The sequence below is a fragment of the Hibiscus syriacus genome, unplaced genomic scaffold, assembly GCF_006381635.1.
Source record: "Hibiscus syriacus cultivar Baekdansim isolate YM2019G1 unplaced genomic scaffold, ASM638163v2 tig00003721_pilon, whole genome shotgun sequence".
NCBI classification, from domain to species: Eukaryota; Viridiplantae; Streptophyta; class Magnoliopsida; order Malvales; family Malvaceae; genus Hibiscus; species Hibiscus syriacus.
In genome coordinates this window covers 1,960,767-2,032,855 of record NW_024061981.1, presented here as the reverse complement: position 1 = coordinate 2,032,855, position 72,089 = coordinate 1,960,767, and the positions used below count along the sequence as shown (strand labels likewise).

Genomic DNA, 72,089 nt, shown 5'->3' with positions numbered 1-72,089 from the left:
GGGAAACTATTATCAATAAACCTTTTGTAAACCAATAATAATACCTAGTAAGACCCAAAAAAACTATGTACTTCAGTAATATTCTTTGGTGGTTTCCACTCTAACACTACCATAATCTTCTTAGGATCAACCTAGATGCCATCAGCTTCCACGACATGCCCTAAAAATAAGACCTCATATAACCAAAATTCATACTTCCCAAACTTGGTGAACAAACGATGATCTCAAAGGGTCTGCATAACTATTTGGACGTGTCAATCATGCTCTTCCTATAATCACGAAAATACCATCTATAAAGACTACCACGAACTACTCCATGTACGAGTGAAAGATTCTATTCATTAGATCCATGAATGTTGTTGGGACATTGGTGAGTCCAAACGATATTACAAGGAACTCATAGTAACCATACCATTTTATAAACGTCATCTTTGCTATATTTGCATCCTTGACCTTTAGTTGGAAGTACCCCAATCTCAAATCTATATTAGAGAACACGCATGCTCCTTTAAGTTGGCCGAAGATATCATCGATCCTTGGAAGGGATAACAATTATTGATGGTTAGTTTGTTGAGTTACCAGTAGTCGATGCACAACCTCATCAATCCTTTATTCTTTTTTCACAAAGAGAATCAACACTACCCATAAAGAAATACTTGGTCGGATGAACCCCTTCTCTACCAATTCTTGAATTTAAGTCTTTAACTCCTTCAGTTCTGTCGATGCCATACAGTAAGGAGAAATAGACACAGGGGTGGATACTGACATTACCTTGATATAAAACTCTAGCTCTTGTTCAGGGGAAACCCTGGCATCTCATCCAGAAATACGTTTGCAAAGTATTAAATAGTTCGGATATCTTTGAGTCCTATAACTACCATATAGGTGTTCATTATGTGAGCCAAGAAAGGTTCACAACCTTGATCTATCATCATTTGTACCTTGATGGTCGATATGATCCTTGTACACTCTGGCTTCTTATTAACCATCACTTCCTTGGTTCTATCACTCTACCTAAGTTTGAGTTGTCTAACCTTGCAGTATGCTTTTAAAACCAACCCATGCTCAAGATCATGTCTAACTCTCTGAAGGGTAGCTTCATTAGATCGGCTGGAAATATCTCACCTTGAATCTCAACAAGACATCTATGGTGAACATTATCCACTAGGATGTCTAATCCTAATGGGCTAGATAATGAGACTTCTATCTCAAGATCCTCTGTTGGGATATTCCTCTCTTGTACTATGTCATAAAAAATATAGGAGTGTGTGGACTATGGGTTTACTAAAATGATAACTAGAATAGAAAATAATATAAATGTACTTTAGAACACATCAACCACATCACATTTCTCTTGAGCCATGATTGCATACTAGCATGAGGCCAATCTAGTCTCGGCATCGAATATTGATCAGGATGTACCACTATTAAACTGTCCGGACATAGTACTCCCTCCTCTCGGGGGTTATCTATCCCTCTGAACCGATTGAGCTAACCTCTAGGTTTATGTTGGCGTCACACTCTATGACTTAGGGAAATCACTGATGAAGTGGTCCAAAGAACCACAATAGAAGTATCCCTAGGATCCTCACTAGTAAACCCTAAAATGCCTCATACCACATATTAAACAATCAAGATGAGAAAGTACTATCGATGAACCACCGGTGTTCACCATAGAAACTGATACCAAAGGCCTCCTATGCTCAAATCAACCTCCTCAACTTGAAACTACTAGGATGACCTGAATGAGCCGTCTAAGATCCTTAGGAGTCCTTTCCCCTCTTGGTCAAAAGTTGGAAAGGTTTAAGAACCCAGTTTCTTTTATGATCTATCCAGAAGAGGTGTCAGAGTCTCTAGCTCTCATAACCAAAACCCTCTTTATCGCCTTCTTTTGGTGAACCAACTCAGTAAAATAACCTTAGTGGTTCGACGACTAGATGGGTGAGGATGTCTAAATAGAGGCCCTCTCTGAACATCCTTCAGCAGTGATACTCTAACGCCACTAACTCTGGTATATATCAACTCAGGTGGAGGAACTCTCTCTCATACTCAAACACAGATCGGTCTCTTTGAGTCCGGTGCAAGCTACAACCAAAGCAAAAAAAATCCAGGCAACTTTATTATTTCATGTTATGTAGGAGACAACTATGTTGGGAAGGCATTTTGTGATCGTAGCTCGAGTGTGAAATTCATTCCCAAGTAAATATTTTTAAAGCTTGGTTTGGGAAATGCAAGACCCATCTCCATTATTTTTGCAACTTGCTGACCATTCTCATATTCTTCCTGAAAGGAGAGTCGAAGATTTCATTGTGCGGGTGGACAAATTTGTGTTCCCAGTGGACTTTATACTTGATTGCGAGGTTGATACTAATGCACCCATAATTTTAGGGAGGCTTTCCTAGCAACTGGTCGCATTCTTATTGATTGTGAAAAGGTGAACTCACCATAAGAGTAACTGACCAATGTGTGACTATTAATGTCTTTCGTACTCTTAAATTTGTTAATGACTTTGAAGAATGCCAGAGCATTTTTTAAGTGGATTCATTGATAGAAGGGGAAGCTTATCAAATTTTCCATAAGAATTTTATACAACTGGCAGATTATGAGGGGCTCATTGAAGAACAAAGCATCGGGGAGCCCGAGGAATTTCCATTGGAGGTAGAACAGTCTAGCTTACTCACAACTAGACCAGGTACGTACTTTGAACCTCTTAATTTTGATGAATTTGTTCCTCCTAAGCCCTTATTCTAATATGCATCTATCCTAGATCTAAAGACTTTTCCAAAGCAACTTAAGTATACATACTTAGGTGGTGATGACACATTACCTTTGATTATCTCCTCTAACCTTACTCATGACCAAGAATTTAGTTTGCTAAGTGTTTTGTCATAGGATAAAAAAATGTTAGGTTGGACTATGGCTAACTTGAAGGGGATAAGTCCCACCATCTGCATACACAAGATTCTGCTGGAACAATGCCATGGCTAGTCCATTGAGCCACAAAGAAGTCTCAACCATGTTACGAAGACAATGGTGATGAAAAAGATCAATAAGTGGCTTGATGTTGGGGTGATCTACCCTATATCCAATAGTTCATGGGTGAGCCCGATGTAGTGCGTCCCCATGAAATGAGGCACAACTGTGGTGTGCAATGAGGACAATGAGCTCCTACCCACTCGCACCATCACAATATGGAGGATATGCATGGACTATCACAAACAAAACAAAGCTACAAAGAATGACCATTTTCCTCTACCTTTCATCGATCAAATGCTGGATCGATTGGCAGGTAAATCATACTATTGCTTCTTAGATGGATATTATAGGTATAACCAAATTGCCATAGCACCAGAAGACCAAGAGAAGACAACCTTCATATGCCCCTATGGTACTTATGCCTTTAGAAGGATGTCTTTTGGACTCTGCAATGCCCCAACAATTTTTCAATGTCGCATGCAAGCTATCTTCTCTGACATGGTTGAGGATTTTCTAGAAAGTTTTATGGATGACTTCTCTATTTCTGGAGATACCTTGGAAATCTGGCACGAGTTCTCAAGAGATGTGAAGAGGCTAACATTGTTCTTAATTAGGAGAAATGTCACTTCATGGTGATTGAAGGCTTTGTGTTGGGCCACAAGATCTCGCGCAAGGTAATTGAGGTGGATAAAGCCAAAATAGATGTGATTGAGAAATTTCCTCCACCGACCTCAGTCAAGGGTATGAGGAGTTTTATTGGACATGCTGGTTTTTATAGGAGATTCATCAAGGACTTCTCCAATATCTCCAAGCCCTTGTGCACCTTGTTTCAACAAAACCAACCCCTTGTGTTTGATAAATTTTTCCATGGCCCATTCACAAAGCTGAAACAAAGACTTATCTCAGCACCCATTGTTGTTCCCTCGATTGAACTTCACCATTCGAGTTGATGTGTGATGCGAGTGATTATGTCATGAGAGTTGTGCTTGCACAACGTTGAGGTAAAATTTTCCATGTTATTTATTATACTAGCGTACCTTAAATGAAGTACAATTGAATTACACAATCGTTGAGAAAGAAATCCTTACCATGGTATTTTCATTTAAAATGTTTAGGTCATACTTAATAGGCACCAAAGTAATTGTTCACACTGATCACTTAATGATAAAATATTTAGTGAACAATAAGGATGCCAAGCCTAGACTCATAAGGTGGATACTACTACTGCAAGAATTTGAATTGGAGGTTGTAGGTAGGAAATATACCGAGAATCAAGTTGCGGATCACCTTTCTAGGCTAGAAAACAATTCAGAATGCCCTGACATTTTAGACATCCTAGAGGAATTCCCTGATGAGAAAATCTTATATGCCGCAACATTTATGTGGTACGCTAACATCGTTAATTTTCTTTTTAGTATAATTTTGCCTTATGATTTGAACAACCATGGCAGAAGGAAGTTCAAGCTTTATGCAAAGTTTTATTTATGGGATGAGCCATATTTATTCAAGTAATGTGCATACCAGATGATCTATAGATGTGTCCCCGAGGAGGAACAAAAAAAGACATCCTACACCATTCCCCTGCGGACCTATGTAGAGGCCACTTTAGAGGTGCAAAGACCGCTGCAAAATTCCTTCAATCGAGCTTTTATTGCCCTACACTCTCTAAAGATTCTCATGCATTTTTCAAGGCCTATGATCGATGCCAACGTACTGGGAACATTACCAGAAGACACAAAATGTCGTTTCAAAATATTTTAGAGATCAAGCTTTTTGGCGTGTGGGGAATTTGCTTTATGGGACCCTTATCATCATCCTTTGGAGATCTATACATATTGTTAGCAGTGAATTATGTGTCTAAGTGGGTTGAGACAATTGCAACACTGAAGAATGACTCTAATATCGTGCTCAAGTTTCTATACAAAAATATCTTCACCAGATTTGGAGCACCAAGTTCCATCATCAGTGACGAAGGCACCCATTTTGACAACAAACTAATTGGCAAGTCACTGTATAGGTTTGGAGTGTGACATAAACTTTCCACGACATATCACCCCTAGACAAATGACCAAGTTGAAGTGTTCAACTGTGAGATCAAGTAGATTCTCGAGAATGTGGTGAACCCCAGAAGAAATGACTGGTCCTCGAAGCTCGATGAAGCACTTTGGGCTTACCATACGACATTTATAACTAAATTAAGCATATGAAAATAGTCCCCATTAAAAAGCTCCATTTTGATGCACAATTAGCTCTAAAGCAAAGATAATCGGCGCTAAATGAAATGGAAGAGTTTAGGACACAAGCATATGAAAATGCCAAGCTTTATAAGGAGAAGATAAAAAATGGCATGATCAAATAATTTTGCCATGACATTTTTATTTTGGTCAGCAGGTGCTCCTCTACAACTCGAGACTAAGGCTCTTTCCTGGTAAACTAAAGTTAAGATGGTTCGGACCCTTTGAAGTGCGCCAAGTCTACCCTCATGAAGTTGTCAACATAAAAAATATGGATGATGGGACTATTTTCAAAGTTAATGGCCATCAATTAAATACCTACAATGAAGGTCCACCCTTGCGTGATAAGTCGACGCTTTACCTTCTAAGCTTTTTAAAAATGCCAAGGCATTTTGGATTTACTACTGTGCATAAATAACACATGTATTTTTTATTTTCATTATTCTTTCAGTTATTTTAATTATTTGTCATGTTTTTAGGGCACATGAAATTTGCATGCTTGTATAGTGGTTGTTAAAGGATAAAAAGAGGGATAATCCCTAATCTTGGAGAAATGGGTGGAAAAAAGACAAAAAAGGGGAAAAAGTCAACTTTTCAAATTTCAATTTTTCAAATTTTTTATTTTATTTTCTCTTTGCATATTTTCACCCCATAATTACTTTCATCTCTTTATCCTCTATCAAACCCCCACTCCATGTTTCCCTTATTTAATATTTCTATTTTTCTTTTATTTTTACACACTCTCTCTTTCTTTTGTCTTTAACGTTTTTTTTCTTTTCTTCTCTCCCCTTCATGCTGAAACTCTATAGCCATTAAAGCTTCAAACTTTCCATTTTTTTCTTCTTCATCACCTCTAGCAGTCATGTGTGTTCTCGCCCCGCAAACACCACTATTTCGTTCCCCCAGCAATTTTAAGGTGATGTAGCAAAGGAACGATTCCAAAGCATAAAGAACCGAAGAGTTTTCTTTGAATAAGGATTTTTCTTCACCAACAACGACAATGGTGACCTTGGACCTGACGTGATGGACGTTTTAAAGATGCATAAATGGGATAAGTTTGCAAGGCACTCAAAAAATGTCAATGTTTCCCTTGTTAAAAAATTTCACACTAATATCTCTGACCCCAACCAACACTTCAATTTTTGTGAAAGGTACATCTATTCTCTTTTACAACTTCTGCAATTAATCGATACTTTAAATTGCATGATGTTTTTGATAATCATACTGATTTTGAGAAGGAGGCGGATAATGAGACCTATCATGGTGTTAAGGAAGACTTATGCCTTGTGAACTCGGAATAGAATGAATAACAAGCAAGTAGACGGTCAATGGATCGAGAGAAGCTTCAACCAAGAGCCAAACAATTGAACCAATTCATTAAGCACAAGTTCATGCCAACCACACACAACACTACCATTTCACTACCTCAAATGATGCTTTTATACTTGCTAATGGTCAGGCGTTTGATAAACATGGGCAAGATTATAGTTGAGAAAGTACATGCATGCTTGAAACGGCGGGCTAATGCCTTAGTCTTTCCCAACCTCATCAAGGCACTGTACTGCAAGAAAAAAGTTTGTGAGGATAAATTTGATAAAATCCTACTCGGGTTGAAAGGTAACACTAAATAGAGGATCCCTATACTGTTAGGATTCAGTGAGGACAAGGACAAGTATGAGGAAGTTTTCGAGACTGGTGCAAACCAAGATATCACGGTAAAATTGAATGCTCTCGAGAAATCAACAAGGCACTCAAGGGATCAATTAGAGGCCCTGATCGGTGACCTCAAGACCTTATTTGCTTATGCCATGCAAAGGGATACGGTCGTGGCATCCATTTATAAAGACATGCTCCCACACTTGACTCATAACCTTCTAACCTTTCTGGACATGATCTTGCCAACGTGTGATGATGCCATGGTAATTCCAACTACCACCCTATAAGATACTTCTCCAGAGCCACAAGAAGATGATCTGATTAATACGATGCCCGATGCAAGGGAAAGAGTACATGAACCTCAGCCCCAAGTCTAGATCGAGCATGGACAACCCCTAGAGGCTTCTGCTACTGATATAGAGCCATCGAGTGAGCCGTCCAGCCAAACTGATATACCATGGAAACCTTCACCACACACAACTAGAAGATGCCTAAAGAAGTCAACTGGATGCGCGAATATCACTGAGGGCCCAAGTACCCCACCTGTCGTATCTGAGTCTGACCCTGAATCAAGCCCCATCCCACTAAGAAAACGCACCAGGCATAACACATCCAAAATGGCATCCCCACCACCATAGGAAATTAAGGTACCTCACATCACATTGTATTGCATAACATGTAGTTTAGTTTTAATTTAATTTTTATTCAAGCATTGAAGAAAATGCTTCCCTCAAGTTTGGGGGAGGTAGGTTCTTAGTAGGACATCTGCATTGTAGGTTAGCAGAGTTATTATGCCATATCATCAGTAAGAGTTGGGACAGTTTTATGGAATACGTTAATGATGCCCGATGACGATGAATTCTTTATGGTTAAAAATTGAATGTACATGACTATTTAGATTGAGAGAATCAACTATAATTCTTGATGCTCTGTGACTTTTGATACACGATTGTATGTTCTCTATGCTTAAGGAACTTAGAAAATTTTTATGAAAGAACTTTTTCATATGTTGTAGCATAAAACTTTGATGATGAGCTTAAATGATAAATGGTTGCTTAAAGGGTAAATTAAACTCCTTTATATGTTGAGTTAATTTGTGTTTAGTTGCGAATAAATGCTTCGGCATAACTGTAGAGGGACACTCCTCTTTGTCATGATGTTGCCTTAATACTCTCTTTAATAAATGGTAGCCATGGTCATACGAGTGAATAAAAGTAGTCACGGGATGAATCTGCTCAATAGGCTAGGGAATGGGGTGTTTGCTTCACTTCAATCTTAAGTCTAGGAAACTAGGTGTGATAGGCTGACTCCCCTTCTAGCAGTAAAAAAAATAATTTTAAGTGTTGAAGAAATGGGAGTGAATATTGTGCTTAATGGAAGAATAAATGCTATGGAAAAACAATAGAGCTTGATATGAAACTTTCTAGCTTCGTTAAGCATAGATAAGATACAATCACAAACACATATGCAAATGATCTTGCCCTAGGGAATAGTACTTAAATTCTCAATATGTCTAGCATGTTGAGGCCAACTTTTCTGAGAGCTAAAATTATATCTCATATGATTATCTTGATTCTGAAGTTTTCCATGACATTTTTTTCTTTTGATGACTGCTATCCATTGCTTGAGGACAAGCAATAGTTAAGTTTGGGGGTGATAACTCCGTAAAAATGCTATATTTGAGGCCTTTTTACTTAAGTTGTTGATTGTCTTAAGGCTCATATAGGTTCATTTAGATGCATTTCAGAGCATGTAGTTGCATTTGGTGGATTTATCTTGCCTTGGCATTTTATTTTGTGAATCGTGGTATTTCACATGGAAGGTTTTGTTTGGGTGTTGATGTGCATGTTCTAGGAGTAAGGGTGTGTGAGAAAAAATGTTGTGGAAAACTGGGATGCTGAAGTAGAATGAAATTGTCAAGGTATTTCTGGGTGTAGAAGAAGACAAATGAGTTAAAGATATTTTCACACAAAGATAGCTGCCAATTCAACATTGTTCTTTGCCGCCAACCACCTAGGAGGGGATTACTACCACCTATTGTACATGTAAGGAATGTACCTTAGGGTACCATTGTAATTTTGGTACAAAATCCTAGGTGTATTCCCTTAGTATATATAGATTATGACACCAATAAATGTTATCATCTCTTTTTGGGAGAAAAGTGAGCTGAACAAGAGAAGAAAAGGCGACATCAAGCTTTCAACTTTCTTTCTTTATTTTTCTCATCTCTTTCGTGGTGTTCCTCCATTTTCAAGCTTGAGGGTGTGACGAGCTAAGCATCTGAGAGAAGCTAGCATTGCTAAGATGGTTTGTGGTGGTCGAAGGAGCTTTTGTAGTATGCGTTGGGAGTATTGCCTCCACCCTTATGCTTTCTTCTTATTCATGTTTTATGGATTGTAAGGAATGAATGATTTTCATGGATTATTTGAACCCCACCATGAACTAAACTTTATTTGGTGGGGGTTCATTATGGATGATAAGTGTTTTTATTTAATGGATGGTTAATACTTTCATGTTTATCACTTGTTTTGCTTATTGTTTTTAATTGCTTAAGATTGTAGGAGCTATGAGAGTAGCCTTTTCTTAAGTATACTACTTAGTTTTCAAAAGAAACTAAGTTATTGATCTTTAGTGTTCGAGAGAAACTAAGTTATTGATCTTTAGTATTCGAGAAAAACTAAAGGAAGATCGACGTAAGCAATGAGTTTTAACTGATAACTAGAGCCTAATCCACCACCAGAAATAAGTTTAGGATTTCAACAACTGAAGGGAGTAATGCTAAATTGATAGGTTAGATGTTGTTGCTCATGCCGAGAGGAATTTTTGTGGCATTCTTATCTATCAGATCCCATGAATAGAGATAGCGTAGGGACACTCGTAGTAAACTCTATCAAGCAAGTAAGACAAAGAAGTTTATAGCATCTTAAAAGATAAGGCTTAAGATTCCTAAGTGACCCCATCATTCATTCCTATAATAGTTTGTTGTGTTAGGATTATAAAGTCATCTTACTTTATTCCCAAGTTATCAAATTGTTTTTCCCTAGCATTTTCATTTGATTGCACTTCAAAAAATTATTTTTTCCATGACATTCTCATTTGCCACCCACTCACACTACTATTTTAGATCCATCTACATACATTTCATTTTGCCTCAGTATAATCATTTATGCATACCATTAGCTATACTCAGATAAATTAGTTTGTTGCTTTGACTTAACTCGTAATTTCCTCTAATCCCTGTGGAAACGATACTCACTCATCACTGTATTACTTGCTCTATTGCGTATACTTGCACATAATACCCTTCATCATTTCATAGACAAAAGTCTTTTCAAAAAGGTATTCCTAGGGGGAAAATATTCAAAGTTAATCCCTTATTCACTAAAAAAACAAGTCAATAATGCTTGATGATTTTTTTTTATTTTTTATTTTTTATTTCTTTTCTCGTATTACTCATGCTCATCCTCATAAGGTTAATATGGGATGCCCTGTATTGTCTTCTTGTAAGATAATATCCTCTGTTTGATTTCTTTGGATTCTATCATGCATTAGAAGGTTGTTTTGTATCTAAAAAGAGGTTTACATGACTTTGAAGTTGTCTCTTTGAAGAGGGTTATATAATGTGAAGGATGATTGTGTATTAAAAGGCAAGGGTAAGATTTTGATGTTTCATGAAATGGTACTATCAAGGCTGCGTGTTTTGACGTTGGCCACAAATGATTTCAAGTGAAAATCAAGAGATTATGTTTTTTGGTTGGGATGAGATAAGAAAGTTTTAATCTTATCATTTGTCAAATCTCTATAACCTCGATCTTTAAACAAGCATTCAATTATCTAACTTTCAAAGATACTTCAAGTTTTAAAACTTGTTTCATTATTCATAGTCTAAGAAGGCAACGTTTATTCATTGATTGTAAACATCAAAGCATTTAAGGAAATGTGAAAGAATAAAAAACATGTTCAACAAGATGAAATATTTTTATGCAAGTGTAAATAACTCAGGGATATGTCATTTGAGGACCATTTTTTCGATCCGTCCCATCATTTATTAAGTGCTCAAACACATGACCATTGTAAGTGCAATTAACATCGTTATTTCCAAAATAAGGATCATATGATCTTGTGTGATTAGGATCATTTTCATGAATCTTTCCATGAATCATTCGATAACTTTCATTCGATTAAATAAAAATATTTCAGAGATAAGCCTTGACTAGGTTCTCTGAACTCTTTACCACCTTCAACAGGTTGACAATTCTCTTTGCTACTTGGGACACTGGTTGAATACCCTGACGCAAGGCTCCGACTTCTCTAGCTAGACCATATAAGTGATAGGCCATCTTACAAATGTGATAGACCATATACGTTTTGTAATATAATTATCAAAATAGTAATAATTATATTACATATTATTAAAATAAAAATACAAATGTGTATCTTTAATTACATTGAAAAATATTATATTTGGCATCAATATTTTTAAATATTTTTAAAAGATCAAATTAAAAATTAGGTAGACTACACAAATAACCACTAATGTTTGAGTAAATTTACGTTTTCTCCATTAAAGTTTCAAAAATTACAAAATGATTACTAGAGTTATCGTTTTCTAACAAAACGATCACTCGACCGTTAACATCCGTTAACTGTGTAATGAAAGTCAGATGTGGTAGTTAAGGAGATGATTTAAAACCTTTGACTGACCCCTTTGACCCTTTTAAGTTCAACAAAACCAGATGCAGAAAATAAAAATGTTCTTTTCCACCGGAGTTTACTCAACCCATTTCTTAATATCAGGTATTACTCAAGCAGTGGCGGATCTAGAAATTAAAAAATGGTGGTCCAAAATTTTAATACCCTATTCTAAAACAATTTGGGTATGCAAATTTTCTTATTTGTTTCTATTCCTATAAACAAAATAAATTAAATTTAACGCTTTTCTCATAAGTGTGCAATTACTCCCCTAAAGAGCTATGTACATCCGTCCGTGTGCTCAAGTAAGCGTGTAACTCTGTCTGTAAAGACCTTCTTCCCTTCTGCCAACTTCTCATTCACACGGTTCTAGAAACGGATAAGGAAGCTTTTATTTTCACTACTATTTAAACCCCCAAAAGCAACCAATTAGTAGATCTAGACTTTTAGTACATAATACATACAAAAGCAATGTTTTGGTTTCTTTTTCAAGCTTCAACCACCCAACATTTGGATATTGTTGAAAAAAGAGTAAATTTCATAGATGAATTTAATATTTAAATTAAATTCATATTCCTTTTGAATATTACAAATTAAAAAAATTATCTCTTTAATATTCAAATTATCTCTTTAATGTGAATATTAGTAAGATAATTTTTTTAAATATCTCAAATTAAAAAGAATTTTTTATCTATTTAACTTTGAATATTAAAAAATAATTATATCTTTTTAAATATATCAAATTAAAATAATATCAATTTAAGTTTGAATAATAAAATGTATCTATATCTTCTAAATATTTTTAAATTAAAAGATATTATTATATGTTTAAATTTGAATATTAAAAGATATCTATTTTGAGTAAATCTATCTTGAAAATCTATCTTGAAAATCCACTATAAATACCGAACTAAAATGCTAAGTTAAACACATCTAAGAATTCAAGAACTTCTAAAATCTTGAAAAATATTTTCTCTTCTTTAGTTTTTCGACGATAGGTAAAGGCAAGAAATAGTTCGTGACGTCAATAGTTTGTGTTATTGTTTGTTGATCATCTAATTGTTGTATCTTGGGATAAAGACGACCAAAAGATCCTCAGCGTCAAGGAGTGGTAGAAAATATGTCTTAAGGAAAATGTGTAGCAACATGCCTCAACTTATTTTCCAATCGATAGATCAACAAAATCGTATTAATTCTTCCTATATATGTTATTTAATTTTTATGAATATTAATTTAATTTAATTTAATTTATTTTCTTAGGTTCAATTTCATCTCTGATTGTTATTTTGTATAAAAATATTAAGACATGTTAAATTCTATCTTATACATTTCTTTAATCTGAGATGATTCAAAAAATCATGGTAAAATTAAAATAGTGAATAAATTTGTTTCGAGATTTATCCTGTCGTTTTAACGGGTTTAGTGGATAGATTTGTTTAACAGAAATTCTCGTGAAAGTAACATTAGTTACTAATTTTGTTTCAGAATTTTGATTTTGTCCGGTAAAAAAATCAAAATAAACAAGAATTAATTTTATATTTATTAGAATTTATGGTTATGTGTTTAAAATCAATTGGGGTTATAAGTGACATTATTCGATTATTATTTATAATAGAAATTGTTTGAAAGTAACAATTTATTACTGATTTGTTTAAAATTTTAGTTTCTAACTAAATTTTGATGATATAATAAACCATAATTAATTTTTGGTTTATTGTTGAAATTATTATTAATTCTAATTTCGTGTGTTAAACGAAATCATGATTTGTAGAACTACATTTCGATATAACAAATTTAAGGCAAAATGTTTTTGAACTTGAATTGAATTTATTCACAGATTTCAAAAATAATTCAAAGTTCATTAAATTCGGATTTGAGCAAAAATGCTAATGGGTACCGATACCCCTTGAAGGGGTATACATACCTTGGGTACCGATACCCCCTGCCTGGGTATCAATACCCCTATGACTGCTCAAATATCGAATGCAAAAAGGGTATCGATACCCCTATGGGTACCCATACCCCGGGTACCGATACCCCTGCCTGGGTATCAATACCCCCTAGCTACAACGGCTAGTAACAACTATTTTAATTTGAATTTAATGAAGGTGTATCGATACCCTTTGAAGGGGTATCGATACCCCCTGTTCTAGGTAGTCTTGTTTTGCAAAAAATAATCTCCAAACGGCTCTAAAACATCCCTTACGGCTATATACAACTTCAAACTCATTTCAAGCTATAAATACAAGCTAAGGACACTTGAAAAAGCAAGAGAACAACTATCCCACCATTCAAACACAAGAGAAGAAGTTTTTCACACTCTCTTGTAAATATTGTTCTAGTGAGCTTAATTCTTGTAAACACCTACCTTAGAGATGTTTATTTTTTTACTTCTTTTATCCTTTTGTAAAGGGGAAAGGTTCTAGCTAAGCCCGTGTAAAAGCTAGGGAAAGGTTATAGTTTATCCCGTGAAAAACTAGGGAGTTGTAAACGTTATCTCTTTGTCCTTGAAAAAGAAAGAACAAATTAGTGAATTTGTTGGAAAATCCTTAGTGATGATCTAAAGAAGTGGATGTAGACTTAGTTGAGAAGTCGAACCACTATAAATCACTGTGCAATTCTCTATCTTTCAATCTCCTTACTTCCTAAACCCAAAAATCGTTCTGACTCCTCTTTGCAAACCATTTTAGTTATCGATTCGAGCGTCCGAAAATCCCAACAATTGGTATCAGAGCATAACTCGTTAGAAGGTTTAACCACCTTGAGAAGATCCTAGAAGAATCTCTACTGATTCCCTACGCACCCTTCAAAGAAATGGCTTCAACCTCCGGTGCTTACTACATTGAAGATTCTCCTATTATGGATTCACAACCGATCAACAAGCCACTCTTCTTCAATGGAGCAAATTATGCACATTGGAAGAATAAGATGATGTACTTTATTTGAGCCTACGATCTAGGAGCTTGGAACTCAATCATGAACGGTTACTCCTCTCCACTCGGCAAGTACGACGATTGGAGTAAAGAAGAGCTGAAAAAGTTACAGCTTAATTATAAGGCTATACATATTCTCTTGTGTGCTTTATGCCCAAATGAATATGGAAGAATCTAATCTTGTTCCAGTGCCAAAGAGATTTGGGATAAGCTCCAAGTCACTCATGAAGGAACCGAAGAAGTGAAGGAATCAAAGAAAAGTCTTCTCAACCATAGCTGCGAGAACTTCAAGATGAAACCCGATGAAGACATCAAAGCTATTACAGATATATTTTCCATGATTGTCAACGGTCTCAGGGGATATGGAGAAATAATCCCTATTAAGAATCTTGTAAGGAAGATGATCTACTCTCTTCCAAGTTTGTGGCAATCGAAGAAGAATGTCATCATCGAAGCTAGAGACCTAAAGTCTCTCACTCTTGACGAGCTAATTGGTTCCCTTCTCACTTATGAGATGATGTTGAAGGAAAAGGAAAAATATGAAGAGAAGAAAAACAAGAAGAAGAATGATGTAGGCATTGCCTTCAAATCCACCAATGAAAACTATCAAGATTCAAGTGATGAGGTGCATGAAGATGATGATGAACAAGAAGAAGAGATGGTCAAGCTCTTGAAGGAACTCAATAGATTCATGATTTCCAAGGAAGTGAAACATGAATCAACTAACAAGAAGAGTCCCCCGGTGTGCTTCAATCGTCAAATAAAGGGACATGTCAAGTATGGATGTCCTCTTCTAAAGAAAAAGGGGAAGAAGGCATTTGTTGCATCTTGGAGCGATGAAGATGATTCCAATGATGATGATGAAGTAGTCAACATATTCCTCATGGCCACTCAAGAAGAATTCGAGGCATCTTCTAACTCAAATGAATTTAATTCATTTACTTTTGATGAGTTAGAAGATGCTTATAATAGGTTGTATTTGGGATTTGAGACCATGAATTCCAACTATACGAAATTAATTTTAAAACTCAAAATTGAAAATAAATCGATTTTGAAAGCTAGTGTTGATTTTGAAAGCTAGTGTTGATTTTGAAAATCAAAATGAAATTTTGAAAAATGATTTAGAGCTTTCAAAAATCAAAATAAATGATTTAGAAAAGAAAAATTTTGAGTTAGGAGTTAAGCTTGAAAGGTTAACAAAAGAAAAAGAATTAATTTCTAAAAACAATCTATTATGTTTAAAAATGGCAAAATGCTCACATTGTCATTATCATGGTCATTTGGAACATACTTGTCCTTTGAAGAAAAGAAAATGTTTTAAAATTAGGCAAGTATGGGTTCCGAAAGGAACAAGAGGCGTTGAAACTAACATTCAAGGATCCAAAGCAATTCGGATACAAAAATCCACTTAAATGCCTCTTGTAGGTGTGTGAGAGCAATGGTGATGAAATTGATGATATTCAAGATGCTCTAGCCACACATGAAAAAGGAATGGGTAACCTCTAAGCTTAATATTTTAATTTTGGTTATTTGGTTGCTCATTTGATTTTAAGCATGCATGAGTTTTGATTTTAAATAATTATGTTTTGTTTTAATCTCATGTATGTTGAAAACAATTGGTATGATGAACAATTTTAAAGTTTTAATGATTTTTCATAGTTTTTAGTTCATCATAATGAATTTTGGTCAAACTTGATTTTAAAAGCAAATGATATCTCTCTAACAATTGATATCAACTTTTCAAATACTTTGATTTTATAAATTTTAAATGTTTGACCTAAATTTGAATGTTTATGCATGTACCTAAAATTGTATAAGATATCTCTCTAACAATTGATATCAATTTTTTTAAAAATGCATAACATTTTTGAAAAGCTTTATGCATATGCACTTAATTTTAACAATCGTATCAAATTTCAACAATTGGTATTGCATAAAGTATTTTAGTCTTGGATATATTGAATTTCATGTGCTACTAACATGTTTGTTATTCTTTGTTGAAATTCAATTTTAAGTGTCAAGATGTTAAAAGCTTAATCTGTTTTGGAATACATTTATTGAGGGGAGTTTTGATTTTTCAAATGATTTTTTAAATGTCAAATTTACCACTTACTCTCCAATTTTATTTTGAACTTCAAAGATTGAATTATTTTTTATATAACAAAAAAGGGGAGAAGTTATGGTTTGAAAAATTCAATTTCTTAATGAAAAAGGGGGAGCTTAACATTTTCATATATTTTCCAATAATTGGTAATAACTGGTATGTTTTTAACAATTGATATTCTTTTGTAAACAATTGGTATCTTTTTCATTAAACATTTTATTAAGGGGGAGTTTTGCCAAAAACAATATTTCAAATGTTTTGTTATATCAAAAAGGGGGAGATTATAGAACTATATTTCGATATAATAAATTTAAGGCAAAATGTTTTTGGACTTGAATTGAATTTATTCAAAGTTTTCAAAAGATTTCAAAAATAATTCAAAGTCTATTAAATTCAGATTTGAGCAAAAATGCTAATGGGTACCGATACACCTTGAAGGGGTATCCATACCCTGGGTACCGATACCCCCTGCCTAGGTATCAATACCCCTATGACTGCTCAAATATCGAATGAAAAAAGGGTATCGATACCCCTATGGGTACCCACACCCCAAGTACCGATACCCCTACCTAGGTATCAGTACCCCCTAGCTGCAACGGCTAGTAATGGTTATTTTAATTTGAATTTAATAAAGGTGTAGCGATACCCTTTGAAGGGGTACCGATACCCTTGTTCTAGATAGCCTTGTTTTGTAGAAAAATAATCCCCAAACAGCTCCAAAACATCCCCAACGGCTATACACGACTTCAAACTCATTTCAAGCTATAAATACAAGCTGATGAAACTTGAAGAAGTAAAAGAACAACTATCCAAGCTTTCAAACACAAAAGAAGAAGTTTTTCATTCTTATTTCATTCTCTCTTGTAAATATTGTTCTAGTGAGCTTAATTCTTGTAAACACCTACCTTAGAGAGGTTTATTTGTTTACTTCTTTTATCCTTTTGTAAAGGGGAAAGGTTCTAGCTAAGCCCGTGTAAAAGCTAGGGAAAGGTTCTAGTTTATTCTGTGAAAAACTAGTAAAGGTTATCTCTTTGTCCTTGAAAAAGAAAGAACAGATTAGTGAATTTGTTAGAAAATCCTTGGTGAGGAGCTAAGGTAGTGGATGTAGACTTGGTTGAGAAATCAAACCACTATAAATCGCTGTGCAATTCTCTATCTTTCAATCTCCTTACTCCCTAAACCCAAAAATCATTCCAACCCCTCTTTACAAACCGTTTTGGTTGTCGATTCGAGCGTCTGAAAATCCCAACATGATTGTCAGTGGCCATGAGCCACAATGAGAAGCTTGAGAAATTCTATGAATAGAATTTCAAGATGTGTCAACATAAGGTGTTGTTCCATTTGAATGATAATCCCATTATTAAAGATGATGAGGTAGACGTTATAACAACATTTACAATTGTTAAAGCTCCAGAGCATTCTGACTTCATATGTTGGAACTACGTCCTGAATGGATTGTCAAATACATAATATAAAATGTATATCATTCATAAAATGAATACAAGAATTTTGGATGACATTGGACCATAAATACAAAATAAAAGATGATATGTGTAATAATGGTAAGTTCTTAAAAATATGTAATAATGGTACATACGAGGCAGAATAATTATTTTATTATCTTCATTGATGATAGAAAAAGTATTGTTATGTGTAAGAGAAAAAATGAAGTTATAGAGAAATTTATTGTCTTTAAACATGGAGTTGAAAATCAACTTAATAAATAAATTAAGATTGCAAGAAGTGATAGTGATGATGAATATGTTAAACTATTGTGAAAACATGATATTATTCATGAAGTGACATCACTATACTATCTTAAAATAGATGTAGTAACAAAGCAAAAGAACTGAACCTTAAAAGAAATAATGAACGCAATGCTCGGAAGTTTTAAGTTCTCACAGAACATGTGAGGGAGAGAAGTTGTTCTGTCAACTAATTACCTTTGAAAAAAGGTTTTCCGAAATGAATAAAAAGATAATACACCACATGAATTATGGAAAGGTCAGAAACTTTCCTACAAATATTTAAAAATGTGGGAGTTGTCTTGCCAATGTGTCCCATTACCAAAGCAAATTAAAACATATCCTAAAATAATGGATTGCATTATTATAGGCTATGCAGAACATAGCAACGCTTATCGATTTCTTGTGTATGAATAAAAAAATCATGAGATTCACAAGAATAAAATAATGAAATCAAAGAATGCATCATTTTTAAAACATATTTTCCCTTATAAATCTAGAGAGGTTAATCAAAGTTCAACAAAATGAACTTTAGAGACTAACAATAAAGATATTTTGGATAATCAACAAGAGGCTAAAACTGAAATAGAGCCTAGAAGGAGCAAACAAGCAAGGGTTGAAAGGTCCTTTTGATCAAACTTCTTAACATTTAAGTTGAAGCCTAAACCTCAAACGTACAGTGATGTTATACAATCCTCTAAATGTACCTTATAGAAAAGAATACCAAGAAAGAAATGCCTTGATTATTTCAATACATGCTTTCTTGTATCAAGAGTAACATCCATAAGAATGATACTCACAACTACCGCTTTGCGAAATTTAGAAGCGTAACACCCCAAATACTGGTCTAGTAGTTTTGTGATAACCCAATAATTTATTTAATAGATTTATTATAACATTAGGGTCGATTGGTTTGAATTAGAGTTTCATCATATAAGAAATTAGCCTTGTATAGGATTAAAAATGGGATTTTTAAGCTTAGAGAGAATATAGGATGACCTAGAGTGTAATTTTACCATTGAAGAAAATCATGACTGATTTTAGGGGATTTCTAGTTGATTTTCATGAGGTTGGGGGAGCTTGGACATACCACTTTTCTCTTTCTCCTCCCCCAAAACTTTTCACTCTTCCTTTCATCTTTTCTCTTCATTATTTCTTATTCCAAGCTAGAGAAATATAAAAGCTTGCATCTTTCTTCATCTTCTTCTTTGATCAAAAAAATTAAAGATAAGATCCGTAATCTAGAGTTGTTGAGCTTCATGAAAAGCTCACAATCTCCATTAATGGTGTTTTTGAGCTTTCTTGAAGTTTTGGTAGAGTTGACCTCCAAAGGCTTCCTACCTTGATTTCCATTCATTTTTCTCATGGTTTAGTTGTTGTTTAACAACTAGTGTTCTTCCTTTTCATGTTGGAATCGTGGTTTTACATTTTGGTGGTGAAAAAATGGTCCAAGAACCCCCCAAAGAGCTAGGCCAAGGAAATATTGATTATTGGGTAAGCTAGAGAGGTTTTTGTATAGCTAGGAGCTAATGTAACACACTATAACTCTTCCTTACTACTTGTAGTGCATATCATTTAGCATAGCTTGATTGAATGATGATGGTGAAGCATATGGGGGTTGGGTGCTTGATTTGATGTTATAAACATTTTTTTATGATAGATGGGTGTAAAAATGATGTATAATGACCTCTAATAACCGTCATAAGCTTTAATAGCCAACGTAGACCTTAAGAAAAGTGTTTGGGATGAGTTTAGGGGTGTTTCCTGAGCAAAACAATATGCTTCTAGGTAATAGTATCAATACTAGATATATTGGTACCAATATTGTTGATTTCCTAAGTCAAAAATGAGATTTTTAGATCTTGGTATTGATATTGGATGAACTGGTATCGACACCAGTCCCTTTGTATCGATAATGAGGGTTGTAGTATTGATACTAATAGTTCAATATAAATATCTTTTCTATTCATACCGAATACACTGGTATCTATATCGGAGGACTGATATTCATACTGGATAAGTTGGTATCCATACCGGATGAACTAATATCCATGCTAAAGGCTTGGTATCAATACCAAAAGTGATTTAGTAACTTCAAGAAGTCAAATAGACTTAAGAGTGAGGATTTTAATATCTTTTAAGATAGATAATCTAGCTCGAGTGTGGGAGATTACTAAAATACCCTTATGGGCTAAAATTACTAAATTACCCTTGTGGGTCTTAGTGAAGAAAATATCATATACGAGTAATAGTTTGGGTTGTATATTGATTAAAATAATAATATGAGAAATTTAGATCTATAATGAGATGATGGTTATAAAGACTCAGTAAGAACATTATACATTAATAATATTAAAGTTTTTGGATAGGTAGTATCGATACTCTATCATAGAGTATCGATATTAATCGTCGAGTATCAGTACCAAAGGGTGAGGTATCAATATCATTATTAAGTCACAAATTTCAGTAACCATATTTAGTATCGATATCCAAGATGGTATCGATACCCTAATAGAGAAGTATCGATACTCCAAGTAGGGGTATTGTAACATCCCAACCCGTAGTTGACCCGGATACGAGTCTGAGATGTCACATTGACATTTCAAAACCTTTACTTTTACAAAATAACAGAACATTTGGACTTATATTAAGAAAATATTATAATATACTGTTGAATTAAGTTTCATTATAATAATTTTAAGGAAAGAAACGTTTTTATGAATAGTACTATAAGGTATGAACAGTATTGTGAACAGTAATGAACAGTACCGAATGCTAAAATTTTCCAGAATGCTACAGGGGTATCGATACCCCTGTCGATACCCTGCTACAGTGTACCGATACCCTGCTACAGTAATTTCTGAAAAATATTTATAAAACTCATAAAATTTAAAACTTTCATCACTATAAATTATCATTTACATATATACGTTTAAAACATTACAAAACTCGATCAGAGCATATCATATTCAAACATTTTATATTGCATGCCAACTAAATTCTATATCACAAAATACATATAATTCAACAACATTTCTGATCTGATCTTCGGTAAGGAGAACTGGCCTGTCTTGTTCCTCTTTACTTCTCTTTTTCGCTTTCCAAACCTACGTGTGAAACAATCACACGCTAAGTCGATGCCTTAGTGAGGCATGAAAACATGTAATAAAACCATATAACATTTCATATAAAAAATTCATACATGCGTATATATATACCATCATTATCATGATTTCTACCATTACCATTAACCCATTTATCATATGATCTTGTAGTTATCACTTGAGTATATCATGTAACACGTATATCATTTCAAAAAGAAACACACATAACATCATATAAAAATAATGCAAACACTTTTGATATCTTTTATAGGCCCATATACATTACTGAGAACTTAAGGTATTCAAGTACATTGAGGTTGTGCACTTATGATCTCACCACAACTCGTATAAGTCCCACTAAGTGGCATATGAAATTTGTCCCGAAGGACCTATGTATATCCCAAAGGATCATTGCATTTGTCCCAAAGGACCACGTAGACCCTCGACTCTTGGCATGCCAACTATACCTATAACTCTCGTATCATATACCATGGGCATTATTCTTATATTTCATATATTCATGTACTCATGTCATTTCTCTTGTGATCACATATATCTTTTCTTCTATCACATACCACATGTATGTGTAAACATATGTGTCATTTCATATAACATGTATCACATATGCATGTAATCACATAAATCGTATCATATAACTTATATCATTTCTCATGGGTTCATGTAAACATGTATATCATATCTTATTCATATATGTTCATATATACATCACATATCACATAGAATAACATATAAACTTGTACATGTATTCATGTATATACTTTCATCTAATTCGTATATCAAAGCCCTATAACTTATCTCACAGTTTTACATAGCTTGTCACATAGGAATGTCTTTTCATATATTAGATTCACATATCTTATATTACATGTTCCTATAGTCACTTATACATGTATTCTTATAATTTCTTATCATATCATATGGTTTATATCTTCATAACACAGCATGTATTCACATCAATTATATAAATATATATACTCACATAACTTGTGTCATTTCTTATGAAATCACTTATAACATATAACATATATATAGTTCATATCATTTCTCATATTTTCACATATGTCCATGTCATTTAACCTGTCATTTAACCTATCATTTATATCTATACCACCTATTTTATATCACTTTCTCTTGTTATCACATAAGTCTTTGCTATTTTACATACTTTGTGATCCTATAATCACTTATGTCAATACCACATATAATAACACATGACACATATATCTATTTTCATGTATTCATGCACACATAATAATTTCATCAATAACAAATCAAATAATATTTTAGGAGTCACTTCTTACCATAGTAACTCTGTCACTGGCTCATCGCAAGCCAGTGTTTGTTCGATAGCATAAGTACAATGAAATTGCACTCACCTTAGCCTTGCTTTGATTCGATCCTAATTCTTTGATTGTTCCGGAACTTGTTTAGGCTCAATATCTACATAAACATAATTTCCGAGACGACTATCAGAAGCCTAAACCTTATAACTTGATGTTAATAACTTAAGCTAGTTTAATGAACCAAAATTTCATTTTTCCTTTAGGGGGTATCAATACCCTCCCTAGGGTATCGTTACCCTTATTACATTCTGGAATTTTTCGTTCAAGAGGGTATCGGTACCTATTGAATGGGTACCGATACTCTTTGCCCAAAAATCACATTTTAAGCACGAAATTCACTCTTTTCAGCTTCAACACTTCATGTTTCATCCCTTTTCATGTTCTTAACTTACATATACTTGCTTAAGCTCATTTATATCCATTTATCTCATCTTAAACCTCAAAATCCTCTCCTCTTTATGAACTTCAAGAATCATACCCAATTTTTAACATGTTTTAAATCAAATTCTAACCTTTCATATCTCTTAATTAGACTGATGACAAGTCAAATTTAACTTATCAACTCTTTTCCAGAAATTCATTTAGAAACTCCTTCACTTTAATCTCTCATAACTTCTTCATCTTTTGATTTTAAGATAACTTAAGCTTTCCTTAAGTTTAGTTATTATCTAATAATCAAAACCCAACTTAAATTTTAGCTAATAATCAACAACAAAGAAATATTATCTTTGTCTTGCTTCTACGGCGAGGAGGAAGAAGAAGGCAGAAGAGTTTTCCAGAATGACCATTTTTCACTTTAATTCCTTTAATAATTACTAACAACTTTCAGGAAATATTTTCAAATAAATCATTGAACTATTCAACTATTATACTTTTATACCCAAATTCTGAAATTTTACAATTTGGTCACTAACCCGGTATTGAGGATGTTACAGGTATCGATACTACAAGGCCTCATCAAATCTCATAACACAAATTTAATATTGGTACCTAGGGTGGGTATCGATACTAAAGTGTTGGTATCGATACTAAAGGGTTGGTATCGATACTAAAGGGCTTAGTATCGGTACCATCGTACTGAATTGGGCAAGAAACCTAACTTTAGCTTAAAGGCTCAGGAAAGGGTCTAAGACCACCAAAAACTCCTCTAATAAACTTACACGTGAGAAAAATGAATGAATATAGTAAAAGCTTGAGAACTTTATGTAGTAAGATGTCATAAAACTTATGCCCTTAGTTATATGCTTGGGAAATAGTAGGGACACCCGAGTTACTTATACTTGACGATAGCGTATAAGTCGTCCCTCCAATTTAAAGGTGAATCGAGGAAAATCATGATGAGAGCGACTAGAGTGTTGCCACTACATAAAGAACCCAAGTCGAACGTTAGGCTATCAGATAATACAACAAGTGAATAGTAGTAACAATATTCATCATAAAATCACAAATGCCCTTTAGTGTTAAATGACTAGAACAAAGTTGTTTAATAAACTAATAGACATAAAAGAATAATAAGCCCTTTTATAACATTCTAGAGGAAAGAATGAGGGAGATAGTAGTGGGTTAGGGGATGACCTCACCTGGTTATATTGATTTATGATAGCGAGTAGTCGAACTACCTTGTTCGCCCTTGTGTATGATTGATTGATGTGTGGCCTATGGCCACCTTGTATGCTTGCGCGTACACGATGATCGCCTTGTTTATTAGAATATATGGATATATAGCCTAACTAGTGTGCAAAACACTTCAGTTGCTAACTGGACGTAGATGTCCCAATACTCGACAGAGTAAGTTAGTCGGGTGTATGTTTTTTATGTAAAAATTTTGGATCTCACCCTAGGTAGGCTAGAAGGGTGTATATCTTTGAGATGTAGTGAAACCCTCCGACCACACCATGATGCCTACCTCAACATATGTTTTGATGATTGTGTGTTGTATATGATTATGTATAGTAGCATGATATTATGGTTAGAGACCAGTACATGTATGCTTATGGCAATGCTCTTAGCATTAGACTAAGGGAAGCATGAGACTCAAACCATTATAATAGTAGATGTACCTTGAATATATGGTTTAGTAGTTTGATGGCATAGTAGTAATACTTCTTTAACGGTACTTGTTAGCATGCTTATTTTATGAATATATGTAGTATAATAAAGGTATTGTGTGGCATGGGGCTTGCAAAGTCAACGTTCAGAATGTGTTTTCGTTTGTAGGTTTTAGGTTTCATGAAGTGCGTTGGGACAACAATATTGGCTGAGGAGTCTCAATAGAGTACCAAAGTACATTGATGTTAACTTAGTATGTAGAAGTCATGATTTGAAATGAGTCAACTTGTAATATTTCAATTATTTATTAATTTATTGAGTTTCTAAATTGGGACCCCGCATTTATAAATGATTATATTTTTCATATTTTATTCTAATGTTTTTTAAAATGAGTATATTTTTAGAGATAAAAAATTATTAGTCACTTCTATGTGTGACACTCGAATATGTGGGATTTGGGTGTTATAAGAAGTACATCAAATGGATGTTAAAACAACTTTCCTAAATGGATAAATTGATGAAGAAATATACATGGAACAACATAAGGGTTATGTAGTAGTAGATCAAGAAAGGAAAGTCTGTAGGTTGGTGAAGTCTTTGTATGAACTTAAACAAGCACCAAAACAATGGCATGAAAAGTTCAATAATGTCATGATTACAAATAGATTCAAGATAAATGAGTGTGGCAAGTGTGTATATGTCAAAACTATAAACATTGGATATGTCATTCTATGTTTTTATGTCAATAACATACTCATTGTTGGGAGTAACAATGAAATGGTAAAACGTACCAAAGACATGTTAAATTCAAGATTTGACATGAAAGATATGAGATTAACCGATATGATCATGTGCTTCCAAATTAAAAGGTCATTTAAAGGCCTTATTCTAACTTAATCACACTATTAGCAATGGTGATTTTAGTATAGTCATAACTCCAATATACTTGTGTTCACACTTATCTAAAAATCAAGGTGAAACTGTTCACTAGGTGGAATATGCAAGGGTCATAGGCAACCTAATGTATCTCATTAGTTGTACTAGGTTAGACACCACTTTTACTATGAGCTATCTAAGTAGATTCATAAGGAATCTAGGAGAAAACCACTAAAAAACAACAAGGATATTGAGATATCTTATATATACTCAAGATTATGGATTCTATTATTCTAGAGATCTTGTTGTCTTAGAATGATACTCTGATGCTAGTTGGATATCTAATATTCGAGATACAAAAGGTAAAAGTGGATATGTATTCACTTTAGAAGGAGAAGTTGTATCTTGGAAATCCTAAAGACAAACAATTATAACTAGATTCTCAATGGAATCTAAGTTTATAGCTTTAGAAAAATCTAGAGAAGAAGTCGAATGGCTTCAAAACTTTCTTGAGGATATTACAGAATAGCCAAAACATGTGCCCACAGTATGCATACACTGTGATAACCAAACAACAATTGCAATAGCATAAAATTTAATGTATAATGGTAAATCGAGACATATGCGTTGTCAACATAATATCATTAGACAGCTGGTCTCGAATTGAGTTATCTCTATTGATTTTTTAAGATTAAAGGATAACATTATGGATTCGCCAACCAAGGGGCTAAATCAAGATCAAGTTGAAAAAACATCTAAAAGAATGAGACTAAAACCCGTGAAATTTAAAGGTGTTATGTAAAGGAAAACCCTACCTATTTGATTGGAGATCCTAAGATCTAGGTTCAAAGAGACAACCTAATTGCATAAATTGTGTACGACCACAATAGGGGTTTATCATCCCAGGTTTGTTCCTATGATGTAAATAATGATCTAAGTGATATAGGTTAAGCAAAGCTTTTAATGAACATTGTGTATTTTTGTGAGCCGAGCAACATAAGTCACTTATGTGAGATTGAAATAGGGTCGCTTCAAGGAGACTATTATACATAGTTCTTTCAAACTCTTGCAAAACTAGACTATATTCACGGCGATATGTACATACTCATTTGAACTAAAATTCTTGTAAGATGGGTAGTTTTTTGAAATATATCATCGTTTACACAAACGACATAACAATTCAAGGACTTCGTGTCTATTGTTTAACTAGTAATGTAAATATACTGTCACAAGAGAAGATTCAAATGAGGACACCTACCTATCATATATAACTATCAGTAGGTGTCCTCATTACTAGCTAAATGTTTTGATTAAATCATCAATTTCATTCATGTGGAGGATTGTTGGAAAAAGAGTAAATTTCATTGATGGGTTTATGATTTAAATTAAATTCATATCCCTTTTTAATATTGCAAATTAAAAGATATTTATTTCTTTAATTTATATATATTATAAGGATAATTATTCTTTTGAATATCTCAAATTAAAAGGTATTTATTATCTATTTAACTTTGAATATTAAAAGATAATTATATATTTTTTAATATCTCAAATTAAAATAATATTTATTTAAGTTTAAATAGTAAAAGTTATCTATATATTTTGAATATTTCAAATTAAAATATATAATTATCTGTTTAAATTTGAATATTAAAATATATCTATTTTGAGTAAATCCCTCTTGAAAATCACTTATAAATATTGAGCTAACCTGCTAGGTTAAACACATCTCAGAATTCAATAACTTTTAAAATCTTGAAAAACATTTCCTCTCCTTCTTTAGTTTTTCGGTGATAGGCATAGGCAATAAATAGTTAGTGATTACAATAGTTTGTGCTACTATTCGTTAATCATCTAGTTGTTGTATCTTGGGACACAAACGACCAAAAGATCTCGAGTACCAAGTAAGAAAACTATGTAGCGACAGACCTAACTCATTTTTTATCGATAGATCAACGAAAGAGTATTTCTTCTTCCTATATAATTTTTTTTTTTTAATTTTTAAGAGGATTATTTTTATTCTATTTTATTTTCTCAAGTTGGATTTCGTTTCAGATTATTATTTTATATAAAAGTAATCTACATCAATAAGGAAAATTCGGATCTCCATTGGAGCAATCTCAACCAGCAGTTTAGAAGGATCAATAGGTCCTCCCGTTACCACCTTTGATTCCTCTCCAACAAACCTTCCTTTCGCTTTCCAACCTAACCTATTTTTCCATTTTACCTCTTTCTTGATTTGCAGACAAACTCATCTCTTTCACTTTCTTTATCGGGAATGAAGAAACACCACAGTAAGATCAAATTTATGGCACATAAATGTCTTCAACCATATCTTTTGCTCTTACCTTCTTGTTTGGGAACAACTTTTTAAGTTCAACACTTGGCATCATTGAATGCTCCTTATCCTCTCAACTCTTTGATCAAATCAACAAATTAGAATCTATTTTGTATCATGTTGACTATATGGAATCACATAATCATAAAGCTTATGTCCAACTACAGAAAGGGAGGAGTACCTCGTAGCTAAACATAAGAGAATTTTTCCATTTTTCAGCTCATGCAATTTTGAAAATCAAGGCAATAAAACTTTACCATCCCAAGTTAAAAAAATGTCCAACTAGAATGCACAAGACAATCTCGAAAAACAACTAAAATCTCATTTCCTTGTTGAGTTTGCCCATCTTCTCAGCATTGTGCATGCTTTTCGGTGCATCATCAAAACGTTGACCCTCATCATCTTTCCAAATACACATTATTTCTGAAAACAAAAGATGGCAGCCGTTTTTGGGTGGGTTTGAATAGTAGTGCAAGACTTTCTCCTCCGCTTTGAGAACCCTGTGAACGAAGAGTGGACAGAAGGAAAGGAGGTCTACATACGGAGTCACGCTAAATGGATTGAGTAAACTCTGATGGAAAAGAACTTTTTGTTTTCTGCGTTTGGTTTAGTTGAACTTAATAGGGTCAAAGGGGTCGGTCAATGGTTCCCAATCAACTCCTTAACTCTCACATCAGACTTCCTTCATACAGTTAACAATGTTAATGGTAAGTGACTGTTTTGTTATAAAACGATAATGTTAGTGACCATTTTGTAACTTTTGACTATGTAGGGAAAATAAAATTGACTCAAATATTAGTGACCATTTGTGTAGTTTACCCTTAAAAATGTATCATTGATATAAACTTTTAGGGTAAACTAAACATTTAATGCCTAAACTATTAGTTTTAGTTCGTTTTAATACTTAAACTTTCAATTTTTCAAAATCACACCTAAAGTTTAGTTTTTGTTTCATTTTAGTACCCACCGTTAAAAACTTAACACATTTGGTATCTAAACTATCAGTTTTGGTCTTTTCAGTACCTAAACTTTCAATTTTTTTAAAATTTAACTTTAAATTTTGAACGGGTACTAAAATGAAATAAAAACTAAAGTTTAGGTATGATTTTGAAAAAATTGAAAGTTTAAATACTAAAACGGATCAAAAATAATAATTTAGGTATCAAACACGTAGTTTACCCAAATTTTTAGTTACTATATGAGCATCAGAAAACATTGTCATTATAACAAAAAAAGGAAAATAAAGCAGTGGATTGCTTTGCTTCTCACTGAGAAAGATGCATAACAACCTGAAGACTTGCTTCACTACAAGAAAGGACGAGCAGTAGCCATCTGATTTTTATTCATTTTAGGGTAAACTACACGTGTGACTACTAAACTATTGTCAGATTTTATTTAGACCATCGTCGATTCGATCAATCAGGCCACTTAACTATATAAATGCTTTAATCAAGCCACTAACTGTTAACTTTGAACGGAGGATGTGACCTAACAGATAAAAAACATAGTATAATTATATATTTGGTCCTCAATATTTATACATTATATCATTTTATTCATAATTTTATTCAATTAAAATAAATTTAATCTTTAATTAAATCATGACACGTGTTATTACCTGATTAGAGAATATTTTCTTAATATTTATTTATTTATTTAATCTAATATTTTTTATCCAATAAGATGGTGACACATGTCACTACCATATTAAAGAGAGAGAAAAAATACAATGGAGCATTTGATAAGAATCAAACCTAATACTACCCTAGTAGGGATGGCAAAAAAACCCGAACCCGAAGGAGAAAATCGAAAATCGAATTAAACGGGGACGGGGAAAAACCGTTTATGCTAAACGGGGACGGGGACGGGGAAGGGGAAAAATCGTTTATGTTAAACGGGGACGGGGACGGGTTTAGTAATCCCCGCCCCGATTACCCAATTATCCGGCCCGATAAATATTAAAAATAATTATTATATATATATATATATAATATTAATAAATTTAATTTAAATTAAATATATATATATATATAATATTTATATATTTAATTTAAATATATATACCTGGCCCGATGCCCGACCCGATACCCGTTTAAATAATTGTTTATACTAAACGGGGATACCCGTTTCCCCGCGGTTTTCTCCGATTACCCGATGGGGATCCCCGTTTAAATCCCAGTGATTTTTTAAGCGGGGACGGGTACGGATTTTTTAAACGGAGACGGGGACGGGGACCAATACCCGGCCCGTTGCCATCCCTAACCCTAGTACCAAGAAACGCCTAAATCACTAAACTAAACCTTCAACTTGGTTCTATATTACAATATTCTTTATATAACTATTCCAGTTAATGACACAAAATAAAGTGAAAATGCTAACAAATGGATTTGAACCTAGAATCACAAATATCAACCATAACCAATAAGCCAAATCACATACCTAAACAAAGTTTTTAGGATGTTTTATATATTCGTATTTTTTTATTAATTTAATATAATATATATTTTATTAATAATTATATATATATATATAATAAATTATAACTTAATGGAATAATATAATTTAATAGAACAAACAATTCTTAATTTTTAATATATAAATTATTACTATAATTTAATAAAAAAATTAATTCTTAATAAATATTAAATTAAGAAATCATTCTTATTAAATAATATAAGAAATGACTCCTATTAAATAAATTATAATAATTCTTATAATTTAAATTATAAGAAATAATTAATATATATATATATATATTATTAAATTATAATTATTAAATATATAATATTAAATTAACAAAAATACGATATATAAAACATACTAAAAAAATTTATTTAAGTAATTGATATGGTTGTATCATTCAGGGTTTCAAATCGCGGTCGCATTTTCGGTCATTTCGTGTTTACCGTGATTGCGGCCATCGCGGACGCTATTGCGGGTGTAGCGGGTAATTCGGACGTCGGTGCTATCACGTTTTCGGACCGTGATTTGAAACCTTGGTATCATCCATATTTGCAATTCATAGTTTGAATCCTTTTGATAGAAATTTCAATTTATTTTTCTGTCATTAACTAGTAAAAATTATATAAAGAATGTTGCAATATAAATCTAAGTTGAAGGCTTAGCCTAGTTGTTGAGGCATTACTTGGCATTAGTGATGTCTTAAGTTCTATTCTTTATTGACTTTGGATGATTTTTTTTCTTTCTATTTTCTCTCTTTATTATGACGGTGGCATGTGTCATCATCTTATTGCATGGAAAATTTATTAGATTAAATCAATAAAAATTAAGAAAATATTCTCTAATCAGGCAGTGACACATGTCATGATTTAATTGGATATCAAATTTATTTTCATTAAATAAAATTATGACTAAAATGATATAATGTATAAATATTGAGGACCGAATTTATAATTATATCAAATTTTTTAACTGTCATGTTACCTCCTCCGTTAAAAGTTAACGGTCAGTGGTTTGATTGAAGTATTTAAATAGTTGAGTGGTCTGATTGATCGAATCGAAACGTTGGTGGTCAAAATGAAGTCTGGCAACAATTTAGTGGTCACCCGGGTAGTTTACCCTTCATTTTATTGCAATGGAGTCACTGCTGTATACTTGAGAATATTTTTCTTAATTATACTTATCTGAAAGCTTTGTGGTACGAAGAAAGCAATCACCAAATTTGCAGAAATAATAGCATCAGAAACGATTAATCAATAACATGTTTAGTCAAAATCTAACACAAAGGCCCCAGAAAAGATGCTGATGCCCCCACTCCATTTAACCGCTTTCAGATGTTAAAAAATAAAAACACACCTCTCACATTTTGGATCACAAATTTGACTTGAAATGAGAAGGTGACCCACAGGTGAAAAAACCTTTCAGGTTCTTGGTTAAAAACACACCCACCACACAATGCATTTGAGTTTATGTAACAATGGGAGACACTGGTACATGCAGCTTTCAATGAGAAAAGAAAAATAGCACAAGAATGATCCTGTTGGAGATGCGGGTGAACAGAAGACACATTTAAGAGACACCCATCTCTCTTTTCTGCATTTCATCCTCTTTTCTTAGCTTGTTCCCTACCATAGTTTTTATCCCTATATGAATGAGAAATGTGTTTGAGTTTTGAGCCTGTTTTTAGTGTTATTAAGCCTTTGATTCATCAACTTCCTCCCTGTCTCCATGGGACCCCCACTTTTAATCAAACTGTACTCTCAATGTTAGGGCTGTTCATTCGGTTAAAATCGAATCGAACCGAATTAACCATAACCGAATTAATCAAATTTTTTTTTCTTTAATCGTTAACCGAATCGAATTTTTTTTCAAATATATTAATCGAACCGAATAAATTTCGGTTAATTTTCGAATTAACCGAATTTTTTTTTTTAAATTTTTTAATTTATATAAAAATTAAATGTTTTTTAATTAAAAAAAGTTTATAATTAATTTAAATAATATATAATTATAAAATAAAAATTTCAGATAAATTTTTTAATTAATTAATATTGATTTAGGTTTAAAAGTTATTGTATCTTAAATTATTAATTGGGTTTTAAATTGTTTGGGCTTAGCCCATATGTTATATATAATATATATAATATTTTTTAATTAAAAAACAGTTTACAATTAATTTAAATAATATATAATTATAAAATAAAAATTTTATATAATTTTTTTAATTAATTAATATTGATTTATGTTTAAAAATTATTAGATCTTAAATTATTAATTGAGTTTTAAATGGTTTGGACTGAGCTCATATGTTATATATAATATATTTAAAATTTAAAATTTAATTTCGGTTAATTAATCGAATTCGAATCGAATTAATCATTAACCGAATTCTAAAAATTTTCTTTACCGTTAATCGACCGAACTAATTCGATAATCGAACCGAATTATCCGAACTAATTCAATTCGATCTATTAACCGAATTAATTCGGTTATTTAAACACCCCTACCCAATGCCATACGCTTTCTGCATTTACACCTTGTCCCGTTGCTTTCTCTCTCTCACAAGTCACAAATCACACACCACCATTTATACACTCCCAATCATTCCACCTTTCCCCCCAGCAAGTTTCTTTCTCTCTTTTCTTCTTGGCTTTCTTTCTTTCCTTCTTGGCTTTCCTTCTTTCCTTCTTCACCATGGCTATCTTCCTCTCATTTCTTCTCATTCTATTGTTTCCTTCAGCCAATGCGGACTGGCCACCTTCTCCTGGTTACTGGCCCAGCTCTAAGTTCAGGCCTATGAGCTTTAACAAAGGGTTTCGAAATCTTTGGGGTCCTGGTCATCAACGTGTAGACCAAAATGCCTTAACAATCTGGCTAGATAGAACTTCAGGTCCTTTACAATATTTGCTTATATCAATCTGGTTTTTTGTTTCCTTATTCGGTTGCTCTTGGTATTTTGTTTTCAGGGAGTGGGTTCAAGTCAGTTAAGCCTTTTCGTTCTGGTTACTTTGGCGCCTCTATTAAAGTGCAGCCTGGTTATACTGCAGGGGTTATAACAGCTTTCTATGTGAGAAATTGAAGTAACATGTCTAATTTCTAGCTTCAAATTCTTTCTTAATGCACAGTTTTTAATCAGAAATCAAACAAATGGCAGCTATCAAACAATGAAGCTCATCCAGGGTTCCATGATGAAGTGGACATAGATTTCCTTGGAACGACATTTGGGAAGCCTTACACTTTACAAACCAATGTGTATATCAGAGGGAGTGGCGATGGGAAAATCATTGGCAGAGAGATGAAGTTTCATCTTTGGTTTGATCCTACCAAAGACTTTCACCACTATGCCATTCTTTGGAGTCCTAGAGAGATTATGTAAGTTGAAATGTTGGTCAAAACTAGACTTTACCCTTAATTAATATTGACATAAGAATGACTGTCAGCCATATTCTAATGTCCAATAATATGAAAACTATAATAAATTTCTTGGCATTGATGGGGAGGAAAGTGGTAGGTGGGAAGATGTGGACTTTTCAGATTTAATAATTTCGAACATGAATGGTGAACATCATATGATACTATTTGTATTCATTTGCAATGAAGCATACACATTTCGTTTGTCTAAAAATGTATTCTAGTTATTGTTTTATCAGATATTTGTATATCAGATTCTTAGTAGATGATGTTCCCATAAGGAGGTATCCGAAGAAGAGTGCTGCAACATTTCCTTTAAGGCCAATGTGGGTGTATGGTTCAATATGGGATGCCTCATCATGGGCAACCGAAGATGGAAAATACAAAGCGGATTACAGATACCAACCGTTCGTTGCAAAGTACACCAACTTCAGAGCAGGCGGTTGCAGTGCCTATGCTCCGGCTTGGTGCCGGCCTGTCTCGGTCTCGCCTTCCCGGTCCGGTCGGCTAACCAGGCAGCAACGTAGAGCGATGAGATGGGTTCAAAGATACCATATGGTGTACAACTATTGCAGGGACCCCAAAAGGAACCATGCCTTAACCCCCGAGTGTTGGACCAAGTGAATGAACTTTATAACAGTTCAATCAATTTTTCTTTTTTACTTCTCCGTGTGAAAGAATTTTACTATCTGTCCACTTGTTTTCTTGGTATTGAGACGGATCCAACTTTGCCGACAATACTAATGCATGGCTCCAAAAGAGAATAAGTCCAAAAAGTTCTGCATCATTGTTTTGATTGGTCTCCTGAAGTTTGTCAGATTGGAAAAATAATACAAAGGGAGAAAAAAGAATACTGAAAAGAGAAGAGAATAAAAGAAATGGGATAAATTAGATGATGAAGCCAGGGATATTGGGTCATGGGAGTTTTGAGTGTGTTGTTTCAGTAATCATTTCTTAATAAAAGCAGAAGTTTATCTATATATTTTTGTTTATATTCCTTTTAATATCAAAAGCATTTGATTGAACTTCAGTGTTTGATATGCATGAGTGCCATGACAGTTGTGGCACTTCATCTTGATACTTCATATCAAATATGGACGATCATCATTCATAAGAGCGCAAATCCCAAGAATCAGTCAACGATTCATACGGTATCCAAGAACATCATGAAAGCAAAACATTTCCCAGGAAAAAAATACGAGTAGTAACAATGCAGGAGCACATGATAAAAGGGTAAAGAGTCCCCAAGTCAAATCTCATCTGGACCTTTTGTTGTTTAACCTGACTGTTTCTTTTCTCCACTGCAACTCCCAGAAGCACCTGTGTCATAGTTTGCCTTGTTATTGCAGCAGCTTCAATACCAATAAGGATCATGGTTATGGATAATTGTTTGTTCCCTGTGAAAAGGTTGCAGTCTAGGACAAAATACAGAAATTGTCAATATTAAATTTCCCAATTCTAAATCTTTTAAAGGATACATGAATACATGTACAGGCCTTGTCATTTGTCAAGGCTGCTGAAAGCACAGTTTAATTTTCATTTTTGTGCTGAGGAAGTTTTACCAGTAGGTCATAGGCAATAGTAACTTTGGTGCCAAAAGGCAACAAAATGTCTAACCTCATATATAGAGCTACTAAGCTCATCTGCAAACCCATGTTTACAAGTTTTATAAGAGCATTCTCTGCACAAACATCATGTAGTGAAAATGACTGCAACTTCAAGAAAACTTCAATTGGTACTTCCTACATAAGCTAATGCCACACACATTTAAGTGAGTTTACAAAAGGTAAAAGTATGCAAAAAAGATAGAGAGTAATGCCTGTAATATAAATGGTCCTTGCCCGATGATCTCTGAGCCTAGGTTTTGGCCTAATCAGACATTGTACCAGAACTAATAAAAATCGAAAAGGCACCAATCCTTGTATTTCATGCATACAAGTTTCTATTGAAGATGATTTAGTGATCTCATTTGTCAAGGATCAGAAGATAAGATTAAATCATCTCATTTGTCAAGGATTAGAAGATAAGATCATTATCCCTATGAGAATATCTCTCTTTCTCAAAAGAATGGCAAAGAAAGGATTACCAAGAGATGGTACTTAATAGCCTCCCATATTGAAGGTGGATGTCCCAATGTCCTCTGCACATCTAATAAGTGTTCAAAATAATTTGTTTTCGGCAAAGTCAAAAAGTTCAACATAACAAAATACTTTTATTGTTTTAAGAGACAGGTCAACCTGAAAAAAAATATTTTATAAACATTTATATGTTTTTGTTTCTTTAATAAAAATACAGTATAAAGTTTTCATATATCTAAGATTTAGATTCGAGTTTGAGCTTTAATCGAACTAGAACTGAGAATATTTTGAGTTCAAGTTCTTTCGCTTTTGTGTCAAGCTTCAATTGTTGATTTTGAGTAGGGCTTGCAAATTTTAAGTTTGTTATGCTTTCGAGTCGAGTTCAGCTTTGAACTTTTCAAGTCGAGTCAAACTCACCAATTATGGAGGTCAACTTGTCTTATTTACATCCCTAATAACACAAATTACTATCTTATTAAAGGGTTAAATTTATAAAATTATTTAGAATTAAATTAAAGACCAAATTGATAGAACTTTTAAATATTGAGGATTAAATTTATTAAATTATTTTGAATTAAGATTAAATTGATAGAATAAAAAAGTTTTGAAAACTAAAATTTTTATTATACTAGGCCGCGTCACATTCTTAATTAATTTTTTACCCTTTAGTGATTAAAATAGTGATCAAATTTATAAAATTTAGTTCAGTGTCAAAAATAAATAAATACTAAAGTGAAAAATGATATAATTCATGAGTTAAATTGTAAACCAAAACTCAAAAATAAAATCACAAATTACCTATTTGTTAACTGAACTTTCATATAATTCTTATTTTATTCACCCTACTTTCAAAATTTTCAATTTTACTTACTGAACTTTATACATTAAACTTTTTCGTCACTCTACTGTTATATCACTAACAGCTTATTGACATGTCTTATTTTAATATTAAAACTCAACCACATAAGATGTCACATAAAATTTCTATTTAATAATATAAAAATTAATCAGGCAAAAAAACCCTAACCCTCAAATTTACACCCAAAATCATATACCAAACCATAAATTAATTATGTTGTATCAAAATCCACAAGATACTTCATTGGAGTTCTTATAAACCTGTTCCAAAAACCAAACAATCACAATAAATCATTTTTGTTCTCTCTCTAAAATTCAAAAATGAAAATACCAAAAAATAAAGAGGATGAAGAAGAAGAATAAAGAGGGAAAAGAGAAAAAATAAAAAGGATGAAAATATCAAATAATCGTTTTTTTTTTATTTTCCTTTCATGCTTTCACAACTTCCATATGAGAGAAAATAGAAATGGGAAAATGGAAACGAGAAGATGAAAAAGAAGAATAAAGAGAGCTAAGGGGGAAATGAAGAAAAAATATAATTTTTTTATTTAGTCCAAAAAGACGCCGTTTGGGTCAAAATTTAAATGTTTTAGAGATTCAAAACTATTTCGTTTTAGTATAAGTTTCCATGTCATAACGCATTTAATTATTTAACTGTGTAATGACAAAAAAAGTTCATTGTATAAAGTTTAGTAAATAAATTGAAAGGTTTGAAAGTACGGTGAATAAAATAAAAATTACATTAAAGTTCAATTGTGAAATAGTTAATTTACTAATAAATTAATGAAGTAAATAAATGAAGTCTTCCAAATAAGGGTGTAAAAAGTTGACTCGACCTGTAAAACTGACTGAAACCGACTCGAGTTAAAACTGTTTTTGACCTGCGCTGTGACGATCCGAAACCGACTTGAGTCGGAATTGGTGTTGACCTGAACCTGAGTTGGACCTGGAAATTATAGACTTGAACCCGACCTGCATCCGACCTGAGAACGACCTGAACCTGAATTGAACCGAAAATATGATACCCGAACTGCATCCGACTGATATGAACCTGAACCTGAGATTGACCTGGTAAATAACTGGTATTACCCGACCTGTTTTCAACCTGACCTGTTATGAACCTGACCTGTAATTGACTCAACCTGTAAATGATCCAACATGTTGTTAAGTGATATAATATTATCCTGACTTATAAGTGAAGTTTTATAATATAATTATATTATTTTAAATTTATAATAAATTAATGATAATTAAATTAATATGGTTACTTTTTAAAATTTTATCATAAATTATTATGATAATTAAATTAATATGATTACTTTTTAAAATTTAGTTTTATATTAATTATAATTTATATATTATAAATTTGATTTTTATGTTAATTTCAATTTATAAATTTCTTTATATTTCTTATATTATAAATTTTATTTATAATCAATAAATTAAATTTAAATATTATCTTATTGAATTTTATTTTATTAAATTATATTACCTGAGTTAAAATATTCATAAATCTAATTTACTTTTAATGTGAAAATTGATTAATAATTTAAGTAAACTTAACTTGAAATTTTAAAATCAAAATATATTAATTGAAATGATAGACTTATTAAAGATTAAAAACTTGAATAACATTACAAATACTAAAAAAATATTTATAAATGAAGGTAATTTTATTACACTTGAAAACACTAAAATTACAATAAAATCAACTAAACAAAATAAATTTATGTTGAAATAAATGCTCTCAGATCTTATAACTAATGTTTACAAGGCTAAAAAGCCTAACTATATTACCATAAATATCATCATCAAGCTTTTATACCTAAATGCTGCCAACATGCTTAATTATGGGAAACTTTCTAGCTTTAAAAGCCAAAATGCCACCAACATAATTCAACATGAGTAACTATTTAGATAAGAATTTATAAGGTTCTAAAATTGATTTAAATCAGACCAACAACAATAATTTACAAAGGCATCAGTGAGTAATAGACAACAGCAACAGAAAGCATCAATGTACCAATTCAGCAAGCATCGTTGCATCGATTCAACAAGCATCCTGCATTAAGAAAGCATACAATCAGTGGTACAACCAAAGGGAATTCGATGGCCAACAATGTCAAACATTTCCGACTTTACCAAATCCTTACTGTAGCAACATATAAATGATTACGGCCTGGTGTAGCAACAGGACCAGAAAAGTTACTTTCAACATATAAATGATTAAATAATTTGCATATTTCAACATAAGAGGATATCAAACTAATTGCTTGAACTTCTCATATACGTATATATTTATGCATGGCGAGTTTCAATTTTAACCATCCATGTCATTTCAATTAAGAGACACTTAAATCAAATGACAACACTTGTAGGCTACAATAGAACAGCATATCCAAATTCACAGTTTTGTGACCCCCCCCCCACAAAAAAAAATTATGTCTGAGATTAAATAAACCATATCTACCTGATTTCTACGGTTAAATGTCGACTGATTAATAGCAGCAAATGTGGATATAGCACCAGATTTAGCATGGGCATCAACCTCAGCAAAGGCCACCTAAGCACCATGGAAGTCTATTTCAGAACTGCTTGAAGCAATAGGAACAGCAGTAGCAAAGGAAGGGGCAGGTGTAGCAACAGAATCTGAAGTAACATAGGATATCATCAAGCTTATTACTTACAGGAAACAACTCAGAAATTCACATTTTGTGTGGAAATTTTTCAAGTAAAAATATAAGCACGTCAACTTTGTTAATATTAGATGAGCAATAAGGGCACCAGACTCTGATCATGATCATCCCAAGTGATGCCATTGGAACATACAAGCCATATATGTGAATCGAAAATTTATACCTTAAACCGAACCGTGGATGAATTCATCAAAAGTCTCCACTTTTCGATTTGAAGGAGAAGTTGGATTTTTAAGAAATTTTAGAAACAAGCAACAAAAAAATAGATCAGATAAGGCAAGTTAATTAGTTAAGAATGCATCCACTGAGGGGTACCTTCCATCCTGGGAATAGTCACCAGCTCTACCACTGCTATCCCTGCAGAGAAGATGTTCATGTAATCACATTGTTCATGACAAGCATACCGTGAAGGTAAGAGTAACATACTTAATATTCAATAAGGAGGATCATAAAAACTACTAATGTGTTAACGCAAGATGTTGGGGACCTGTAGAATCATGTATTCATGTTATTCGAGATTGCTTTTCCGGGGCACAAGTCTAGGTAGCGTTAAATTTTAATTGACCTGGAGATTTTTCCTTGTCATTCATGCTAGATTGGTTACATTGGATGTTTACAAGTAATGCAATCAGTAAGCCTGCTATGATTCTAATTACTATTTGGGTATCCTAAATGTTCAAGTGGTTACCTTAGTTCGTTCGCAATGTCGGGATTTCTTAGATATGCATAAGAATTTGAATGGTGGCTCTCCCCATTCTCCTGTCCATTGGCAAGCACCTCGAGCCCCAATTATTAAGGTAAATTCCGATTTTGTTATCTACAAACATGAAAGGTCACTTGGTCATGAGTTGTAGCTAGAGACAATAGAGGTCAGATCCTGGGTGCATGTCGGATAAGGGTTTTAAGGGTTACCTCAGTCTTTATGGCAGAAGTTTCTGCTGCCGTCCATTTCGCAGTTGATATGGGGTTCTGAGAAGTGGAAATATAGGGGACTCAGAAACGGTGATCGAAAAGCTCAACTCATCAGGTACCGGCATATCGGATATCAGTTCCTTGACCTGGGAGGCTCGACAGAGGGCGGGGGCTTTCCAGATTTGTCGGTTTCGATTTATACCTCGAACGGGAAACCAGGTGGCCTATCTTCTAACGACAGCCGATGAATCTAGTGAAGAAGGCCGATATTGGATCGAAGAGGCCCCCGCAGAGTTGAAGAGCAAGTGGCGGTTGATCGACGATGTTTGGGTCCTCCATAGATGCTACTCAGCTGAATATAGTTTGAAGGCTCGATGAAAGCTTTGCTTGCAACCTTGCTTGGTTCAGTTAATGGTGTTATCAGTGGGTGCAAGGTGTCGAAAGGCCATTAATTAGTTTTTCACTTTTCGCTATATCATTTGTTTTATTTTATTTTATTTTAGAGGTTGAGCGGGGAAGAAGAGAGACCAAAAATAAGGAGGGAAAGTTTGGGGGGGAGAGGCGGGAGAAAAAGGAGGGAGAAAATATTTTCAATTTCATTCCTATAAAATTTATATTAATAAACTATTTATAACTAATATTAAACTAATTATATATTATAATTAATATTAATATAATTAATATTAATATAAAATATAGTGTATAAAATATAGTTAATATAATTAACATTAATATAAACTATATAGTACATTAATATAAACTATAGTTTATAAATTATATACTATAGGTTATAAAGTATAAACTATATAGTACACTAATATAGTTTACATATACTATATAGTTTATACTTTATATATACTAATGAACTATATAATATATAGTTTATATATACTAATGAAAATATATATAATGTATAGTTTATATATACCATATAGTTTATATATACTAATGAACTATATAATATATAGTTTATATATATATTATAGTTTATATATACTATAGTCTAAATTATTTTATATAGTATATAAATATCAACTATAGTATATAGTTTATATGGTTTTTATATATAGTTCATATGAAAATTATACTATATAGTATATATAGTTTATATATATAATATATAATATATAAATATAAACTATAGTATGTATATATATATATATAGGTCATATGTAAATTATATAGTATATAAATGTCAACTATAGTATATATATATAGGTCATATGTAAACTATATAGTTTATATATATATATATAATTCATATGTAAACTATAGTTCATATGTAAATATCAACTATAGTTTATATGTAAACTATAGTTAGTATATAAATTATATAGTTTATATGTAACCTATAGTTCATATATAAATATCAACTTTAGTATATATATATATATAGTTCATATGTAAACTATAGTTCATATATATAGTATATAAATATAAACTATAGTTTATATAAATAGTATAAAATATAGTATATAAATATAAATATAAATTATAGTATGTAGTTTATATAAATATAAACCCTAAACCCCAAATTCTAATCCATAATCCTTAAACTATAAACCCTAAACCCTAAACCATATAATATATATATATATATAAACTATATAGTTTATATTAATAAACTATATAATTTATACAATATATATTATTTATAATTATACATAATATATAAATATAAATTGTATAGTTTATATATAATTCATATATAATTTATATATAAACTATGTAGGTTCTATATAGTTCAATAGTTCATATATAAACCATATAGTATTACAGTTTATACATTGTATATATAGTTTATACATAATACATATATATAAACTATATAGTTTATATATATAATACATATACTTTATATATAAACTATATAGTTTATATTACACATATATATATATATATTAGTTGTTTTAATTTTTTTTCTCAACTTTTAAAATGAATGCAATTTAGTCCATTTTACAATATTTTTCATATTTGATCCCTTTTGTGTTGTTTAATTTATTTAAATTGTTATTTGTAATTTCATGTTTATTCAATTTAGTCATCCACATTTTATTTGCATCTGAAATTGACCCATACTTATTACTTATTTCTATTTATTAATTGGCCCATAAATTTTTAAATTAGTATAATTTAGTACATTTTGTATTAATTTCAACCTCAAAATTTAAAATTATTTCGATTTGATCCCTTTTGTGTTGTTTAGTTTATTTAAATTTTTATTTGTAATTTTATATTTGTTCAATTTAGTCCTCCAAATTTTATTTGCATCTGAAATTGACCCATTCTTATTACTTATTTCTATTTTTAAATTGGCCCATAACTTTTTAAATAGGTATAATTTAGTATTTTTTGTATTAATTTCAACATCACAATTTAAAATTATTTCAATTTGATCCCTCATCAATGTGTGTTGCTTAATTAATTTAAATTTTTATTTGTAATTTCATATTTTTTTAATTTAGTCCTTCAAATTTTATTTGCATATGAAATTGATCCATACTTTTTACTTAATGATATTTTTAATTGGCCCATAACTTTTTAAATGGGTATAATTTAGTACTTTTTTGTATTAATTTCAACATCACAATTTAAAATTATTTCGATTTGATCCCTCATCAATGTGTGTTGTTTAATTTATTTAAATTTTTATTTGCAATTTCATATTTGTTCAATTTAATTCTTAAATTTGTATTTTTCATAAAATTGAACCATGATTATTTATATTCTTAGTAATTTACTCTAAATCATATACAATTATAAATTGCAATTCAACGTTCGTGAAAGACGAAGATAATTAATCCAAAAATAAAAATTAACCCGGTTTGTACTCAATCCGCATCTGATAGAGATCCGACCTGAATTTTATCTGCCAATGATGTGACCCGATCTGAACGAGATCCGCCTGAAGTCTATCCGAACCTAAATTAACCTGCTTTTTAACTGCTTCGGACCTGATCTGTTTTGACCTGAACTGACAACGATCCGAACTGAAAATGACCTGACCTGAACCCGATCTAGATCTGATGTCAAATCAACCTGAAAATAACCCGAACTGATTTGACCTGACCTGAACCCGATTACCCGATTTTACAACCCTACTTCCAAACAAAGTCCAACGACCAAATCACATAGTTTCAGAACAAGATCAGATTCTTCACTTCCTAACAAATCTAAAAATCCAATCTTTGGTTCTCTTCCGGACAAGAACGAAGAAATTGTAAGAGAGCCAGCAAAGGTATTGCAAAGCGAATGGCTCAAACCATCTCCTACATAACCGGTTCTCAACTCCTTCCCCTTAAACGGGTTCCGAATATCGCCATTATAGATGTCAGGTCCAGTTCTTTGTTTTTCTCTTTTTGGTTAATTCCCTTTGTTTCTAAGCATATTTGGATTTTCGTTTGATTGTTTGGGAAGATATTTAATCTGGGTTTGTTTGGTGCTGTGGGAATTTGTTAATAAAAGGGATGATGAAAGGAGTTATGATGGTCATATAGCTGGGTCCTTGCACTATGCCAGTGGCAGTTTCAATGATAAGATCTCCAATCTTATTCAAGATGTCAAAGGAAAAGATACTCTTGTTTTTCATTGTGCTTTAAGCCAGGTACTTTCTTCTTCTTCTTCTTCTGGGTTTTTACCATTGATCTGTCTATTTCATTGAATATAGTGTTCTTTGATGTAAGAGGATATTAGAAAATTTCTTTGGTGGATTGAGATTGATAGTTTTGGGAGCCTATATTTGTTATTAAGTTTTAAATTATGGTTTGGTATTTCAAGTATTTCTGGATTAGGATTTGAAAGCTAGCTTTGTTACAAGTATTTAACACACAATGATGTGCTTTGGAATGATTGCAAGTAGGGACCAACGCAGGATTATCAATAGAAAATACAAAGAAAAACTCTAAATTGTATGGGAATTTGAAATTATCAGGGTCGACCACATCCGCCAGCCCCCTTCGGTCGATCCCTGATTGCAAAGGTGGGTTTAATGGCCTATGCTATGCATTTTTTCTGACAAAGAGTATTTGATTATGCCTTTAGTAGGTTGAGAGATTCATATAGGTGTATTGAGATGGATGCTGGCAACGAGTATTTGACTATGCCTGTCCCGATTCAATAGCTTGGACTTCCATCTTGTCCTACAAGTCCATATTTAAGATTGCTAACCATAGTGCTTACCTTCTTCAGGATGATAGTGTCAGGTCTAGATGTATGTTTTAGGCTTGGATTGAGATGGCTGTCATTCCTTCTTCCTGGGAAGTATGTCTTTCTATTGAGCAAAGTCTCATAGTTAGGAAGCTTGTCTGCATTGACCGTAAAACTGATGTATGAATTAAGTTAGAATTTTAAATAGCTATTCAAGGCTCAACCCTCGCTCCCCGCAAAGACTTATTTCCGATTCGGTGCATGCATTGTCATTGTTCCTTTGGAAAAGAATTTTTGCTGTCTGGAGTCTGGACTGCAGTTTTTGCGTATTCCATTTCTACTGTTGGCGGAGACAATTAAGTGACCCATGCGTAAGCTTAATGCTGTTTACTAATACCCTCCATGGTTTTTCTTTTTATTGTTTCAAATTTTGAGACTTTAGAACTGCCGCTTTAGTTTATCCAACAGTTATGTAGCCAGAAGACACAGCTAAACACAATTAACTCAAGCAGCACTCGTAGTTTATAATAAGTCTCGGCATTATTTCATTGACTGCTGTTCTTTTTTCACTCCTGCTCACATACAATTGAAGACAATCTGCAATTGCTTTTTAACTTAGATGCATGCTTTTGATCCCATGACTGAGATTTATCATAATATGGCAGCATAAATATTGCAAGCTTATACAAACTGGTCTTCATGATGGATTCAAGTTATCATATTATTCTCACGTGATAATGGTAGCTTTCTATAAACTTGGATTGGTTCAAACACCGAATATGTTGATGCTTTTGCAGGTTCGTGGCCCAACTTGTGCACTGAGGTTAGCCTATCATCTAGAGGAGTTGAAGGAAGATACCGGAATCAAGAACATTTTGGTTTTGGAGCGCGGTTTCAATGGCTGGGAAGCTTCCGGACGACCCGTTTGTCACTGCACCGACATCCCTTGCAAGGGCGCGAGTGCATAGCCATCAATTAGAATTCATTATGTCTGATAAGGAAGCAAAATTATATACCTACTTGATTGCAGTTAATACTTCCTCTTAATGATTATGTTTAATGGATATATAATATTACTGATTTGGTTTCTACCAAATTTGTTTTCACTTTTAACACTTTGTGTTCAGTGGGTTTATGCCCCTTTCTCTTTTTGTTAACAATTTGCATGATTTACCATTAATAAATTGTCCAAAGATGGGTTACATGTTTTGCCCATTTGGTTGGGGTCGAATAAAAGTTTTATGAATTTTGCATGCTTTATTAGAGTATTCTAATAGGTCATCTAGAAGAATATTAGAATATTCTAGGTTGTTACTAACAGCTTGTGTTAGTTTAAGTTAGTTGAGCCTAGGGATGGCAATGGATCCTGGACCCGACCCGAATTCGTAGATTGAGATCCGTTTTATAGGGTTTGGATCTTAAAATTTTGGACTCGACAGATTCAGACTGGATCTGAATCTTCTGATTAAAGTACGGATCCGGATCTGGACTTGACACTAATATATCGGGTCTGGACTTGTTTACTCGTTTATAGAAAAGCCCACATTTGATTTTAAAATATATATAAATGACATAATACGTTTTAAAATATATATAAATATTTTATAGAGGGAGACACGTGAGTTCTTATAGGATTGATTTTTATACCCACTTTCTTTCTGAATTGCAATTACTTTGAGAGATTGTTATATACTCATCGGATAGTCGGAAGATTTCTGCAATTTTAAGGTATTCAACTTTGATTCTTGGCACCAAACAAAATTATTTTTTCTTAGATTTATCTATTTGTTTGCCACTATTATAAGTTTTTGTTATATACCCACCTTTTCGCCACTATGATAGGTTATTGTTATTGTAAGTTTTGTAAGTTTTTTGACATCACATCCATCATTATTGGTTTGCTGAACTTTGCACTTATTAATTGTTATATTATTTCCCTTCCTTTGCTTTAATTTATATTTCACATTATTTTCTAATGTAATTTTTTTTTATTTATGACAAAGACACTTTTGAGTGAATACAAACTTTTTCCGCTATTAATGAAGATTGTGATGATGATGCGGAAGTGATAGATATCATTGACATAGTATATAAGAAAGTTATTATATTACATAATCTTAATATTAATATTTAAATTTCACAAATATTATTTTCATTAAACAATTTTTTTTCTTTGGTTGGTTGTTTGTTTTAGCATGTTGATGATTTAAGTAGTGATGAAGACTAGCACTCTAAGGAGGTAGAAGTATGGTATTCAACTTGTGGCAATAGAATGTTTTATGATCTACATTTTTTAATGTTTGTGTTATTCAAAAGACATTTGTGTAATTGTGTTGGAGTTTTTTTTTAAGATATTAGTTCGCCATTTTTTATTATGTTACTAGTTGTATTGAAATTAATCTTTCCTCCATTAGAGATGTGATGTGAAATTAGTCAATGACAATTTTATTACGTTAAAAAATATGTTGAATGATCATTTTTTTAACAGATCTGTTTTGAACCAGGATTTGGGTCCTAATTTTTTAGACACGAATCAAGGGTGGGTTTGTATCCAGGATGTGGAAGTGGGTACGGATTTAGGTGTAGTTGGATCCGGTCCAAATCCAACCCGTTGACATCCCTAGTTCATTAATTTTATCTGGTGGGCTATATATATTCAGATCCATTGTATTAGGCCTAATACAGTTTTAATTTTTCTCAATTCTCTCCTTCACTCTCATTGTACGGAAACTCTCACTTTCTAGTTAATGAAATCATATGTAATGTTTAGTTTCACTTTGATCCTTTACATGTTTTCTTTTATGGTTGTACATCTTCGACCATTGTTATTATACTTCTGACATGGTATCAGAGCCATGAACGACTTGTCGTCGGGGGTTCGATGGTTGGCCCAGTCAATCGATAACCTAATCACGCAATTGATAACCTAATTTTTGGTATATGTGAGTTTCTTCTCTCTAGTTTCTCTTCGCATAAGGTTGTTTCTGCATCCATAGTCTTATGAGTTCTTCTGCTGCATGATTTCATTGTTTCAATTGATCTTTGCTTTTGTGAAAAGTGTTCTTGCTCGCTTTGATTATCTTTTATAGCTCTCCTTTCTTCTGTATGTTCTTGTTCGCTTCTTCAGATCTGATTGATTATTCTGTTTATATGCATGTGTGGAGTTTTGCAATTAGTTTGGGAGTTGTCTATCATATCTGTAGTAATTTTGGTGATTGTTTGCTAATTTCTATTTCAATATGGTTATTCCTATTAAAGAAAATAACAATGTTGAAAGTGGCACTCAAAATATTTATGCTTATAACAATCAGACTAGTAATGCTGAGAAGGTTTTGTCCTCAACTAAGAAAATTGAATGATCACAATTATCTGCTTTGGCAACAGCAGATTTTGTTGATTATTAAAATAAATAGGTTACAAAAATTCATAGATAATAGAATTATTTGGTTTGCTCAATATATCACACAGAATGAAATTACTAGTATTAATCCTAAGTTTGAGTTGTATGAGGAATAAGGTGGAGCTCTATAATCCTGACTTTTATCCACTATAAGTAGAGATTTTACCTCACTTGATTGGTCATAACACATCTGCTAAAATCTGGAATACTCTTCATAGGCTAGTAATACTACTTTTTGATTTGATGTCACATAGAAGGCTTCTTCATTTTCAAAAGAAGGGTGAGTTGAGCATGAGGGGATTCACAATGAAAATAAAATTAATATGTGATAGTCATGCTAGTTGTGGAGAAATTATTTCTGATTATGAACATGTAACTCCCACTTTGATTAGTCTGTCATCTGATTTTGAGGTAGTCATAATTGTCATAACAGCTACTCCAACTCCCTCAGATGTTTTTTTTTATAGGAAATGAAGGCCTCATTAAAAACCTCCTTCTTGATTAGAGAGACTTAAAGAGAAGTTCTTTAATCAAAGGAAGGAGGAAAAGAGTGCCTTAGAATTTCATTGAACATAAGAACACCAAAATACATTCAGATATCGACCCCGTACATAAAACAAAATACCATAAAACAACCAAAAAACACCCCCATAGCAGCAACAGTAACTCAACCTAATATCAACCACAACAGCCTCTAAAGGACTGACCCAACTAAAAGCCTAACTCTTGACTCGGAGAGCACCAAAAAATAGAACACCTAAAAAAGAGACAAGAAAATGACAGCTGACTCAAACCATAGTATCCAAAATAAAACACAGACATCCAGGAGCTTCCATCCACACGAAGAGGGCAGAAAACCAAACTATAGACTCTGGCTCCAAAGCTGGAAAAATGGAATCATAATCTGGCTCCCAGAACAGACAAATCTCCCACATATTGAACCTTCTACTGCTGCTTGATTTGGCTGTATCAGGCCATTAATTGGGGACCCGAAACTTTCTCTGCTAACCCCGATATATCTCTGCCATCCAGCCTGTCAACCACCGCCTCAACCTGTTTGGAATCCCCATCCTGGTGGTCCTCCACACCCTTGGAACTACTAATAGCACGCCTCTTGATAATGTTAATCACGTTCTTCATCACCTTTGCCTTTAACCGACCATCCAAGTTGGATGAATCAAAAAAATCCAATATTCTCTCTCTATGCAGACACACAACTTTCGCTGCTTTCAAAAACTGACTCTCTAGCCCCTTGATCCAGCACATTCTCGTGCTCCACCACATTCTCGAATTCCGATGGAATAATCCCCAAACCAACAGCATAATTCCTTAAGCCCATAATAAAATCCTCCCCTATGTTCCTTTCCACTACTTCCCCACCCGACGAGAAGCAGCCACTAACTCTTTCCCCCATACAACATAATAGACTTTCTTCATCCACAGAACAACGCTCAGAAATCTTCTCCACTGAAGAGTCCTCGTTTTTGCCAGCTCCCTCAAGACATACCTCCACCACGGGAGAATTAACTGGCGAGACACCGACGAGCTCCCCCACCAAAGATAACGGGGAAGCAACTGCCTCATCCATCAAGAACGAGTCTGCCCAGACTGAATCGGGACTGAAACAAGGCTCAAACTCAGAAATACAAACTGTAAATAACAAGTCCCCGGCTTTCAAAACAACAGATTCTTCCACACGTGTTTGACGGTTTGTAATAATTTGAAACAAAGCCCTTTCAAAAGAACATGGATTCACAGATCCTTCGTCAATGGAGATAAGTTCTCCCTATTTGTCTGTAATGCTTCTGAAGGTGGAGGGATTCCACAAAAACGGTGGGATCCCTTTGCACGAAAGCCACGCCCGACGGCTACTGCAATGAAAGTTTTCCGACCACACTTCTACTTTGCCAAAACATTTATTCAATGCCCCCATCTGATTATTCAGCGTGAAATCCCTACTCTCATCATCTTCAAAAATGATTAGAACTGCTAACCCACTTAGCCTCATGATTTTCGGGCCTAAAATGCCTTCCTTATGCATTATGGCAGCCAACTCATTCATCTTTAAAAAATTTCTGCACCACCCTACCAAGCTGCCTCTGCAAGTTAGCAGTTTATCCTCGTCAACAGAACCCACAATGGGAGCCTCTAAATGCCCAACATCCTCCCTTTTACTCTTGATCTCGGCTGGTTTTAAACCCGAAAACTTCTTTCTCCAAAAAGTTTCCCGGGGTTGAAATCTGGCCAAAAAAGCTCTAACTTCATTACCGCGAATCCTAGATCTGTCAACACAGTTGATAGCCTTCCTTGCGTCCTCCAATCTGGTGAAACGAACAAAGCCAAACTTACTTCCTCCCTTGCTTCTTTTATTAGGGATGAAAGAATCGACCACCTCTCCATGTTTATCGAATAACAGCCAAAGCCCTTTATGATGAAGACGCTCTGGAATGTTGAAAATGATCACCGTAAAACAATTTTTCCCAGAAGGACTAGTCACCTTACTTGCCATCATAAGACAAAAAGAGAGATCAAAGAAAGAGCTGTAAAAAATGCCTCAAAAACTAGAGAGAAGCAACACTAAAAAAACGGGACTTTTTGGGGTGCCATAGTTAGGTCTGGAAAAAACAGGAAGGATGAGGAAATGGATGAACTACTACCAACCCCGTTTACTAAAAATAAAAGGAGAGAATAAAATATTCTCGACACTTGGATATGGGATTCTGGTCAGGAGAAGGCGCTGTGTCCAGTGGTGCGACGGTGATGAGCATGGACGACGGGAAGCGGCTAAAAACAGCAGAGGATTTCGTCAAGATCTGCGATGATTGAAAGATTTAATCACAAATCTAAGGCCATAATCGAAATCACCGTGGGCCTGTGATCATCCCAGGAAAAACCGGCGTCAATACGGTGGTCGGAAAGTGGCGGCGGACGGCGGCGGCAGTTGGTGAACGGCTGTGGCGGACAACGGGGGATGATAGAGGAGAGAATAGATCTAAAGCGCCTGGGCTCGTGGAGATTCAAAATTTGAAATCGCCTATGTTAGAGAGAAGCTGGAGCTTCTCTCACTAACACGTGATTGAGTATTTTATTGTTAACTCCCTCAGATGTTAAAACCATTCATACTATACTTCTTGATGTTGATGCTCGTCAAACTAACAATTTTAATCAATTAAGTGTTATAGTAGCTGTTCAATAACAGCCTAGGGTGAATACTACTGTGCCACATCATCCTGAGCAGACATAGTCTGAGGTTTATACTACTCAAGGTGAATATATTAAGGGTAGTACAAATGTCAATGCTTCATGTGTGAGTGACTCTAGATCTAATTGGGGAAGAAGTAGAAATGGTAGATATCTGATAGACCACAGTGTCAATTGTGTGGAAAAATAGGTCATTTGGTAGAAATGTTATTTTAGGTTTGATGTCAGTTACAAAAATAAGTCCTCTAGGAACAATTCAAACAGATGATATTCCTATAAAAATGTCAATGCTCAGGGAGGTAGTTATTCTGATCAGGCTAATGTTTGTACTTACAACGCTCAACAAAATAATGTTTCTACTCCATACAGTACAACATTTTCTACTCCTCCTGCAATCTCTGTCATCATTGCACCACCAGTTTACTCACACCCAGCAGTGTTCAATCCTACATATGCTCTAGTTTACTCTCATTAACAAATCTTATTTGTCAGTCCTAAGTCTACTGCTCATGTGATTGCTCCACGTGTTGTTGCTTCTCGTGTTCCCAATCAGTGTTACACTATTAGCCCTTCTAGAAGTTTTTAGGGACAGTGTATGGTACTCTGATTCTGGTGCCATCCATCACTTGACAAGTGATCTTACAAACCTCAATATTGGAGTTGTTCATCCAGGTTCAGGTAAGGTTCAAGTTGGTAATGGTAGTGTTATTAGGTTAAAGTTGGTAATGGTAGTGTTATTCTAGTCAGTCTGTTTTAATTGGTTTAAATAATAGAACACTACATTTTAAAATTTTATTATATGTTCCTAAGATTACTAAGAATCTCTTTTTTGTTTTCAAGTTCACTCAGGACAATCAGGTGAGTCTTGAATTCTATCTAAGCTTCTGTCAGGTGAGAGTTTGCACACAAATGAGATTATGTTAAGAGGAAATGAGAAGGAATGATTGTATGCTCTGTCTTTACCTACAAATTATGTACAACTACTGATAATAAGGTTGCTTCATGTCTTTTTAGTTCTACAAATATTGAGAGTAATTATGTTTGTAATACTTCTTCTGGTTTAAAGCATGTTTTTTTTCTATAATTATTTATTCTCTTACTGCAGAAAATATGAGAGAGAGTGTCAGGGAGAAAGTGGGAGAGAGAGAGAGGTTTTCAGTTGGTCAGTTTTCCGGTGAGGAGTGGACGGTTTTCGTTGACAATCTGAGTAAAAGGGTAACTAGGAAAACTCTTAAGGAAATTTTTCATCAACAGGGGAGTGTTGTTCGTGTCTACATTCCGAATAATTCCAACAAGCCGAATTATAGAAATTATACGTTTGCTTTCGTCCAGTTTGCTAATGAGGATGGGTTGTTGAAGGCGATAGCAAATATTAATGGTATCTGGATTGATGGTAAGAAAATCTCAGTAGGAGTTGCTAAGTACCAGAAGAAGAGACTAAAGCAGGCTGTTAGAAGTAACGACAGTAAGGAAGTTGATAAGTGGAAAAAGGATACGCATCGGAGTAGAAGAGCTGGATCAGAATCTTATAGCCGACTGAGAGATGAGAGATCTTACAAGGATGCATTAGCATCTTTGGATGGAAGGAGAGAAGGTCCGGCGTCTAAAGTGATTTGGGAAGGCCATAAAGATAAGGAAGTAGGTGTGAGGAATTTGTGGGAAATGCATATTCCCCCAGACGAATATGATTGGGTGAAAAGATCAATAACTGGGATCATTAAATCCCATTTTGATCTGGGGACAGTAGTGAAGGGGTTGGCTAGTAAAGGGATCAAGGTCAAGGGAACCAAATGGGGTTATACCTGGAACTCTTGCATTATAACCTTTGGGTCGAAGGAAGAGTTCGAGGAGGCGTGGAAAAACAGAAGGGATGAAGTGTCACTTTGGTTCGACTGGCTTGATCCACTTATGAGTGTAGATGGAGTCCCGATGGCTTTCTGTTCAGTGGAGTTGTATGGAATCCCTTTACTATGTTGTAATGTATCTTTTTTGGAAAAGCTGGTCTCAAGGTGGGGGAAATTGGTGTGTATTCATGAGTCCACGATCAGAAGAGAGGATTTGGCGGTGGCAAGAGCTTTGTTGAGGGTGGCGAGTCCTTATGATATACAGGATTCTGTTACCTTGGGTGCATATGGGAGATCGTATAAGGTTAAGATTAATGTGGGATCGGTCAGTTCTAAACAGGAAAGTTTTTTTGCAGAAATTCTTCAGGTGGCCGGAGATGGTGTGTCTAGAGTTGATTCTTCATCGGAAGAGAAAGAAGTCCGGAGTTCAGGTGGAGTAGGTAGCCCACAATTGCCAGCTGAGAATTCTAGGGATACAGTAGACAGATGGTTGGTAGGTGATGTCTGCACAACAGTGGCAGGCGGTAGTGGAAGTAAACATTTAATGTTGCAGGAAGGAGAAAGTCAACCTAGTGGTGCTAAGGTGTCAGGTTTTTTTGCAGAAGATTTGAATTTTAAAGAGGACTATATGGGCCTTGGTCTAAGGAATGTCTCTATTAATGAATCTGAAGAAGCCCATTTAGAGGGCTCGAGTGAGTCCAATACAAATATCTACAAAATAGTACCTTCTGGGCCAGCTGTTAATTTATTAAAACTGGGATATGGTAACCGTTTGGAGTCTCGGGTGGAATTGGCAGGTTCTCAGCAGCAATCTGATTCGGATAAACTAAAGGTGCAAAATTGGGCTAATGTCTCGGCATACTTAAATCCAAATTTGTTGCCTGCTGGGTCTTCACAATCTAACAGGGAGTATGATTCACCAGCTAATAATCTAATTCCAGGGGGGCATGATGTTAAATTAAGAAGGGTGGAGGTTCAAGGAGAGTTTCAGCATTCTGTTTTGGTAGACTTAAAACTGCAGAATTCGAATACTGATTTGTCAGGTTACAAACATATTTCGATTGAGGGTGGGTTCACGGATAGAGTACAGTCTCAATCTGAAGGGATCTCAAATAAGCCAAATAAGGATCTGTTAAAGGAAGTAGTAGTCTTGGAAAATGACGATTGTAGGGGGTTGGAACTGAACTGATTAGGGATAGAGACAGATCGTTGTTCCAGCATAGAAGAACACTTTGTCCCAAAAGTTTGCCCATAGAGAGGAGGAGAATGGCCAGCTATAAAAGACATTATACCAGGTCGAGGGTGAGAATTAACTGGTTTGAGAATAAACACAAAGGTATTCCGGTGAGAAAGGATTTGCAGCCTCCTTCAATAAATATGGAAGGTGGAAGGGAAGTGATTTTAAATGGTGCAGCTGATGATCAGAACCCTTATGTGGCACCAACTAATTGTAATAGTTCTTCGGAGGTCTTGGCAGTAGTTCCTTTCTCTGCTGTAGGGTCATGAAGGTCTAAAAGAAGGGAGAGAAGAGTTTTAACAAGGGAAGCAGTTGATATGGTTAATTCTCCTTTTGTTTTTACTCCTCAGTTCTCGAAGGCGGTTGAGGAAGCGATGGTTACATGGGAAGTATGTAAAGTTCTAGGAATTTCTTTCAAAGATGGGAAGAAGGCTTTTTTGGACAAAATTATCAACCTTGAAGAGGGTTCGGCTGAGAGTAGGGAACAGGGGAAGTCAGGGGTTTAGTCTCTATTTCTCTGTTGACTAGCTATAAGGATTTGGTGTAGATCTTCTTGTTATGATAAATGTCAACATTATTTCTTGGAATGTAAGGGGTCTTGGAAAAAAGGAAAAGTCAAGAGTTGTAGCTAATTTGGTGAAGAATAATAAGCCGAACTTGATTCTAATTCAAGAAACAAAACTAGAAACTGTTTCTTTGGCTCTTAGAAGAAGGATAGGGGGGAGATTCCTTAGAGGAGGGATTGTTGCGCCAGCAGTGGGATCTGCTGGTGGATTGATGATTATGTGGAATGAAAATGATTTTGAAGTTTCGAATAGCCATCTTAATGGCAGATTCATAGCAGTCTTTGGGAAGTTCAGAAATTCAAGTGAAGAGTGTCTGATTATAAATGTATACGGTCCATCAATTGAAGCAGAAAAGGAAGATTTTTTCAGGGAATTGTTGGAGTTTGTTTCGGCTCAAAATATGTTAGTGTGTATTGGGGGAGATTTTAATGTGTATCTTGATCCGGACGAGAAGTTGGGAAAATCACAAAACTGGCATTCTATTGATTTATTTAGAAACTTCTTACAGCAATCACATTTAATTGATCTACCTTTGGTGGGAGGAAGGTATACTTGGTGTAATAATAGAGAAGACTCGACTTGGGAAAGACTAGACATGTTCTTAATCTCTGGGACGTTTCTGTCATGTTTTCCAAATGTAGTGCAAAGTCTCTTGCCTAAATCCCTATCTGATCATAATCCAGTCTCATTAGAGGACAAAGCTGTTAATTGGGGACCGAAACCATTCAGGTTTTTTAATTATTTACTAGAAGATGAAGGATTTGAGGAATTGGTTAAATCTTCAATGCTTGCTATGAGGGGGAGAAATAATAAAAGGGGTATTTTCAGTATCTTAAAAGGTACTAAAAATTCAATCAAAAATTGGTCCAGCAGTAAATTTATTGGGATCCCTGAGTCGATTTCTGATTTAGAGAGGAATATTAATGAATTGGATCTTAAAGCTCAAGGTGTAATTCTTTCGAAGCAGGAGTGGGATCAGTTGAGGCTGTGTAGGACAAATCTATGGAGGTTGTATAGGACAGAAGAAAGCATCTGGTTTCAGAAGTCAAGGGCGAGATGGATCAAGGAGGGGGATAGGAACACAAGGTTTTTTCATCTGTCTGCTTTGAACAGAAGCAAAAGAAATGAAATCTTAAGCTTGAAGATAAATGGGAGTGTGGTTTCAGATCCTCAACAATTAAAGGTACATATTTCAGAATTTTTCAAGGCAGCCTATAATTCCAATTCAACATTGGAAACGGAGGATTTACTACTGGATTTTGCTAAGCTATCAGGGGATCAGTCTAAGAAGCTTGAAGAGCACTTCTTAGAACAGGAAATATGGCAAGCTATAGTTTCATCAGACAGCTCTAAAGCTCCAGGACCAGATGGTTTCACCATGGGTTTCTTTAAAAACTGCTGGCCGATTTTAAAGGAGCACGTGTTGAAATTTTTTGAAGATTTCTATTTTGGAAGGAAATGGGAGCACGGTATAAACCATGCTTTTATCACACTTATTTCGAAGAAGCTTAATCCGGACAGTGTAGAGGAATTTAGACCAATCAGCCTTGTAGGCAGCTTATACAAGATACTTTCTAAAGTTCTATCGAAGAGACTGAGTTGTTGTGTTGGTGATATTATTAGTCACTCTCAGTTTGCGTTTATACCAGGGAGACAGTTGCTGGATTGTGCTTTTATAGCAAACGAAGGGATTGATTACTGGAGGAAAAAAGGGTTAAAAGGGGTTGCCTTCAAAGTAGATTTTCGTAGGGCTTATGATTCCGTGGAATGGCCAATTTTAATCAGAGTAATGTCAGAGATGGGTTTTGGTAAAAGATGGTTGTCGTGGATATCTCAGTGTATTTCAACAGCTTCAATCTCAGTTCTCGTAAACGGGTCTCCATCGGAAGAGTTCCACATGGCCAAAGGACTTAGGCAAGGGTGCAGTTTATATCCGCTACTGTTTAACATTGTAGGTGAGCTGCTTAATTTGATGATATCTAAAGCAGTGGGCAGGGGTCTGTTTCAAGGCTTTGTTATTGGGGAATCTGAAAATTCTGTTCGATTGACACATCTACAATTTGCAGATGACTTGATCATCTTCTGTCAAGCATCTCTCCCAGATTAAAAATGTCAAGAGAGTATTGAGGATTTTTAGTGTTATGACAGGGTTGCATCTTAATCTAGCTAAGAGTAAGCTATTTGGTATTAATGTGGAAGAGGAAGTTTTATCAGAATGGGCATCTTCGGTGGGCTGTTCTATTGATTCTCTTCCAACAGATTACTTGGGACTTCCTCTAGGTGCTAAGAAAAACTCAGAAGCCTTATGGGATCCAGTTTTCAAGAATTTTAGTTCCAAACTAGCCGGCTGGAAAGCTAATTGTCTCTCATTGGCGGGCAGGACAATTTTATTAAAGTCGGTGTTAACATCCCTACCAATATTCTTCTTATCTCTTTTTAGAATGCCTTGTAAAATTAGTAAGAAGCTTAATTCTTTAATGGCCAGTTTCCTATGGGGGGATAATGAGGACAAAAGGAAGATACACTGGGTTAATTGGAAATCAGTCTGCACGCCTCTAAATTGTGGTGGCCTTGGTGTTCTTGATGTGAACCTATCTAATCGGGCTCTTTTGGGAAAATGGGTGTGGAAGTTCGCCAATGAAAAAAATACTTTGTGGAAAAGTGTGTTATGTTGCAGGCACAAGGTAAGTAGTAATTCCATGTCTATTTGTAAGGTTTTTTCGCCCAAATCTTCTTGGATTTGGAGAGGGATTGCCAACAATTTCTTGAAGAACGACTCGGAGGGTGAACGTATCAGATCTAACTCCAAGTTGAAACTGGGAAATGGAAAGTCTATTGCATTTTGGACGGATTCATGGGCTGATGAGTCTCCTTTAAAAATCTTTTCCCTAGAATGTATGCGTTGTCAACAAATAAATGGGGTATGGTCGCTGAGTTTGGAAGTTCAGATTCGAACGGTTGGGTGTGGAACATCGATACCAGAAGGAATTTGTGTGACTGGGAGTTGGATCAGTGGCTGGATTTAATGACAAAACTGAAGGACTTTAAACTGACTGATTCAGTTGAATACTTTCTTTCTTGGTCTGCAAGCGGGGATGGACTGTTTTCAGTGAAATCTTGTAGAAAGGAACTCGGCAAGGTGTCTGGGGAGTCCGAGTTATGGGTTAAAGGGGTGTGGCAGGGTTTATCTCCTCCTCGTGTTGAAGTCTTCCTGTGGTAGCTAGCTCATCAGAAAGTGGCAGTGAGAGAGGAGTTGGTGAAAAGAGGTTCGCAGCTAGGGGATGAAATTCTATGTCCGTTTTGTAAAAAACAGGTGGAATCAGTTCAGCATTTATTTATTTCGTGTGATGTTTTTTGGGAACTTTGGAACAAGATAGCAAGCTATTGGGATATAGCCTTAGTCCTTCCAAAGGATCCACCTTCTTTGCTATGTTCTTGGGGTGAGCTGAGGGGGAAATCGTTGATTTGGAAATTTATCCCGGGAGTAGTATTTTGGTCGATATGGAAAGCTAGGAATGCAATGGTGTTCGAAGGTTCCCCCTTGGATAGGATGTCTCTATTTTTTATTGCTAGATTCAGGTTATCTAAATGGTTTCTAGCCAAGTATCCTAAGTGTCTTATTCAGGAGGATGTGCTGATTGGTGATCCATCTCTTGCAGATGGTATTAAAGCTCTCAACATTTACAATTTTCAGGTTTCTCGCTGGATTCCACCCCCTATGGATTTTTTGAAGATGAATGTCGATGGAGCTGTTAGACTTGATGGCTCAAATAGAGGTATAGGAGGTATTTTGAGAGATTGGAATAGTAACTCCCTTCTGACTTTTTCAGAAAATGTAGGTCAGGGTCCCCCGCCGGTTGCTGAGTTAAAGGCTATTAAGAGAGGCATTGAAATCTATATGTCTTCTTGTTGGGTTAAGGTTGGAAGGTTGATTGTGGAAAGTGACTGTAAGTCGGCTGTGGAATGGATCCATACCCCAGCTTTGGCCCCTGTTTTTATCCTCCCATTAGTTAAAGAGATTTCATCTTTTATCTCGGACAGGGTGCACTCAATTAGACTGATTCCAAGGGTGTGTAATGGGGAGGCTGATAGTTTAGCAAAGATGGGAATTGGTTGATGTTTAGTCGTTTCCAGTGCGTTTTATCGTTTGAGTTTAGGTTTTTGGTTCTGTTGAGTAGCTTAGTCTGTTGTGTTTTTTCAGTATGGTGTTTATGTTAAATCTTATGTAATTTCGGAGGAGTAATAAAGTTTCTAAGGCACTCTTTTCCTCCTTCTTTGATCAAGAAGGAGGTTTTTAAGGAGGCCTGTCATTCTTATCAAAATAATTATTTATTCTCTTGATGTTTCACAGCACAGACTTGGGCATCCTACTCAAGAAACTCTGATTAAAGTCTTGAATCAGTGTAATATTGCCTTTAATATAAATAAACAAGTTCATATGTGTTCTGCTTGTCAGTTTGGAAAGTCACAAAAACTGTCCTTCCTTGAATCACACATTGTTTATTCAATACCTCTAGAATTAGTTTTTACTTATGTTTGGGGACCAACCCCAATAGCTTTTGATTAATTTAGATATCATGTGGCCTTTATTGATGCATTTTCCAGATATTCATGGGTATATTTTTTGAAACAAAAAATTGATGTTCATAATGCATTTGTTCAGTTTCATAATTTTACAGAAAGACAATTCAATTGTAAATTAAAAGCTCTTCAAACAGACTCAGTGGTGAATATGTTTCTCTTGCCTCCTACCTTCATCATCATGGTATAGTGCGTATACTTGTCATCACACTTCTAAACAAAATGGTACTGTGAAAAGAAAACACAGACAGATAATTGAGGTTGGTCTTGCTCTTCTAGCTCAAGCATCTATACCCTTCACTTTCTGTCATGATATCTTTACTAGTGTTGTCTTCATGATCAATAGGCTCCTTTCAAAAGCTTTATCTGGATAGTCACTATATGAGAAATTTTTTAAATTGTGTTTTGATTATAGGTTCATGAAAGTATTTGGTTGTGTTGTCTATCCTTTTTCTAGGATTCTACAATAAGAACAAGTTTCAATTTAGGTCTTCAAAATGTATTTTTTTGGGGTTACTCTCCTAGTCATAAGGATTACAAGTGTTTAAGTTCTACAGGGATAGTGTATATATTGAGACATGTCAAGTTTGATGAAATTGTTTTTCCTTTTGCTTCTTGCCCAGAATTTTTGGTTGATAAGTCTAAGTCAAAGTCCAAATGTACACATTGTTTTAAACAAAAATCTCTCAATATACACACTATGTTGGATCCTTCATTGGTTAAGTTTGTGGGAAACACAATTAGTCCTAAAACTACTGTTTTATCATTACATTCATCTCTATTGGGTACTGCTCACTCTTCACCACAAGATTCATCTCCACTCATCTCATCTCCATCTCCACTACATTCACAAGCATCACCTCTCATCTCACCATGATCAACTATTTCAACTCCTCTACCACCAGCACCATAACTTTCACCTACTTCACCTCCATCATCATCTTCCTCTTTCTCCATATCACTTCCATCTTCCATACCACCCCCATTATCATTGGATCTGGTTCATGTTACTAATAATCATCCTATTGTGGCTCGTGGAAAATGTGAGATTTTCAAGACCAAGACATTTCTTGATCATTGTGAGATTCAAGAGCTAACATATGTGTTTGCTACTTTAAAAAATCCCTGCATGAAGTGTTGCAATACAGAACAAGTATAGTGCTCTGATTAAGAATAGTACTTGGGAACTACATGTTCTACCTCCATCTAGAAAAATAATATGATGCAAGTGGTTATTTAGGGTCAAAAAGAAACCAGATGGATCAGTGGAAAGGCTAAAGGCTCGAGTGGTGGTAAAAGGGTTCTCACAAATATCTGGCTGTGATTTTCGTGAGACCTTTAATCTTGTGGTGAGATCAAGTACAATCATGATTGTGTTAGCCACTGCAGTTATGAAGAATTGGGCAGTTAGGCAGATTGACATAAATAACGCCTTCTTAAATAGGGAGCTGGCTGAAGATATTTATATGGTTCAACTGTCTGGCTTTGAGAAAAAAAAGGTCACATTGTGATCATCTTGTTTGTCACCTTAAGAAGGCATTGTATGGACTTTGATAGGCCTTAAGGGCATGGTTTGACACTCTTAAAGACTTCCTGGTAATATAACTTGGTTTTTGTGTTTCCAAGGTTGACACTTTGCTTTTCATTAAGTCATTTGCCGAGTCTATTTTATTACTCATGGTGTATATTGATGACATAGTAATTATAGGAAGTAATAATGCTAAAGTTGATCACGTTGTTCAGCAGAGAAATGACAAATTTTCTCTCAAGAACTTAAGCCAACTTGGTTTCTTTCTTGGAATGGAGATACATCAGTTCTCCTAAAACAGAATAAGTATGTGTAGGAACTCCTTGCTCGGACTAACATACTTCGTAGCCCCTACAGCAACTCCAATGCTTGTTACTCCTAAACTCACTGCAGGTGATGGTGATCCATTTGTTTACATTCACTTGTACAGAAGTGTCGTTGGTAGCCTTCAGTAAGCATGTCTCACTCGCTATGATATATCATATGATGTGAATAATGTCATCCAATACATGAATGCACCATGCACATCACACTGGTTTGTTGTCAAAAGGATTCTGAGATACCTTAAGGGTACTCTAACACATGGCCTATTTTTCACTGCTAGTGTACCCTTCCAGCTTGTTTGTTATTCCGATGCTGACTGAGAAGCATCAGTTGAAGATCAAAGGTCAACCACGGGTTACTGCATTTACCTTGGAGGGAGCCCTATTGCTTGGATTTCTAAAAAGCAAGGAGTAGTGTCAAGGTCTACGTGTGAGGCTGAGTATAGGAGCCTTTCTAATTATGTTTCAAAGTTAATGTGGATAGAGAAACTGTTGAATTGAATTGGATTCTTTATTCTTGATAAACCAGTTGCTTGGTGTGATAGTACCTCAACTGTGTCATTAGCTGCTAACCCTCACATCATGCTATAGTAAAGCATGGTGAGATTGCCATGTATTTTGTTCGGGAACGAGTTCCTGCTGGACAATTGGTAGTAAATTATGTTCCTAGCAATGAGCAAGCTGCTGATATTTTGACTAAACTGATGGCTCAAGCAGCCTTTCCTCGTCTTCGATTTCAACTTGGTGTCAAATCTCATGAAGAAATTCTAGCAAAGAAGAACAAGAGAAAACTATGAGAATAGTCGAGTATTCTGTTGAAAACATTTTGATGTTTCGATATAAAAATAATGTACTATTGAATTTTAAGATTTTATATTCGATTTAAAATTATATATTCGATTAAATTATTCGAATATAAAAAATATTACTCCAAGTTTTTAAATGTCAATTTTAATCCTTACTTAATTGTAAAATTGTGTTTTAATCTTATAATATTTTTGAAACAATTTTTACAAAGTCATTCGAACCTTAATCGGGCCAAAAATAATTTTTACAAATGGATGTACCGATACACTCCTGTATGTACCGATGCACCCCATATTTTGAATGTAATTAATGTATCGATACACAACCGATGTATCGATACACTCCTGGCTCCGAGAAATATCGAATATAATTAGTGTACTAATACATCTGGGATGTACAGATACACTAGGTCAACTAACGGTCGAAATATTTAAATTTTACACTGAGTGTACCGATAGACCTTGATAGTGTACCGATACACCTACGCCCCCAACAAATTTTTTAAATGGTATTCACACCGTAACGGCTCTATTGACTTCACCAATGATCCCCAATGTTCAGAATCAATCCAATGTGTATTTAAAAAAGTTCTAAAATCATTGATCAACAACAATTAAGAAGAGAATCTGGAGAATCAAAGAGAAAGCATCAAACCTCAAGTTTGAGTATTTCAAGCCTATTTCCATTCAATATTCATTTTTCTTTTTCTTTCAAGAACACCATTTGTGCTCAATTGTATTCATTATTGAGTGTTTTTTCTTTGTTATAGAATTGTGCAAACAATCTATCTTGTGAGGTGTTTCTGTAAAGTTTGCGAATTTGTAATTTTCTCTTTAGAAGAGAGTGTTCTTAAGAATTTGGGGTATAATTCTTAAGGGAGTTATAAGGTTACTCTTTGTCCTCAAAAGAAAGATAAATTAATGAATTTGTGGAAAATCCTTAGTGTGGATAGCTAATGTAGTGGACGTAGACTTTGGTTGAGAAAGTCAAACCACTCTAAATCACTGTGCAAATATTTTCAATTTTCTGTCAAAGCTTCCACCAAAATTTTTATTGCCAATTCACCCCCTCTTGGCTATTTCGTCGATCGATTAACTCAACAATTGGTATCAGAGCCTCACTCATTTGAAGGTTTAACAACATCTTGAGTTGATTCGGGAAGAGTTATATCGATATTCAAGTCATTAATTGCCTCTACGTTAAACTTCGACTTTGTTCTTGATTCTCAGCCTGTCAACAAGCCTCCTTTCTTCAATGGAGCTAATTATGCTTATTGGAAGAATAGTACGAGATACTTCATTCAAGAAAGTGACATGAGAGCATGGAAAATCGTGGTGAACGGATACTCCGAACCTTCCACAGACCCAAATATGTGGAGTGAAGAAGAGACGAGAATGTTCCAGCTCAACTCAAAAGCTATCCATATTCTATTTCGTGCTCTTGGACCAGATGAATACGGGAGAGTTTCATCTTGTACAACCGCCAAAGAGATATGGGATAAACTACAAGTCACTCATGAAGGAACCAACGAGGTAAAAGAATCTAAAATAAGTCTTCTTACTCATAGCTAAGAAAATTTCAGGATGAAACCGGATGAAGACATCAAAGTTATGACACATAGATTCTCCGTGATTATCAATGGTCACAAAGCATATGGAAAGATTATTCCAATTGAGAAGCTTGTGAGGACGATGATTTATTCTCTTCTAAAAGCTTGGCAATCAAAGAAGACGACGACCATCGAGGCTAAAAACTTAAAGTCTTTAACTCTCGATGAGCTAATCGGTTCTCTCCTCACGTATGAAATGATGATTCAAGATAAGGTAGACCTCGAGAAGAAAGACGAGATAAAGAAGGAGACAGAGAAAAAGAAGAACGTTGGAGTTGCTCTCAAATCCACAAAAGATGAGAGTAATTCTGATGAAGATGACGATGACGAAGAAATGACATTATTTGCCAAAAGGTTCAGAAAATTAATGAAGCCCAATAGAGGAAGAAAATCCAAACGAAATGAAGGCATCAAGAATGAACCGAAAGAGAAAAACCCTATTATTTGCTATGAGTACAAAAAGCCCGGGCATGTCAAATACGATTGCCCGCAATTAAAGAAGAATGGGTCAATCAAAGAAGAAGCACAAGGCACGGGTGGCTACTTGGAGTAATATATTGGGTTGATGGCCACCGGGGAGGACTCTCAGGTAACATCTAACTCATTTGATTTAGAATATTATTCTTTTGATTAGTTAGTAGATGAATATACTAGGTTGGCTTCGGATTATGAGAAATTATTTTCGAAATATAAGAAAAATATTTCAAAATTGAAAAACGAAAATAATCTCTTATCCAAGACCAACAATGATCTTGAAAGTAAAATTAATGAACTGCAAATCAAAATCAAAGATTTTGAAAAGAAAAATTCTGATTTGCATAATTTACTTTCAAGAGTCAACGATGATCATCAAAAAGAAATTGATGATCTTAAAGCTTCTTTTGATAAAGTTGGAACAAAACATTTTGAAAAATGAGAAAAATTCAAAATCCAACTATATTAGAAAAAGCTTTAAAAACTACAATCATAGAGATCCCCAAAGAACCTCTAATGACAAAATCGTTAGAAGTATATGGGTTCCTAAAGAACTCATTACTACTAAAGATAAGGATATCCTACACAAATGGATACCCAAGGGGATTAGGATTTTAGGGATTAATGAATATGGGCCCAAAAGAATTTGGGTACCAAAAATAAAAAATAATCTATGTTTGTAGGAAAAGGAGCATTGCTACAAGGCACAAAACACAAGTTCAAATTCATAGTTCCTTGATAGTGGATTCTCAAGACACATGACCGAAGACAAGAGCCGATTTATAGAGCTTAACGACAAAAATGGAGGAGTGGTAACCTTTGGTGACAACTCAAAAGGTTACATTGAAGGTATAGGTACTATAGGTAATACCTCTTCCATACAAATAGAAAAAGTATTATATGTGAATGGATTAAAGCATAATATATTGAGTATTAGTTAATTAGGCGATAAAGGATACAATGTCTTGTTTGAAACTAATGGTTGTAAAGTCATTGACAATGCATCTAATTGGATTATGCTTCTTGGTCATAGAATAAGAAACATATACATGGTGCATTTAGATTCCATTAATATGACTAACTTGTGCCTAGTTGCTAAGGATGAACATGATAGTTGGTTATGGCATAGGAGACTATGACATACTAGCATAAGTGTTTTACAAAGACTAATTCAAGGAAATCTAGTAAGAGGATTGCCAAAGCTAGAATTTGATAATGATAAAATCTGTGATGCATGTGCTAAAGGAAAACATAAAAGAGCCTCCTTTAAATCCATTAATGATGTATCAACTAGTAGAGTATTACAATTGATTCATATAGATCTTTTTGGGCCAATTAGGACTACTAGCTTGGGTGGAAAACAATATTGCTTTGTATTGGTAGATGACTATTCTAGATATACTTGGGTTCTATTTTTAAGTACTAAAGATGAAGCATTAGAATATTTCATCACGTTTTCAAAAGTAATCCAAAATGAAAAAGGTTACTCCATAACTAGTGTTAGGAGTGATCATGGTACTGAATTTGAAAATCTTGGATTTACTGATTTTTGTAATTCAAATGGGATTAGCCATAATTTTTCAGCGCCTAAAACCCCTCAACAAAATGGAGTTGTTGAGAGGAAAAACTGAACTTTAGAAGAAATGGTTAGAACCATACTTTGTGAAAATAATTTGCCAAAATATTTTTGGGCAGAAGCCACAAATACCGCTTGTTATGTTATTAATCGAGTAATGATTATGCCTATTTTGAAGAAAACTCCTTATGAAATTTTCAAAATTAAAAAGCCTAACATTAGTTATTTTCATCCATTTTGATGTAAATGTTTTATTTTAAACAACGGTAAAGATAATCTTGGCAAATTTGATGTTAAAAGTGATGAAGGAATTTTTCTGGGTTATTCCTTAAATTCTAAAGCTTATCAAGTATTTAATAAAAGAACTTTAGTGGTAGAAGAGTCTATACATGTTTTTTTCTATATAATCGCCTTCCAAGGAAGGATTCTTGTGTTGATGATGACGTAGGTATTGTAAACATACATGACGTTGGACATGATGTTGGAGAACCATCATCAAATGAAGACGTCAAAGATGAGGAAACTCACGATGCTCTCGAGACTCCAACTATTGAAGAAAGGGGAGTCACTTACCCAAGAGAGTACAACTATGTCAAGGATGGTAAAATTATAGGTGATTCATCCAAAGGGGTAACAACTCGATCTTCTCTTAGAAATATATGTAATTATGTTGCATTTATCTCATGCATAGAGTCTAAAAATATCCAAGAAGCATTAAATGATGAAAATTGGATTATGGCTATGCAAGAAGAGTTAAATCAGTTTGAGACAAGTAAAGTATAGACATTAGTTAAAAAGCCTAGTAATAAATTTATTGTAGGTACTAAATGGGTATTTAGGAATAAGCTTGATGAAAATGGTAATATAGTGAGGAACAAGGCTAGACTTGTTGCTCAAGAGTATACTTAAGAAGAGGGAATAGATTTTGACGAGACATACTCTCCCGTAGCTAGGATAGAAGCAATTAGAATGTTATTAGCATTTGTATGTTTAAGTGAATTTAAATTATATCAAATGAATGTTAAAAGTGCATTTTTAAATGGTTTTATAAAAGAAGAAGTGTATGTGAAACAACCTCCTGGTTTTGAAGATTCAGAATTTCCAAATCATGTTTTTAAATTGACAAAAGCTTTATTTGGTTTAAAACAAGCTCCTAGAGCTTGATACGAAATATTGTCAAACTTTTTAATAGAAAAAGGTTTTTCAAAAGGGAAGATTGACACTACATTGTTTTTAAAGCGAAAAGGTAAAGATTTATTAGTAGTACAAATTTATGTTGATATAATATTTGGTTCTACTAATGCAAGGTGAATTCGAGATGAGCATGATGGGAGAGCTTTCATTTTTCTTGGGGCTCCAAATCAAACAAAGAAAAGATGACATCTTCATCAATCAAGCAAAGTACGTCAAAGATATGCTCAAAAAGTTTGGATTGGAAAATGTCAAACCCTACACCACTCCAATGAGCTTATCTACAAAGCTTGACAAAGATGAAGAAGGTAAATGTGTAGATGTTAAATTATATAGGTTTATGATTGGCTCTTTGCTTTATCTAACCGCAAGTAGACCAAACATTATGTTTAGTGTTTTCTTATGTGCTAGATTTCAATCATGCCCTAAGGAATCTCATCTACTAGCCATTAAGATAATCTTTAGATACCTTAAGGACACTCCTAGTTTAGGACTTTGGTATCCTAGAGACTCTAGCTTTATCTTGCATGCCTTATCAGATGAGGATTATGGAGGATGCAAAATAAATAGGAAAAGCACCTCCGGTACTTGTCAATTCCTAGAAAATGTGTTGATTTCATAGTTTTCAAAGAAACAAAATAGTGTTGCATTATCTACCACTGAAGCGGAATACATTTCAGCTGGTAGTTGTTGCGCACAAGTTTTATGGATGAAACAATAACTTTTAGATTATGGAATTGAAGTTAGTATCATACCTATCAAGTGTAACAATACTAGTCTTATTTGTCTCACTAAAAATCCCATCCAACACTCTAGAACTAAACACATTGAAATAAGACATCGTTTCATTAGAGATCATGTCACTAAAGGAGATGTAGTTCTAGAATTTGTAGATACTTTGCATAAAATAGCTACCATTTTTACAAAACATTTAGATAAAGAAATATTTTGGACACTTAGGAGAGAATTAGGTTTAACAAACCTACCTTGACTTAGTGTTTAAAATAATTATAACACTTTTAATTAGAAAATGAAAAATAATTATAAAAATAACATTTTTGAATGCATTCTATGCTAATAGTTAGGGGAAGTTTATGATCTTTAGTGAAAATTAATAATATGTTCAAATAAAATTTAAGGGTAGATTTGATTGATTGAACATAGTTAATTTTTGAAATATGAGTTGTCAATACCACAGAGCTAATTAATTTAGCATTCTAAGTGTTTAAAACATATTTTTGACATTTTTTTGCAAAGTGTATGGATACACTATGAATGTGTACCGATACACTCCTTGAATGTGTATCCATACACTCCCGAGTGTATCGATACACCCGTCAGGTTTAGGCTTTAAAACCCTAAAATTATTATTTTTGCCCAAAATCCTTTTAAACACTCTCCAACGTCGTTAGTCCCTCTCACTCACCCAACTCTCATTTTCACTCAAAATCATCGATATAAGTCGGAATCCTTTCACTTTTCAACCTCCGATCCTGCTATAATTAACAAATTTGTGCAAACAACATCTCTTCTCACTCAAATCCAATTTTTCAAGGTAATTTTTCTAAACCACTATTTTATTGATTTTGAACATAAGACTAGTTTTAGTTAGTTCTAGTTCGAAATAGATATCGGGCATTGCTTATATTATAATTCTAAACTAGATTCTAAAACTAATTTCATCAAAAAAACAATATTTTTAAAATTTTCGAAATAAAAAAATGATTTTCTTTTAAATTGTTGTTTTTGATTTAATTATGTTGTTTTCATGAAAACTATACGTATCATAATTTTTCAAAACATTGCTTTCAAAATAATTTTCAAATTTTGCCCATTAGGATATTATTTTAGAGAATCTTGAATATTGCGGACTCATATTGAGTTTTGGGATTGATATTGTTGCATACATATATTTTAAAATTACAGGTGTTCCTTAATCCCATTCCGATTTAATCATGTCTAAACGCCCTAGGTCTTCAAACCAACCTCCAAACAGACCTCCTATTCCTCCTCCAAATCCAAGCCCAAATGATCCCGAGATGACAATTAGAAATTCTTGTTTTAATGAATCTGGTCGTCGAGAAAATCTCTACACTAGGTTTGTTGACCATTTTGAATCCTATAACATCCGGGAAGAACATATCCCTTCCGTTCAAGCTATGATCGATATGAATTTTAAATAACTTTCTACCCTCAAAACTTGGAAATTTGATAAACTTTTTCAGCTTAAACCTATCATTTATCACCAACTCGTCCGTATTTTCTATTCTAATGCGGTTTGTGTCCAAATCAAGTCTCAGACTGCCACTGTAGGTATTCGGTCTTATCTCTTAGGCCAATACGTTTATATTGACTCCGACTTAATCGCTAGGACATTTGGTTTAGATAATGTTGGTTTAGATAACGAGAGAGCTTCATTTGATCATCTCTTGGTGGTTTAGACCATCTGGATGTAGGTATTCATCTCTTAGAGTTCTAGATTTATGGTGGATACATTGTATCCAGCATAAAAAGAAAATAAACTTTCCACATATTATTTTTGCTGAACTAGTTGAAACGTAAACAATGTTCCCTCCAAATATGTAGAAACCTTAGTTTACGGTTGTCTTCTTAGTAATTTCTTTATCAAATCTAATCTTAGGGTTCAACTTGACGTAGCCATCCCTCTTAAGAGCCCAATAAATCTTAAAACCTTGCGTAAATCGGGATGGAGTGGGAATAAAGATCAATGGGTTCGAACAATCCAAAAAACACCGGGTGCTAGTTCTTCACGAGCGGCACCGGCTGATGATCTAGAGCTAGATGAACTTTTATGGGATATTGACGATCCCGCTAACCTACCAGATGATGAGCCAGTCGAGCAAGATAGTCTCCATATTTTCGATCGTTTATGGAGTCGTTTGACATGAGGTTTGCATCTATAAAGTCCCATTTAACTGCTATGGGGGCTCAACAATTGGAAATTCAGTAGGAGATGCGGGCTAACAACGAAGCTATGAACGAACGACTAAATACGCTTACACTTGATATGGCTGCGATGCGAACACATTTTCCTCCTCCCGATCCACCTATGGATGATTAGACCTTTTCTTGCTTAGTTTTCTTGGATTGCATTTGAACTTATTGTTAAAATATTTTGAATGTTTTGGATTTGTGTGTTTTTGGATGTTTGGATATATTTGTTTGAATGGTTTGAATATTTAATTTGAACTTCATTTTTTATATTGATTTCATTAATTTTTGCATCATTTACATCTTAGTTGAATATGACCAATTACCATTACACATTTATGAATATTGTTTATGGACTAATGGCTAATCTTTCTCTTGATTGTGATCTTAGCAGCTTAAGTTATAACTATTTAAATCAATTGGTTGTTTTCTTAAAACCTTGTTTAAACGTTTTATAGAGTATTTTTTATTTAACAAAAAGGGGGAGAATAAACTAAGGGGGTAATTTTAAAAAATGATTTCAAAAATGATTTTCAAAGAAAATCTTAAAATTACTTAAATGTTTTGTTATATCAAAAAGGGGGAGAATGTTGAAAACATTTTGATGTTTCGATATAATAAATAATGTACTATTGAATTTTAAGATTTTATATTCGATTTAAAATTATATATTCGATTAAATTATTCAAATATAAAAAATATTACTCCAAGTTTTCAAATGTCAATTTTAATCCTTACTTAAGTGTAAAATTGTGTTTTAATCTTAAAATATTTTTGAAACAATTTTTACAAAGTATTTCGAACCTTAATTGGGCCAAAAATAATTTTTACAAAGGGATGTATCGATACACTCCTGTATGTACCGATGCACCCCTATATTTCGAATGTAATTAATGTACCGATACACAACCGATGTATCGATACACTCCTGGCTCCGAGAAACATCGAATGTAATTAGTGTACCGATACACCTGGGATGTACTGATACACTAGGTCAACTAACGGTCGAAATATTTGAATTTTACACTAAGTGTACCGATACACCTATGCTCTCAACAGAATTTTTAAATGGTATTCACACCATAACGACTCTATTGACTTCACCAATGATCCCGACGTTCAGAATCAATCCAATGTGTATTTAAACAAGTTCTGAAACCATTGATCAACAACAATTAAGAAGAGAAGCTACAGAATCAAAGAGAAAGCATCAAACCTCAAGTTTGAGCATTTTCAAGCCTATTTCCATTCAATATTCATTTTGCTTTCAAGAACACCATTTGTGCTCAATTGTATTCATTCTTGAGTGTTCTTTCTTTGTTCTAGAAATTTGCAAACAATCTACCTTGTGAGGTTTTTCTGTAAAGTTTGCGAATTTGTAATTTTCTCTTTGGGAGAGAGTGTTCTCAAGAATTTGGGGTATAATTCTTGAGAGAGTTGTAAGGTTACTCTTTGTCCTCAAAAGATAGACAAATTAGTGAATTTGTGGAAAATCTTTAGTGTGGATAGCTAAGGTAGTAGACGTAGACTTTGGTTGAGAAAGTCGAACTACTCTAAATCTCTGTGCAAATATTTTCAATTTTCTGTCAAAGCTTCTATCAAAATTTTTATTCCCAATTCACCCCCTCTTGGCTATTTTGTCGATCGATTAACTCAACATATTCCAATAGGTCATCTGGAAGAATATTAGAATATTCTAGGTTGTTATTAACGGCTTGTGTTAGTTTCAAGTTAGTTGAGCCACTAATTTTATTTGATGGGTTATATATATATTCAGATTTATTGTATTGGGCCTAACACAGTTTTAGTTTTTCTCAATTCTCTCCTCCACTCTTATTGTACAGAAGCTCTTTCCTTTTCTAATTAATGAAATCAAATGTAATGTTCAGTGTCATTTTGGATCCTTTACCTGTTTTTTTTTATGGTTGTGTTTCTTCAATCACTGTTATTACACTTAATATCTGAATGTAAGCCGGCAATTAAAAAACAAACGCTGATGGAATTAAAACGTCAGCTTCTCATTATTTTTCTCTTTCTGCTTTAGATTCGATTTGATAGAGATCATGGCTGACTTTGTGAATTGTGTATGTAATGGCCTGCTTATTGAATTCAATCTATAATCAAGTTTAATCAGTTTCATTTTAAAATTAACAACTTGAAAACCCAAA

General features: G+C 33.9%; 2 protein-coding genes across 2 annotated transcripts; both read left to right on the top strand.

The window, feature by feature from the left end:
• Nucleotides 1–33,062: 33,062 nt before the first annotated feature.
• On the top strand, nt 33,063–34,920 carry LOC120181949 (probable xyloglucan endotransglucosylase/hydrolase protein 32). The gene is made up of 4 exons (XM_039186976.1): nt 33,063–33,421; nt 33,498–33,598; nt 33,686–33,903; nt 34,197–34,920. Exons 1-4 carry the CDS (start codon nt 33,226–33,228, stop codon nt 34,564–34,566), a joined length of 885 nt encoding a protein of 294 aa, XP_039042907.1. The 5' UTR covers nt 33,063–33,225; the 3' UTR covers nt 34,567–34,920.
• Nucleotides 34,921–43,605: 8,685 nt separating this feature from the next.
• Nucleotides 43,606–45,845, top strand: LOC120181938 (dual specificity phosphatase Cdc25-like). Its single transcript, XM_039186968.1, has 3 exons — nt 43,606–43,821; nt 43,952–44,090; nt 45,430–45,845. The coding sequence occupies exons 1-3, from the start codon at nt 43,739–43,741 to the stop codon at nt 45,598–45,600; spliced, it is 393 nt and encodes a 130-aa protein (XP_039042899.1). The 5' UTR covers nt 43,606–43,738; the 3' UTR covers nt 45,601–45,845.
• The last annotated feature ends 26,244 nt before the right edge of the window (nt 45,846–72,089 follow it).

What these genes read in the sequence shown, in the direction of transcription:
- LOC120181949 (XM_039186976.1), top strand. Translation starts at nt 33,226, where the DNA reads ATGGCTATCTTCCTCTCATTTCTTCTCATTCTATTGTTTCCTTCAGCC. An exon ending in CTGGCTAGATAGAACTTCAG is followed by an intron (nt 33,422 to 33,497) that starts GTCCTTTACAAT and finishes TTTTGTTTTCAG; the next exon opens with GGAGTGGGTTCAAGTCAGTT. An exon ending in GGGTTATAACAGCTTTCTAT is followed by an intron (nt 33,599 to 33,685) that starts GTGAGAAATTGA and finishes AACAAATGGCAG; the next exon opens with CTATCAAACAATGAAGCTCA.
- LOC120181938 (XM_039186968.1), top strand. Translation starts at nt 43,739, where the DNA reads ATGGCTCAAACCATCTCCTACATAACCGGTTCTCAACTCCTTCCCCTT. An exon ending in ATCGCCATTATAGATGTCAG is followed by an intron (nt 43,822 to 43,951) that starts GTCCAGTTCTTT and finishes TGTTAATAAAAG; the next exon opens with GGATGATGAAAGGAGTTATG. An exon ending in TTCATTGTGCTTTAAGCCAG is followed by an intron (nt 44,091 to 45,429) that starts GTACTTTCTTCT and finishes ATGCTTTTGCAG; the next exon opens with GTTCGTGGCCCAACTTGTGC.